Below are 69,833 nucleotides of genomic sequence, written 5' to 3' on the forward strand. Positions count from 1 at the left end.
TCCTTCCCCTCCCAGGGCTGGTACTTTCCTAGGCAGCTGTTTGAAAATGTTGGCCTGCAGCAGGAGACTTCATCCCAGACCAACCCTCCCACCTGCTCTCACCCAAGGAATGGGGGGGCCGTCCCCTTCTCCGGGCCAAAGCCAAGGCAGATCCGTTAGTCCCGTGGTCTGACAACAGGCCGTCGTGCCGCAGTGCAGAGCGGGTGTGGCTGGGTTGTGCCCACACCAGAGCACCGGGTTGCCCCACAGATGCAGCCCTCTCTGTGCTTTGGGTTTCGAGACAAGCTCTGAGCTCCGCCAACTATGCCCAGTTGACGCAGGGTTTTCCCTGGACCCGCTGAGACACAGGGTGTCAGTGAGAAACCTGGGCTGGGCAGGCAGAGATTTGCTGGGATTCGTGGACATCCCGCCCAGCTGTAGCTGCGATTCCTAAGGGGTCGCTAGCAGCTGCCTGACGTGGAGGGGCAGGGGAGGCAGTTCCCCTTCTCTGTCTCCAGAGGGAGACTTTGCTTAGCCGCTTGCAGCTTGAAACAGTCCATAACCCTCCTGCTGAGAATGACCCTGGGCTGGGCTCTGCTCGGTTCTCTGATCTGGGCTGCTTCTCGACTGGGAAAATCATTGGGGTGGCACTTCCCACATGCCGCCCACCAAAAGGAGGGGTCAGCTGGGGTGAATTGGGCCACTCGGTGACCCTCCCACCCCTTCCTCACACGAGCAATGAAATAGTTAACACTGGCATCATTGCCTGGCTGTCTGAGTTAAGGTCATGGAGATGACTGGGGCAGTTCACACCTCTCCAAGCTACTGAGCTGCTGTCTGCTTCGGTTCCACTCAACTCTGCGGGTTTTTGATGTTTTCTGTGCAATCGGGTCTGTCTTTAAGCCCTCTGAGCTACTGGAGAACGTGACAGTAGCTTCCGAGCCGTTCCAAGGTCCGATTCTAGCTCCCGGGGGAAATACGCCGCTTGCGAGGTCTGTGATGTTCTTTAATGAGCCACAAAAAGAGGCCAAATGTTTCAAATCTGGGAGCCTACACTTCAGGCTAGGCTCATCCGTGTCCTGCAGAGCTGCTGAACGCCCCTAACCCCCAGCACAGTCCCGGGGGCTGCAGGAAGTTTGCGCCTTTGGAAATCAGACCTCTGTGGATTCAGGAGCCACCCGCTCGGTCTGAGAGCGCCAGTCGCAGTCCGTGAGTTGGCCCACGGGACGCCCTTCGGGTCAGAGCCCCTCCTTTGTTGGATTCTTTCACCCGGGGATCTCCAAGCACTTTACAAAGGTAGGTGAGCACCGGGGTCCCCATTTTTCTGATGGAGAAGCTGAGCCACAGAGACATGCCGTGACATGCCTGAAGACCAGCGCCCACGACTCCTGGCTCCCAGTCCCTGGCCCTGGCCATTAGTCCCTGCAGTGGAGAAGTGGCTGAAGTGATGCAGAGGGAATGGCACACGGTGGGGGTCAGGGCTGTGGGGCGGGAGGATGTGCTGTTTATTCCAGCCCCCCAGAGGAACGCAGCCAGGGAAGCTGGAGGGCCTGAGAAGAAAGGCTCTTGCCAACAGCTCGTGCATGGCAGAGGAGTCAGAAGGTTGCCAAAGGGAGTGAGAGCTGCAGTTTGCGCCGGTTTGGATTGCTATGATCAGGCGGGCGGGGGAGGGAGGTAATCTGAGCGCCCTGGCGGGAAAGGCTCCGGGGCTTAGCGGCAAAACTGGCCGGGGGAAGGCCTTTTTCACAATGAAAAACCTCTTGGAATTTGGACTCTTGCCCTGCGGCGCGAGAGTGGCGGTTGGGAGAGGAGCCGTTCGGTGACTGAGGGAGATTTGGCGGCAGGGTCCCTGGGAAAGCCGCCAGCACCTGCTGCCCACGGTTGGTCTGTGCCGCAGGGGTGGCAGGGCATGGGCAGGGCTCAGCTGTGTTTCCCTGCACCCAAGACTTGGTCCCTGCGTCTGTCAGAGCACCCTGTTACAAACATGACTGAATTTTCAAGAGACAGGTGGTTTTGGGGGGCCCTAGCATGAGACACCGTCAAAGGGCCCAGACTGCCAGAAAATGCAGCGCCCCCTTACCCTGCATATCAGGCCCCTCTTGGGTGTCTTGAGCACCCCAAATCTCTAGTCACCTCTGAAAGTGTAGGAGGTCCTTAGCTACTTACACGCCCCAAGCAATAAGGGGAAAACCTAGGTGCGGAGTAGCTGCAGCTTCTCCAAGGTGTCCGAGGGCTTAGCACCTAGGATTCCCAGGCTGATTCCCAGGCCTTTGCTCTAACCACTAGATCCCCCCCTCCAGACCTATGTGGTTGGTTATTTGCTTTTATTTTTTCCTTCCATTAGGGACTTTGTGTTTAACATAACCCACAGATGACGTCTTATTTCCTGGAGTCCGGTGCCGTTCGCTGTCTTTGCAGCAGCTGGCACGAGGCGCTGGGTCCACCTAGCAAACAAACCCACCAAAGGGTGAAGTCTGGGCCCGATCCTGCGCTGCTGATGCCCGTGATGTTCCCCTTGTCGCCAATGGGAGCTCTGCTTGGGCCCGTGTTGTAGGACAGGGCCCTTGGCAAAGCATTTCAGTGTCCCAAACACAGGACTGGTGATTTGATAAATAATGTTTGTTTTAAGGTCGCCCCCCGGCCCCCCCCCACTTCTTTTCAATTTTGCAAAGTGCTTAGTTTGCTGGGTGACGCTTTCGCTGCATAAGACAAGTTTGCAGCCCCGAGGAGTGTGCAGTGGAGGTGGGGTGGATACCCCGATGGGCACTGCGGGGGGCACTGGCAGAGCGAGGGGGGAAACGCTCCAGAGAGGGTTTCTGGGTTCAGCTGGCCTGTCTTGCTGTGTACAATTTTATCGGTGCATATCCGCCTGGCATTGAGCCGTGTGTGCGGGGGGCGATCAGCTAGGGAAAGTGTGTGTGTGGGGGGGATGCGAATGGAAGGCTGTGCAGGCCCGGGGTGGCGTGGAGCCCAGAGGGGCAGAGCGGAGGGCCCGGGAGGAGGAGCTGGAGCTGAGATGCAGGTAGCAGCAGAGGCTCCAAAACGGGGGATGAGGAGGGGGTGACACTGGAGCCAGGGGCTCTTGAGGAGGGCAGGGGGCTGGGCTGGCGGTGGAGGACAGAGACTGGCAGGGCAGGGCCTGCTGCAGTGGAGAGGAGCGAGGCCTGGGGGCGGGGGATTAGCCGTGGGAGTGGGGAGGAGACCCTGCATGGAGGAGCTTGTTGGGGGCGGGGTGCCCCCAAGGCTGCTGTGAGCCTGGTGACAGGGCTAGCGGGTGGTCGCCTGTGATCGAGAAGAGTGGGGGAGTGGTTGGGATTAGTTGGAGCTGATGGATCATGGCGGGATGTCCTGCCTGAGGTACCGGAAAAGCAGCTGAGGAAGAGACCAAAGAGGTCAAGGTGGGAGTCCTTGGCAGAGAGGCAGGAGCTGAAAGCGGGGAGGACGGGTGGGAGGGGAACAGTCCTGGGGGCTGGGGGAGACGGGTGCCCCAGTGCAACGACTGGGAGTCTGGTGCCTGGGCTGGAAAGATAAATGGGGCGGGGGCTGAAGTCGATACAAACCCTGATCTCCCCCCCCAGGCGTACATCCAGAAACGACGGGGCAGGTTCCATTTCAACCAGCGCCCAGGCGAGGAGTGTCCCCGGGGGCCCTCTGAGGGGCGCTGGGCTGTAGCGTGGTTCCTTGGCTCGGAGCTGATGGGAGCTGGGGCAGCTCCCAGGCCTGGCGTGGCCTTCGGCCTGCCCTGAGCTCGCTGATTCTCACTGGGCCGCCGCTGACTGGGGGGTGGAAATTCCCTCCCATTCGTCACTCCCGCACCGTTCCCCCGTGGCTGGTACATCGTCCCGGGAACGGCCCCATCCTAACGGCAGGCCCGTTTTTCTGCTGCTTTAATACAAACGTGCGCAGAGAATTGACGGCTTCAGCTCTGGCAGCTGCGTCTCGTCGGGTGCTCCCAGGGTTTGGATTTCTCTGGCGCTGCTGAGACCGAGCCTGGCCTTGGGATCTGGGCTTGGGGCTGGGCACTGGGGCTCTGGGCAGAGATGCAATTAACAGCCAGCTTCTGATAGTGTCGTGGGGCCACCTGCTGGACAAGAGACGCAGCACAAACACCGGCTGAAATGAGCCGGGCAACCTCAGTGCGCCAGTGGGATCAGTGGCGCTGGTCCAGTTTGATTCCCCTGGCTGCAAACGGGCACCGCTCCCAGCTCCCCCCGCTGCAGGCCACCGGAGCGACTCTGGCTGTCGCCAGCGTGCTGCAGGGCCGGTGGCAGCCTTTGCCAGCCGGACTCAGGAGTGGACTCAGGCCAGAGTGCTGGATCCTTGGCCCCCAATGTCCGAGAGCTCCCGGCTGCGGCAGGAAGGCAGCGGCCCAGGTGGAAGGGGTCAGGTTGCCACACTTCGGAGGAAGATCAAGGACTCTGGCGGGAGGAAGACGGTGCATCTCTGCCCGGGGGAGGGGAGAAAGAGGGTCAAGTCCAGGAGGAAGAGGCTGTTGGGAGCCCTCAACGTTTTGCAGTGAAAGGGGACGAAATATTGGTGGATCTTTTTAGAGCCCGGGCTGGCACTGCTATAACGTAGGGGAAGCAGTGACTGGGGGTGGCCTCTCCAGGCCCAGCCCGCCCAGGGGGCGATTGACAGCTGATTGCAGGGGATTTGCTGATAGGGTGACCCGATGTCCCGATTTTATAGGGACAGTCCCGATTTTTGGGTTTTTTTCTTATATAGGCTCCTATTACCCCCCATCCCCTGTCCTGATTTTTCACATTTGCTGTCTGGTCACCCTAGCTGCTGATGACCCCTTCCCCCTGTAGAGCAAGCCCTGGCGAGGCCAAGTAACAGAGACGGCGCCAGTCGGGCAATAAACAGATTAAATGTTATTTTATTTCACACAAAAATGTACAAAATAACAGGTGAGTGGATTTTAATTGTTTTATATTAAAAATCTAAAAGGTGCCACCGAGCTATTTTCAATGGACTCAGTGCAGGAGGATTTAAAGATGATGCCCTTTTTCTTCATCATCATCATGGTCACAGCCGGACCCTTGGAGTGATTCACGCACGTTATTTACATCTGTCAGGAGGGGCGGCTTCGTGCTGGCCCCGCCCTGGACCCCTCCCTTCGCACTTGGGGGGCGTAGTCCAGATAAAGTGACCCTACATTGTACCCCTGTGGGAACCATGGGACGCCCCCCTGCTCCCGGGCTTCCATCCCCTAGCCCCCACCCCAAGCTCAGGCATGCTAAGAACTGGGCATGTCACGGCACCACTGATGGGGGGGCAGGGGGAATGGAGACGCACGGAGTGGGTGACACACAGCCTGCCAGAGTTGGACACTGATCTTTTTTGGAGGGAGGCGGGGGGGAGGCGGAAACACGTTGGGGAGGGTGGATTTGTGGGCTGCTTAGTTTGTTCTTGTATTTCTGTATTTTTATTTTTTAAAAACTTTTTCCCTTTCTTTACAAAATGAGGAATATGATCATGGTTATTTATAGCAACATGGCAACATTTAAAATTTTCCGCTGACAGTTCTAAGTGAAGCCTCCAGGCCCCAGCCGGACAGACCCCCCCGCCACCCTACCGCTCTCGAGGCGCTCACTGCAGCAGGGCCCGGATCTGCTTGGATGTGGTGTCGTCGTTGAGGTGCAGGGTGGTGTACCTGCAAACGGAGGAGGGGGGTTATGCCCCTGACGAGTTCACGTGGTGCTTTTCAAGCCATTAAGCCTCATGACCCTCCTCCCCCATAAATAAGTGTGTCCTTGAAGCAGCACAATGAGCTGGTGGTCCGAGCACAGGACTGGAGCTGTAATTGCTAGATTCTGACGCTGGCTCTACCAGGAACTCGCCGTGTGGCCTTGAGCAAGGTGTTTAAGGCTTTGTTGTGGCAGGTGCTGGGCACCTCATTCGATTTCAGTCGCAGCTGTCGGCACTCAGCACCTCTGAACTCCAGCCCTTACCCTCTCTGTGTCACCGGTGGAGTGTCCCCATTGGGCAGAGAAGGATAAGAACGATACTGCTATGCCAGCCCCATTTCATGGATGAACGGAGGCACCCAGCGGTGCTGTGCCTCGCCCCCGGCTGCACGGCGAGTCACAGCACCGCGGGGTGCCTCCGTTCACAGTGTGGTGTTTATGCTGACTCCACGTTTTAATCTTGTCCCCCCAGGAAACCTCTGAAGAGTGAACGCTCAGGACAGAGAAGGGAACGGCAAGGCACAGACAGGAAACGGAAGTGGGAATTTACCATGCAAGGTAGGACTGATGCCCCTTATGGAGGAGCCATTTATCTTGTGAAGTGGAATTTAGACTGCGAGCTTCTGTGTGACAAGGGGCGGAATCCAAGGGACGGGAAATGTACTGTAGAACACCGAGTCCAGCCGCAAGAGATGCGCTTCGAAGCACACCTGAACCCTGACCCTTTCCCCAGACACGAGGCCAACAGCCAGCTGCATTGGACACCAGATTCAAATACGCCGGAGACCAGCACTCCGAAGGATCTATCTAATGGGAGCAGATCATAGCTGAGATCAACCTATGGGAGAACACCTCCATGGGTGTGCTACAGCTGACACTCAAAAGGGAGCCCGGTGGACCTGGAACCAAGAGTTCTAGTCTGATGCATTTTTGATCAGTGCCTCAGAGAGAGCAATGGTCACGCACCAGAAACACAATTTTTGCACTGGTTGACTCAGGGACTTGAAAGCGTGATTACTATGTGTATTCCTGCAGTGCCTGGGGGCCTTAGCTGAGATCAGGGCCGGCTCCAGGCACCAGCATTCCAAGCAGGGGCTCGGGGCGGCACTCCGTGTGTTTTTGCCGCCCCAAGCAGCGCGCCGAATTGCCGCCATGGATGGCGGGGGCAGTCCGTGTGCCGTTAGGGCGGCACACGCGTTTCCGCCGCGGCGGCAATTCGGTGGCAGCTTCTATGTTCAGCTGCTCGCGGCAGCAATATGGCGGAAACGCGCGTGCCGCCCTAACGGCACACGGACAGCCCCCGCCGTCCACGGCGGCCATTTGGTGCGCTCTTTGGGGTGGCAAAAACAGTAGAGCCGGCCCTGGCTGAGATTGTGTTAGGTGCTGCACATACGCATAGTAAGAGATGGTCTTTGCCTCACAGAGCTCAGTCTAAATAGACAAGACAGGTGAGAGAAAGGGCAGCATTATTACCCTCATTTTACAGGTGGGGAAACTGAGGCATAAAGCGACTAGTCTGGGGTCACACAGGTTGTCAGCAGTAGAGGTGGGAGTCTGAACCTGGATCTCCTGAGGCCCATTCCAATGCCTCAGTCACAAGACCAACCTGCCTGTCATTGAGACAAGGTGCTTTAAATCTATAGGGTACTGGCTCACACCCAGCCTAGCTCAGTACCAATCTATAGCGGGTTTGGTGACCGGACTGAAATGAGTTGGCGAGTTCTCAGCAGGCAGGTGTCTCCATCACAGGAAAACACCCAGCACAGTGGATGAAAATCAGCCTCTCTGTTGGCACTTTCTGCAGCAGAGTCAAGGACTGAACAAGCCATAAAATCTGAGTTGCGACCACCCTTCTGGGAGGGGTGGGGGGAAGGAGTGCGGTGTCTGCTACTGGGCTAGTCCTGTAGTGGAATGGATTTGTGCCCCCAGGTCTGGGAGCCTGGCACCTTGAAATGCCCAGGGAAAGATTAAATCAAGGGAGAACTGAAGCCATTCTAGTTATTGCTGGTCGGTCTGCTGATCTAGGCTTGGCTCCTGGAGGCTTTGAGCTCTATTCTGTGCAAGTGTTTTCGAGAAGAGAGTTCTCAGCAGCTTTTCTTGGTCAGCAAGGGAGGAGATGGGGCAGACGAGCCTCTCTCACCAAAACAGTCAGAGAGAGTGGACTTTACAGTAATTCACAAAGAAGAGAATGTGTGTGTGTGTGTGTGTGTGTGTGTGTGTGTGTGTGTGTGTGTGTGTGTGTGTGTGTGTGTGTGTGTGTGTGTGTGTGTGTGTGTGTGTGTGTGTGTGTGTGTGTGATCATCTGCTCTGACCTCTTGTCTAGCGCAGGCCAGAGAACTCCACCAAAATAATTCCTAGAGTGGATCTTCTAGAAAAACATCCAATCTTGATTTTAAAATTGTCAGTGATGGAGAAGCCATCACCACCCTGTTAGACCGTTCTCTGCTAGATCAAATACACTATGTACATACACACACACACACACACACACGATTTATCAAAGCTGACAAGGGGATTTCGAATATGCCTACTCAGCAAGTGAAGCTGTGATTGTAGCATGGGTCACATGTCCGCACTCATTTTAACCTAGCTAGTGCGGGCAACAATAGCAGTGAAGACACAGCAGCGCAGACACTGGCCAGCAACCTCAGGGTGTACCCAGAGTCACCAACAGGCTTGTACTGGGGTCAGCAAGCCTGTGTCACCAGGTCTTCGTGACCACGGTTCCCTGCACCAGCTACATTCGCTAGGTATGCCAACCTGCACTACGATCACACTTTCACTGGCTGTGTAGATGTCACCAAAGACCTACGACTCTCATTGACATTCCCCAGCTAGCCGTGAAAATCTCGTCTCTCTGTTTCTGTCTCTCTCTCTCTCGGATACAGTTGCTAAAATCCCTGTCAGCATGGTGGAATTTCCACCTTCTCAGCATTACTGCTCCAATTAGTGATGCTGTTTCTGCAACCTGGACATGTTTCCACTGGGAACTGGCGCCCAACCTGAGCAACTCGTCCTTGCCCTCGATTGCGATCTGAGCTGGCTCGGAGGGGGAAGGAGAATCTTGAGGCTTTTCAGCAGTGAAGGAGGACAGGAAAGGCAGCTCATGTGACCACAGCTCCTGTTTCGCCCCCACCCCCATTCTCAGCATGGAACATGCAAAGGCAGCCGTTGGTGCGGGAGGACAGAGCTGTACATACCTCAGTGCGTTCAGGAGCCCCTCTGTGCTGGTTGAAGGCTGATCTTTCAAGACTTTGATGCATCCTTTCATCTACCAGGATTAAAAAGAAAGAGCCAGGCGGGTCAGCGCTCAACTGAAAAGAGCACGTGGCGGGGGGAGCAGGGACCAGCAGCTCCCTTACCCACGCCTCCTGAGGAAGGAATGAGTGTGCTCTCTTAGCCCGCCCTTCCCCTCACACTGCCCAGCTGTGTCTTGGCTTCTCTGTCCCTCTCCTTTTTGGCTTTGTCTCCACCCAGCAGACGAAGGGGTGATTGTAGCATAGGTAGGCACAAGCACCTTTGCCTCAGTCTAGCTAGCGCGGTTAACAGCAGCAGGGAAGACATGGTGCGCCAGCAACCTGAATGCGTACCCAGGATCCCCTGCCGGGCAGATTAAAGCACTGAAATCACACCTTCATTTGCTGTGTAGACATACCCTCTGTTTCTTAAAATGTCCCACCGCTGCTGATACTGGTTGCAGCAGTACAATGGTGGGAACTCCAGTGTAGACAAGGCCCCTGGTGTATTAACCACAATGTCTTCTAACACCTCCTCTGAGAAGAGTTAAAACACCAGCCACAGACCATCTCTAGATTTCTCAACGGTGCTATCCCCAGTGGAGCTGCATCCAGTGGTGGGAAATGTTTAGTCTTGAGACAGGGCTTAGTTTCTTCCTCCATCCATCTATTTATCTCCATCGCTTCCTTCCTACCTTATTCATAAAATCCTGGATTGGGATTTGTCCCCGGCCCTCACTGCGTTCTAGGCTGACTGCTGTGTCTGTCAGCTGCCTGCCAGCTGCTCCAGTAGACCGGTGCAGTGCATGGAGTCCCCTGTCCTGGGGTGTGTCTCGTGCGCGTTACTGCAGATGGGAATCTAGCTGTGGTAGGACTCATGGTCTTTGGGCAGCCAGGAAAGCTAAAAGTGAGCGGCTACCCCAGGCTGGCCAGTAAGCGCTTTGCTAAGCTTGACTCTGCAGGACGTCACCCCTTGCGTATTTCATGCTGACCAAGACCTCATTGCTCAGAGATAGGAGAGCAGGAGCGATTCTTGCTCGGCTACTTGTGATGGGATCATCCAGCCCAGAAGAACCAATAGAACCTGGGTGGAAGTTAAGTGTCTTCTTTCTCACTCTGCCCTGAGGCAGGAGGTGGCTAGCAGGACAGCTCCTGCTAACCACCAAACCTATGCCTGTAGGCCCCATAGCACTCCCCAGCTCAGATGGCTTCACTCCCTCATGATTTTTTTTTAGTGCCCCTTTGCTGGGCAGTGTGCCAGCTATTGACACCAAGGTGTCACTCACATCGATTTTGGAGGTCTTTGCGAAAGCCCCCACGGGGTGAACGTGATCGTAGAGGATAATGACTCCAACCATCACTCGCATGCAGAAGAGAAGGGTCTCGGTGTTGGTGAACCGGCTCCTGTATTCCCTGAAATCAAGAGAGGGGTCAATGACAAGCAGAGGGAAGTCTGGCAGGGTCTGACTCCGTGTCTTTATTGCTGCTGGCAAGTGAAGGGAGATGAGAGAGAGCGTCCCATGGGGGGGGGGTCACAGGTGGGAGAGCTTCTACCTGTACATGCCCCTGCTATATGGGTGCCTATACGTGTTTAAAAGCTGGGCTTGGGGACCTGCAAGGAGCTCTCAGCGCTTGGCACTGCATGGATTCACTCCTGAAAGGGTGACCGCTTAGTCCCGTGTACATTGCTTGAATTCCATCCCTTGGCTTCCTGCTGGCCTGTGATTTTAGAAGCCATCTGCCAGCCTGGATTCCGTGCCTAGGCACACGGGCCAGGATGAAATACTCACGGCGTCTCCAGCATCACCCTGCAGACACAGGCCATGGTGCTTAGACAGTCAGTTGTGTCCTCAATGGGGAGGGTCTTGTTCTGAAAGGAGAGAACAAGAGAGACACTAGATTTGCCTCCTGGTCCCGTGTGCCCTTCGCTGGAGAGGAGGCGTCAGTTAGGAACTGAATCACTTCATCGTATCGCTATTTCCCCAACCCCTTTCCAGTTGGTCTCCCTCTATAAACTCCCCTGCCTATTATCAGAGGGGTAGCCGTGTTAGTCTGAATCTGTAAAAAGCAACAGAGGGTCCTGTGGCACCTTTGAGACTAACAGAAGTATTGGGAGCATAAGCTTTCGTGGGTAAGAACCTCACTTCTTCAGATGCAAGTCTGAAGAAGTGAGGTTCTTACCCACGAAAGCTTATGCTCCCAATACTTCTGTTAGTCTCAAAGGTGCCACAGGACCCTCTGTTGCTTTTTCCCCTGCCTATGCTGCTAATGGACAGCTCCCCAGGCCTGTGGCTTAGACACACCTGTTTCTTATGACGCAGGACGGCCATGACCAGGGATGTTGGAAATGTGCTGAATTCGTGGAGGAATCCTTCCAAAGCTCACATCCTATTTTCTCTCATGGTGAATCTTTGTGCCAAATATTCTGCTGGGCACATCTTGATTGACTTCAATGGAGTCTCACTGGTTTACCCAATAGGTACATCTAGGCTATTGTTTATATTTCTCTCCTCCGGCCCCCCCTTCTCCCAGTTTTTGGTTTCTCTTTCTGTCTTTGGGGCTCACTCACCTCTGAAACAAACTTGGTTGTGGCGTTGCTTAGAGTTTTAAGCATAGGCGTGGCCTCTGCGTAGAAGAGAGACATCCTGTTGGCCATTTCATTGTTAACATCACTCTCGGCATCCAACTGCAGGACATGAGATGTGAAAGACGGCTTGCTCACGTTAATCCCAATAGGACTGGGCAAATGCTGAACATGTCTGAGCCCAGCCTAATCTGCCCTGTTGGAATGTGCTGAACAGACCCAGACTATAATCTCACCAGCTCACACCTCCCAGTTCAGGTCTGGGTTTGCTGAACTTGGGGGCTCAACCCAGACCGGCTTCAGGTTTGCTCACCCCAAGCCTTGCTGGTGCTGCAGGGGGGTGAGGGGACCTAACTCAGCCGTCCTCCAGTTCATTCTGCGCATCGCTTTATGAGAGGCCCACCCACTGCCTGTGTCCTCCACTGCTTGGTCCTCGAGATGTTTAGTTCTGCCAACCATCTGGTAGAGCATTGAGTGACAACCACTGCCTCTGCAAGAATCTCTCATCTTACTTTTCTAGCAGTTTATGCATAGTTCACCCCCAAAGCTTTTTACCCAGTGTTAACCTGGGCTAGCAAGGCTAAGACCTCCATATCCATGCTCATACCATGCTAGGCTTCATCCCCCACACTGCTCTGACAGTGGAACTCAAACCCTGTGGGAGGGGGACCAACCTCTTACCTGTAAATTGTTAATGCGATTTCGGCTGAGGGTTCTTCTGTAGTAGCTAAAATCGTTCTGGATGGCAGGGTTGGTCATCTGCAGCAAACATGGACAGAGAAGATGGGAGGTCTGATCAACTGCTCTTGGTACTGCTCCCATAGGGCAGAATGGGTCCTAGATCTGGATCTGTTAAACTGGGGGCCAGCTTTCCAAGAGATGGTTGAAAGAGGAGTGGATAAAACTCTCAAAATCTAGTGTAAGGGATGATACCCCAGCGGCGATTGGCAGGAATGGTCCAGAGGACCTAATGTAGGCTAGCTCCACTGCCCGTTTGTCTAACGAACGGTTCGTTTGGTTGATGCTTGCATGTCAACTAAAGCAGAGCTAATTCACCAAGTCATGACTCAGCATTACAAGGAGGAACATGCCAGGGAATATTGACTCCCTGAAGAGCATGGCTTGATTTGGGTTGTTAATGCGTCGTGCAGCATTGACTCTCTACCAGCCGACCGTCCCTGGGAAAGGCGAGTTTCTAAGCTCCCGTGTTCCGTCTCCAGTCGGACCCGTGAAGCTTCCCTACCTTGAACTCGTCGAAGCTGAGGGTGAAGTGTAGGATTTCTGCAAACTGCTTTGCTAGGGCTTGTTCCCTCTCCAGGTGCTGAGTCGGGGCATAGGGCGGGCTAGTCAGAGCTTCCAGCAAGCTGCGCAGAGCGTTCTCTGGGAGCGGAAGGGGAGAAAAATGATGCATTGCAGGGTGTCATGTCACCGTGCGAACACAAAGCGATTACCAGCGCTCCAGGCTTAACCCCTCCAGCTCCCTCCCCAGTATGGAGCAGTTCAGACTTAGCTTGCAGCAGACTTAACTGCAGGTTCTGGGGTATAACCTCCCCATCTCCCGCACTCAGGGGCTTTTCTACCTCTCCTGACTCAGGGGGACACACCAACGGTGTTTCCCCTCCCTGCAAGCTGTCGGACGCAAATTGCTTTATTCGCGTTTAACAGCGGGTTATTTCCTGGGTGAATCCTCTTCATCTCATTCCAGAGGTGAGCAGTCCCCAGATGGCTCAGTGAAGGAAGGGAGCCAGCTTATTTCAGCCACCCAGTCACCTGAGGTCACTGGAACAGAGCTGATAATCTGATCTGTTGTGTCCTCTTCAGCCCCTTTTAGCCAATCCGTTTTTCAACTCTCGGTGAATCTAGCCTCTCCATCTCCCCATCCCTGTGAGCGAGACTTTAAGGTCAGAAAGGACCATTATGATCGTCTAGTCTGACCTCCTGCCCAACGCAGGCCATAGACTCTCACCCACCCACTCCTGCAACAAACCCCTGACCTATGTCTGAGCGATTGAAGTCCTCAAATTGTGGTTTAAAGACTTCAAGTTGCAGAGAATCCTCCAGCAAGTGACCCATGCCCCACGCTGCGGAGGAAGGCGAAAACCCCCCAGGGCCTCTGCCAATCTGCCCTGGAGGAAAATTCCTTCCCAACCCCAAATATGACGATCAGCTAAACGCTGAGCATGTGGGCAAGACTCACCAGACAGACACCCAGGAAAGAATTCTCTGTAGTCAGGGCCGGCTCCAGGCACCAGCCTGGCAAGCAGGTGCTTGGGGCGGCCGCTCTGGAGGGGGGCGGCACGTCCAGCTATTCGGCGGCAATTCGGCGGACGGTCCCTCACTCCCGCTCGGAGCGAAGGACCTCCAGCTGAATTGCCGCTGCAGATCGCGATTGCGGCTTTTTTTTTTTTTGGCTGCTTGGGGCGGCCAAAACCCTGGAGCTGGCCCTGTCTGTAGTAACTCAGATCCCACCCCATCTACCATCCCATCACAGCCCATTGGGCATATTTACCGCTAATAGTCAAAGATCAATGAATTGCCAAAATTAGACTATCCCATCATACCATCCCCTCCATAAACTTCTCAAGCTTAGTCTTGAAGCTAGAGATGTCTTTTGCCCCCACAGCTTCCCTTGGAAGGCTGTTCCAGAACTTCACTCCTCTGATGGTTAGAAACCTTCATCTCATTTCAAGTCTAAACGGAGGCACAGAGTGGCACAATGACTTGCCTTAGACACGCAAGACAGTGGCAGCATCAGGACTTGAACTCCCGAGCCTTAACTATGAGACCATCCTCCCCTCTGAAGCCCAAGGCCAAATGCTGCAGGCCTTGCCGAGGCAATGTGCTGGTTGTTCTGAATAAAGGACAGGTGGATGCGGTCCGGTGATAGAGTTTGGAGTGACGTGCAGGGCGGGGAGGGGCAGGGAGCTGGATGTGGGCTGAGGGTAGCAGTTTTGTGCCGACACCTGCACGGTTGGGGGACGGGAATGGAGATTGCCTTATTAGCGGAGTTTGGGCTCACCCAGTCGAAGAGAGAACTCATAGAAGCGTTTCAGCTTTGCCACTAGAGGGCACACTGCATTCCAGGCCTTCTCCTGGAGCTGGAGGTCATTGGGGTTTTGGATTGCCTGCAAGAAACCAAGAGGGCAAGCTCATCATTAGTGCCTGAATCCGTGCCCGGGTCCCCAGGCCGATGGATGGAGGAGCTGCAGAGCTGTACCTCTCTAATCTCCAGGCCAGCCCCCGTGTAGGACTGCAGTTCAGCCAGGATGGTCTGTGCCTCCTCTAGCACTGCGTTGACCTGGTTCCACACAGCTGTCTCGGCTTCTGTGGGCTGAGCATCTGCATCGGATCACCCCCCCAAAAAAGCAACATTTCAGCACGTGCGTCGGACAGCGAGAGCGCGGGGTCTTTGGCGGCCGGTCCCTGAACAATGTTAGACCCGGGGAAACGCACTGGCTTGTCTGGGGCGCAAGGGCAGACAGAGCGATTCCTCTGCCTAAGTCTGTGGAGAAAGTGCCGACGAGAGACGTGCTAAAGGGAATTAGAAAACCTCCCACCAGTAGGGCCAGGCCCCCGGCTAGTGCTAGGCCTCATCTATTCTCTAGTCAGATCTGAACCTTCTGGAGACCTGGCTCTCCTCGCCCCACTGGTCTAGTCACACACGCAGGCTCTCAACGGAAAAGAAACGTGTGCAAAGGAAACAACACAAAGCAAACCAAAGGGAAGAAACGTCTCCTGCTGAGAGAACAACCCAATTGGAATGAGATGCCTTGGAATATGACTCCCCTCCATGGGCTTGGTTCTGATCCCATAGCAAATCAGGAGTCAATGGACCTACAGCAGCATCACACTGGCGTGAGGAGGAAATGGGGCCCTTTCTTTCCTGACTGGGCCAGACTCTGGACTCAACTCCCAATCTTACTGCTCCTGAATGGGCACGTCAGATCCCTTCGTGTCCCACTTCCCCCGCAGAGTTCTCTGGCCTGATGGCACTCTGTCCTTCCTCACCATCGCCTTAATGGCACGGGAGAACAGCTCCCTGCTAACTAATGTTGTCTCTCCGGAATAATGGGTGGGCCTAAGAGGATTTATGTGGCAGGTAAATGTTAAGAATTCAAGCTTCTGGCTGGGACCTGCCTGGTTGAGCTTCTGTAGGTGGCTTTGGGTTATAATCAACAGGGAAGGATATCCTTACAGGGATGGGACCGGCACTAGGGATGGAGAGCTAAGCCCCTCTCCAGGCCTGAAATGTCCTGACCAACACCCCGAATGACCTGACAGCCCTTTCTGCCGCCCCTTTGGAAACCAGCCTGTTAAATCCCCCAACATCTGGCAAGACCAGCTTCCTGAGAAGGAAATAGCCTACGGGAGACCAAGCGGGGTGGTGAGTGGGGAGGAAATCACTACAATTTCTGGAATGGGTACGATGCCATGGGAGATTAACTGAGACGACAACTTAAAATGACATGAATGTGGGGGGGGAGGGGGAGCGGAAAATAAAATAAAATAAAAATCCCATCTCACGTTCAAAGTCAAGGAAAAAATTAGGGCCTTGTTCAAGGTCGTTATAAGTCAACACTTTAAGAAGGTTCCCCATGTGACACCTGCAAGAGAAGAGACAAGAGGAAAAAAATATGATGGGTAGTGAGGTGGCGTTCATGGAAGGAAGCAGTGGGAGAACTAGCTTGAGGGCCAACATCTGGGCAGCAGGAAGAGCCCCTCAGGCATCAGAGCGTCAAGGTTTTTGGCCGGCTGTGTAACGCCTGAATCTTTGTGGCCGCATGTAAGAGGTGCCAGTTGTTGGCTCCTCGTAAGCAAGAGCCGAAGGGAGGAAAAGGCAGTCGTGCCCAACGGCTTTGCAGCACGCAGCAATTCTAACGTTAACGAGCGGAGCTGCTCAATTAGAAGGCGCTGAGGTTCATTAGAGACTCTCCCAAGATCTTGATGGCGACTGCAGCCAGATGTGGCTCGCGGGAGGGCGGCCCGGCAGCTACTCCCAGCCCCATGAGCAGCTTCTTCCTGCCCCCAGATGGAGATGAGCGTTGGCTGATGGAGGTGGTGACCAACAGGAACAAGCAAAGTGAGGGAGAGCCGCTGTTCTCCAGGAAGGGGGGGGGGGGGGGGAATGGTCCCAGGGCTGCGTCTCATTTCATCTCCAAAGCCAACACCTGCCCCTTGACTCTCCGGGAGGTAATTACAGAGCAGTGTGGAACATCCATCTGCCTCACAATTACAGCCGGCTCCGGGGACCCAGAGGCAACGTGGGATGAGACTTTCACTGCCTGGCCCACACCCAGACTGAAGCTTTGGACGTGTCCAGCCCTGGTTACAGAACAGGGGAGTGGGCCAGGCTCTGCTACAAATTGGCAGCAGGTTTGGAAGGGAGTCTCCGGACTTGCTTGGAGTCAAGAGCTCCCCGGGGCCCTGCTGGGGGAATTGCTCTTGTGACAACCAGGAAGGGTCATTGAACGGGGCCTTAGGGCTGAGCCATTCCTCCTGACCCCATCTCCAGCCTCCCACTGCAAGGGCCTCCCCAGCGCTGCAGAGCCAGAGGACTATTTTGGGCTCCCCCCGGGCCTCTCTGTGTGGTGAACAGAGCGCTCGCCTCTCAGCCCCCGCCGGGAGGCAACGTGTGAGCTGTGCTGCTCTGACACTATTTTTACACCCCTCGGGTTTTCCTGAGCGCTGACTCTGAGCTGCTTGTCTGGGTGGATGAGGAGGGGCAGCCACAGGGGATCTTGTCTCGCCAACTTGCCGGGGTTAGTCAAAGGCAGGGGGGTTATTTTAGGAGTGACCCCCACTTTGAGTCCTCCCTTCGCCCTCCCCACATTCCCAGTCCCTCCTGCTCCCTCCTGCCCTTTTCTGGCTCTCTCAGGCCCTTCCCTTCGCACTGGCTGGCTGCTTCATCTCTCTGGCACTCTGCTCTCTACCCTTTGGGTCTCTGCTTCCCTGTCCCCCTGAACTCAGCTCACCCCTCCTTGTTCCCTTCCCTGCCCCCTCGGGAGCATTGGGGCAGCTTATGGAGTTTTGACCACGGGGGCTTCTCACCCCACGGCTAGCAGGGGGGCGGCTTTCCCAGCGTGGCCAAGTCTCTGTTTTAGCTGTGCTGCTCCCTGACCTGACCCAGCGCCAGGGGCCTGGGCCAGAGGGAATTTGGCTCCCCGAAGCCATTGGATGTTGCCTGCGGTACAATGAGGCAGCACAAATCCTTCCTTCCTCCTTCCTCGGCAGCATGTGACCGGCTGTTACAGGCAGAGGGGCTCTTTGGGGGCTTATTGGCCTGCTGGGAAGTGTATTAGCGGTCCCAGTCCTACCGGCTTGTGAGGAGAGAAGAGGATTCAGGGGTCATGGGGCAGACCAGGCAGCCGCCTCGGGAGAATGTGTTTGGGGCTAAGATCCTAGTGTTAAGGGCAATGGCCTCTCTCTCCCAAATATCCTCCAGGGGAATGTCACTTCTCCTCCATTGCTGCCATCAACGGCGCGCCCAGGGAGCTGGGAAGCCTTGCTCTGGAGCAAATCTGTCTCAGCACTTGGATCCCAGAGCCATGGGTGCTGGATAAATACAGAGAGCCAATGGGCTGGGGCCTCTCTGCTCCGGGAGCAGTGGGTGCTCCAGTGTGGAGGAAATTCCCCCCGTTAAGGATGAAACCAGGAGAGTCCCTGAGCTCGCCATCGGAGTCTCCAGGGTGAGCCCGGAGCCGCTCGTTAGATGGGGGGAGGGGGTTAAGATTTCCCTCCCAGGCTCGGCTGGCGATGGAGATGGGATGTGACAGGCGGCAGGGAAATCACATGGTGGTTTCACGTGTGAGAGAGTCTATTTAATGCCCCCACCCCACCCCCCTGCTCAGTGGCCACCCAGGGCTGGCCTTAGGGAAAATGGCGCCCTGGGCAAACTTGTATTTTGGCGCTTCTGGTCCCCGCTGCCTCCCTAGGCTCAAAATCCATCTCCCCTGGTCCCCGCCACCTCCCCAGGCTCCCAACCCATCCCCCCAGGGCCCACAGCCTCCCCATCTATCCCCCCATCCCCTCTGGCCCCCACAGCCTCTCTGGGGTCCCCACCCATCGCCCATGGCACCTACCACCTCCCCAGGCTCCCAACCCATCCCCCCATCACCCCTGGGCCCACAGCCTCCCCATCTATCCCCCCCCATCCCCTCTGGTCCCCACAGCCTCTCTGGGCTTCCCACCCATCGCCCATGGCCCCCACCACCTCCCCAGGCTCCCAACCCATCCCCCCATCACCCCTGGGCCCACAGCCTCCCCATCTATCCCCCCCCATCCCCTCTGGTCCCCACAGCCTCTCTGGGCTTCCCACCCATCGCCCATGGCCCCCGTCACCTCCCCAGGCTCCCAACCCATCCCCCCATCTCCTCCGGCTCCCTATCCACCCATCCCCCCTGACCCCCTCCACAGGCTCCCAACCCATCACCCCTGGGCCCACAGCCTCCCCATCTATCCCCCCATCTCCTCCGGCTCCCTATCCACCCATCCCCCCTGACCCCCTCCACAGGCTCCCAACCCATCCTCCCTGGCTCCCGCTGCCTCCCCCAGGCTCCCCACCCATGCCTCTGGCTCCTGTTGCCTCTCCTGGCCCCCCCTCCGTCGCCCCTAGCGCTGCCGCCTCCCTGGGCTCCCCACCCATCCCCCTAGGCCCTGCAACCTCCCCCCATTGCCCCGAGCTCCCTTCTACAGCCTCGCACCCCAGGCCTGCACCCACTCCTTGCCTCTTGACCCTGGCGCGTGCCCCCCCCCATGGTGGTCGCCCACGATGCCCACCCGTAAGGCCGGCCCTATGTCCACCTGTCCAGCCTAACCTATGGGAGCTGCCAGTGCTAGGGACCTGTTCCCCACTGTTCATTTGGCCATGGCCGCCCTCACCCAGAGCGGTGTCTAGGGCCGTCCGTCAAGCCCATTGCAGTGTGGGAATGTATTATCCTCTTTAGAGAGCAGCGGCTCTTCCTCCTAGCAGGCACAGAAATCCCCCGGCCCTGAGCGCGGGACTTACTTTCAAAATCCAGGAAAAAATGAGGACAGTTTTCTAAATCTTTGCCCAATACCTTTATCAGGTTGCCCATGGCCAGCAGACCTGAGCGAGAGAAACAGAACAGAATGGAACAGCACAAGCACCGAGAGCTACCGCATGCCACCGCCCGGAGCACGGCACTCCTCTGCCCGCCTGGCCCAGAGCCATCCACCCTCCTGCACCTCTCGGCCTGCACACGCCCCTGGCCAAAGGCTCCCTCGCAGTCATCTCCTCTTACCACTGTCCAGCCTGGGCCGACTTACCTGCTTGCGCCAGATACAGCTGGTATCGGCTCTGCAAATACAGGGGAGTCTCCCTCTGCCTCCCCACCTGGCTACGGACTTCGGGGTGCAAGAGCAGGTGAGCGGCGGTGAAACCTGGGCATGCTCCAGTCCGCAGCACAGCCGTCTGCTCCGCCTGCGTCCCTCTCCCTCTGGGTATCTGCGTGAGGACGCGGAAGCGCGACTGCTCTCCCCACCACTTCTGTTTTTTCTATTTTTGAGGCTGGAGGGGAAGCGGAGAGCTCGTTCCGTGCCTCGAATTTCCTGTGTGAGCCTCTCGCATCTTCCCCTCCACCCGAGCTGTGCTGCCTCTCAGGACTTCCTCCTAGCCCAGCAGAACGGCAGAGGCCCCATGGCTTCCCTGACATGTGCTGCTGCTCTTTCCTGGCACCCCTTCAGCTGCTCTGACAACCTGTTCCCCTGACTGGCGGGGCTCAGGAACTCTTCTAGGGCCCACCTAGCATCTGTCTGCCACTGCAGGCACTGGGATGAGAAAACACCTGTCCCCATAACACCACGACCTTTACACTTCCTTAAACGGAACTGCAGGCAAACCAGTCCCTGTGAAGCTGCATGGGACAGTTCCACAAACGGATGGGAACAGGGCTCCCTGAGCACAGTTGCATGCGCCCCTTGGGTTTACAGACTGCTATGGGAGAGCTCTGTGCTAAGGCCTGGCACTCTTCAGCTGTCCAGCTCCGGGCAGTTCACAATCATCATGAAGTCTCATTATCCCCCTTAAGCAGCGGGGGAACCTGAGCGGTGAAGTGACTTGCCTAACATTACACAGTGGGTCAGTGGCAGAGCAGGAATGGAAGCCGCATTTCCTGACTCCCTGTCCGGTGCCCCTACCCACTGGGCAGTCTTGCTCCTAGTCTGTCCCACTGTGAGACTCCACCACCTTCATGAACGACCATGATGCTTCCACCCAGTCTGACCTGCCATCAAGGGGCACCAGAGCTCGGTACTGGGGTCCCTGTTGTCAGTCCAGCACTGGTTTGCTTTGCAGACCAGAAACTCAGCGTAAGAATCCTTGTGCTGGAGTGGAACCCTGTGACCCAAACCTCCATCTGCTGCTCTCCTAATGTTCTGTCCAGTTGCTGCACCCCTGTCAGGGGCCCCTCATCCTCTCTCAATTGCAATTTTAACATACACTCGCCCCCTCACAGCCAGGGGTCTCTCAATCTTCTCCTCCAGTCTATTGCTATGACTGATTGTCCCCCAGAGGATGGTTAGGGCAGGGGCAGTATCAACTCCAAGGATCAAGGAGCCCGACGCCGGGATACCAAGGCCCTAGTATCTAGGGCTTCCTTGGTAACAGACATTGAGCAGAGGCCTAGGACAGCCTGGGTTGCTATATTCTGTGCCTGTAAAAATGACTCCATCGGGGAGGCACCAGGACCCGGGCTAGCGGAGCTCCTCTGCCATTAACTATCTGGCTGATGCTGGCAGGAGTCAGGGCTGGAAGCCGTGCTAGGCTAGCTGTCTGCTTCCCCTTCTCACCCATTCAGTACAGTGCCTCCTGTTGAAACTGGAGTGGTTTTGTGCTATTCCCAGGCCCATCCAATGCCTGCTAGGGGGAATTAGACTTAAACTGGTGCTCTCAGGAGCGCCGGCAGCTTTTCTGCCGCCCTAGGCGGCGGAAGGTCCTGCCCCGAAATACCACCCCCCACAGAGGCGGCGGAAGGTCCCGCCGCCAAAATATGGCCGCGGTCACCGCCCCCCAAATTGTAGTGTCCTAGGCAACCGCCTAGGTCGCTTAATGGGTTGTGCCGGCCCTGGGTGCTCTTACATCCTGCTGAGAGAGGCTGGGCTTAGACTATCTGTGAGCTCCCACTAGTAACCATCACAACCTTCTCTCTAAGGTCATAGCCTCCTCCATTGCTGGCCTCCCAGTTGGGTTTGCTCTGAACAGCAAGAGATGATTGTCTTTACCTTGATTTCTGTTGCTTCAGTGACCTCTATGGCAGGAACCGGGGCTGTGTAATGCTCATAAATCACTTCATCAGCTGGCAGAAATCTGCAGTGAGAAGGAGAGGGACAGAACATCACTGGAGGCTTCCAAATTTTGACCATCTTCATGAGCTAAGCAGTTCCCTATAAACCTGCTGATAGTGGGGGCCGGGTGTCCTTGTTGGAACCCAGGGAGTGACTGCCTGAGCCCAGGCCTTGCCCATTCATCCAGGGAGAGCTACCAAGGAGCTCAGTGAAGGCCGACACAAAGGTCTCAGGAGAACTGTCTGGAGTCGGTCACATGGAGGAAGCTATTAGGGTAACAGCAGTTAAAATTCTGCTTCTCTGCAGGCCACATCATGGGGGTTTGCGCAGGCAGTGGCCTCACTGGACACTTCATTCATTTGTACTCTGGCTCCTCCAGTTCAGATCACCTTCTTGGATGTGTCTCCAAACACGATGTTCCTGTCTGAGAACGTGAATCAAAGAGGTGACCCCGTGGCTAAGAGGTTAACTCCTCTGGGTCGGGACAAGTGTTTGCTCAGGAATTAAACCCAGGATCTGTAGCTGACCGCAGCTCATCAGCCATGACTCTGTCTCTTGCACAGGCTTAGATACCAGATTCATCCTCATCACATTGGGACCAACCCCATCACACCCTCCATTAACTCCTACCTTGGACCCTGTGCCTTCCTAGTCTTCAAGGCAGCATGGCCAATCTTTGTGACGGGGAGGGAATTCTGAGTGTGAGATCAAGTGGCAGTACAAAATCTGCATCTCTGCCTGGTTTCCATCTTGGTGCTGAGCTCTCCACATCACTATGGCAACAGCTAAAATCTCTCCTTAAGACATCCTCCCCCAGCCCCATAGCGAGCGCATAAAGGGCCTGTTGCTCCTCTGCATGTCGAGAGCAACAAGGGATAAATGCCCAAGCGATTGGCACTTTAAGATGACAACAGGGAGTTTCTAATCATGCCGTGACGTGTCTACAATCCAAACTTTCCCTCGCTCACCCAGGGCTGCATGGGATTTGAACTCATTTCACGACGCAGTTTCCTATCATCAGCCATTTCGATTGCAAGATGCGCATGAAAAGGCATCAGTTACCGCTAGCCCAGGGAGCAGTCAAACTATAGTAATAGATTACTATCGCTGCCACTCGCAGAGATGAGTTATGGCTTCTGTGCTGGGGATGAACTGCCTTCTGCAGATGCTAAAAACTGTATGTCAGTGAGAACGGCAGAGAGGCCCCCTTCAACATCTTGTAAAGTTGCAGGTTGAAGGTTTGCAGTGTTGTTGCATCCGTCACTAAATATACAATGCCTCTGAGTCGGGCCCTTATCTAAAGGCTAGAATGGAGCAGTGATCAGGAGGGGTCTTTCCTCTTCGCATTTAAAGTTAAGTTGCTTCCAAAGAATCTGTCTAATCTCTCTAAAGTATTGTTAACAGGCCAACAGCAGTTCAGCACGGTATCTAGGCAATTAATAAATTATCATTAAGAATGGCTACATAGACAAACAGAAGTGGTCAGTAATGGACCAGTTGTCAGTAATGGACTATGCATGCCCTTTGACACTCCTAGATATGTTACCATTCTAGTCTACCGAATAAATACCAGGCATCCCATAAATACCACTGCGAATACTACCATGCACCGACGAAGCAGCCCGAAGTTAGGAGAGGTGCAAAACTTTCTTTGGGTTTGGTTCACATGGGCTCAGAGTACAGTCGTGTGGTTTAGGGATGAATCTGCCCAAAAACTCAATGTGAAATGCAAGCAGAGCCATCCCTTCGAACAGAAAACATATGTCAGGCTGAGTTTTGAACAGAGCTGGTTCATGGCGATATGACCATACCAGCACTGCACCAACCAAGGGCTGGTGGCATGATGGTTGCTTAAAAAAACAACCTCCTCTTCTGAATATGACCCAACGCAGGGCTGTCTTCCTGAGCCAGCAGACACAGTGAGTCATTAGCTTGAAGGGGTGTGAACTGGCTCAATTAATCTCTTACCAATTTACAATTGATCATTTGGCCGAAACCTTTAGCCACACCTGGCTAGTGTTGGGATAGTCGGCAGGACATTTTTCTACTCTGATTCTTCTCACATGATTCCCTCCTGAAACCATAACTCAGCCCAGGATCATATGAACCGTAGCAAACTGAACAGAATTTTAGGTTTGAAACCTAACTATGAACATATTGCAGAACTCGGCTCACTGAGTAAAGGATTTAAAATACCCTTTTACTTCTGTTTTCTCTTGTGTTTATTTTCAGCACAGTTTCAAGTTGTCAGGGAAGATTCCACACAATATGAACATAAGAATGGCCACACTGGGTCAGACCAATGGTCCATCCAGCCCAGTATCCTGTCTTTGACAGTGGCCAATGCCAGGTGCTTCAGAGGGAATGAACAGAACAGGGAATCATCAAGTGAGCCATCCCCTGTCGCCCATTCCCAGCTTCTGGCAAACAGGCTAGGATACTTCAGAGCATGGTTTTTCACCCCTGCCCATTCTGGCTAATAGCCATTGATGGACCTATCCTCCATGAACTTATCTAGTTCTTTTTTGAACCCTGTTATAGTCTTGGTCGTCACAACATCTTCTGGCAAGGAGTTCCACAGGTATGGGTATGGATTTCACTATGTTTGCCCCTTAAAAACAAGAATGCGTCCTGCTCTTTTCCTAAAGGAAACTTCCCAGTCCTGGGAAGCCACTTTGCCATAGGGCTACCGATTCTTCATTCTTGCACAGCTCGGAGGGGAGCGAAGTCTTGGAGATTCTTTAGAAATTTTAGGTGGCCCACAGGAAAAAGTACAAACAGTTGGAGAAAGAAGAGCTAAACTAGAGATTCCTGCCATCCCACCATCCAGAGAAAACAGCTGGGTAGTGATGCTTATACACCACTGATTTTCAGCAACACTCTGTCTAATTTGAGGTGGAACTACTCTCTGCACGATATCAGTGAGATGCTAAGGCATAGCGAAACAGCTGTCAGAAACCCATCAGTTCTCTCCAGAGATCCGGTCTGCCACTAGCCGCAAACCATCGGGGAGTGTGACACTGAGCAAACGTGCTCTGTTTGAGTCCTTCAGTTTAAGGAATCGTGTGTCACCATGTGAATAATGAGCCCGAAAGCCATGACCATCAACTTCAGCAGCATCCTTTCAAAATGGAACCATACTCCCCCTTCTGGGCATGAAGGGAAAAAGTCCTCTCCCATAATCAAGAAGCGAAAGGCAGACAGGATTGTTGGACGTGTGGTGAAGGTGCTGGCCTCAGTTCCTAGCGCTGCCACAGCCTCCCTTTACTTCTGTGTCTTAGTTCTCCAGCTGTAAAATGAAGATTGTAGTATTTCCTTTCTCCCACCCTTTGTCTCCCTGGATTGTCAGTTTTTGGGGGCAGGGCCTATCTCATATTATGTGTTTGTGCAGCACCTACCATGACGTGACCTCAAGCTCATAGGCAGCCTCTAGTTGCTACTACAATGCAACTCACATTAATAATTTCTACTCTTTTCATTTTGGAAAAGTCCAAGACACATACATTCACTGACTCCATTGTGAAGCGTGTGGCTTTCATGGCATTAACGGCAGCTGGAAGCCACACCCACCTTTCCTCCCACTTTTACTTTCTTTTTTCCCCTCTCTCTGTTCTCCGCTAGTTGCGCTTTTGCTAAGTTTTAACATGTCATAGTTAATATTAGGAGAGAAAATACAGCATGTATGGGAGTAGCGGCAGCTCCTTTCCTAAGGGAAAGGGATGGGGCTATCAGCCATCAGAATGTGATAACTAGACCTAGCTTTCTTACAGATTGTTTTATTTCTTATAAAATCCATTTTAAAAAACAGTTCTGTGTTTGTACATCACCTAGCACAACAGCTACTGCCATACAAATGCGCAATGTTATTCAGTGCAACTCTTTTACTTAGAGCTGGTAAAAACAATGCCATTTATTTTTTGTGGGAATCATTTTTTTTATTTTTTTTATTTAATTCTACGTAATTTTTTTTTTTTTACAAAACCCCCAAATTGTGAACGGAAAAATGTTTGCTCTTGAAAACTGTTTTCTTTTTATTTTGTTTTTTAAAATCAGTTTTTGGGAGAAATGTTCAATTTCTGAAACCAAACTTTTTTACTGAAAACCAGTGATGTTTTTACTGAAAACTGAACATTTTGTATATATATATATATATTAAAAAAAAGCTTTCAGTTTCTGGTTTTTCTTTGAAAAAGTGGAAAACTGACCAAAATGAAATTTTCTGGAAAAATGGTTGAGTTGAAAAGCTATATTTTGTCCCACAAAATGTTTCAATAAAAATTGTCAACCCGCTCTAGTTCTAATACAACACTCTGATGTGGAATGTTGTAACTCCTGTGGACATCAATGGGACTTTTGCATTGTTAGCATCTCTCAGGACCACACCTTGCCGGTGCAAATCTCAAAATGCAGGCATCAGATAAACGACCAGTAACGTTAGGTGACCAGTACACACAGATTCAGACCAGTCGCTGTCCACATCTTCCACTGCATTTGATCCCATTGCTTCCTGACCTTCACTCCTCTTTTACAAAGGTCACTGCCTCCCCGAGGTACTCTGAGAGTTCAGTCCTACTCTGAGAAATGGCTCTGTGGGAGCAGCACTGTGGAGTCTGGGTTGGTCTCAGCAATTCTTTAGCAGCTTTCTTCAGCTTGCAGGTTCAAAAGACATTTCTTATTTTAGCTGCCAGCCCTGCCAACTCCCCCTGGGATCTGAAAGCCAAGCTGGATTCTCTCAGGCTTGTGTATCATCATCAGTAATAATCATTCTGCCACTGGGACTAGCTTAATAATTCTCTTGATGCTGCATGAGCCAGAATCGCATCTCGCTCGCTCTCCTCTAGCTGCACCAGCTCTCCAGGCCGAACAGGAATAAAAAGCACTAAAGGCCTAGTTTTGTCACTAGGGTCACCAGATCTGCCTGTGATGACACACAGCTGAGAAAGAAGGCACCATTTGTACACAATCAGCTTTTCTGTGACTACCTGTCGTTATAACGGCACATTAAATACCAAAATAAAGGCAACCACAGCTCAGTCCAGAACCCCTGAGCCTAGGCTGGCTCTAACTTTTTTGCTGCCCCAAGCAGCAAAAAAAAGTGCCGCCCCCTCGCCGCCGAGCACCGCGCCGCCGGAACCCCCCCCCGCCCACCGCGCCCCCCCCATGCCGCCCCCCCCCCGCCGAGCGCCGCGCCGCCGGAGCGCCCCCACCCCACGGAATGGCACGCCGCCGGAACCCCCCTCCCGAGCACCGCGGCCCGCGCCGCCCCCCCGCCTAGTGCCGCACCGCCTGAGCGCCCCAGCCCCGCCCCCCCCCCCGCGGAATGCCGCGCCGCGCTGCCCCCCTCCCCCAAGATTGGCCGCCCCTTACCAGGTGCCGCCCCAAGCATGTGCTTGGTTGCCTGGTGCCTGGAGCCGGCCCTGCCCTGAGCACAGAGTTTGGGTGCTAGGCCCAGATCCTCAAAGGTACGGAGATGCCTAGCTCTCATTGATTTCATTAAGTGCCTTTGAGGAGCTGGGCCCTGCGTCCTGCAATACTGCCTCTTCTCAGTTTCTAATTTGTCTGATGTTATCCATATGGGCAGCCGGGCCCTCCCTGCTGTGGGTGAGCCAGCCTTGCAGCCTGTGCCTCTGTGCTTTGCGCCTTGAAGGTTCACCTTATTTGCCTCTATTTTTATTTTTTCACCAGCAGTCGGTGGCTTTTGGAAGCCAGCCAGCCTTTCATGGAAGGAATCCGTTCTTTTTACTATCATCTCCTTCAGCTCTTCCAGCTGACATCTGAGCAGAAGCCTCCCGGGAAAGGAAGGAGCCCTGTGTTTGTGTAATAATACTGAGCCTTTACCTGGCATTCAGAGCACCTCCCGGAAACGTTCTAGCTAATCCTCACAACACCTCTGTGTGAGACAGGTGGCTGATCCCCATTTTACAGGCGGCGACACTGAGCTTGGAAGGCAAAGTGACTTGCCCAGGTCCGTCCAGTGAATAAGTTGGGGGCTAGGATTAGCGCTCGGGACCACCTGCTTTCCCGCAAGCATTGGGTATATGTCTACTCAAACATCCTTCCAGGCAGGACCCTCGCCTTTCGGCCTGGCTAGTGCGTTGGAAAGCTTGGTGAGATGAAGCCAATGGAGGGACAACAGGGATGAATTTTGCCTATTGTTCTACTGGGTTTTGTTTGTGATTTTCCTTGCCTCACAAGAAGCTCCCTGTGTCGAAGTGGGGATTTTCCCTTGTTACGTGGTATGTAAGCCTATGTGAGTCTTACTGTTTTGCATGAATGCTGTGTGTGCCTCAGTTTCCCTGTGTATTGCACCAATGTCTAGGTGGTGGGAATAAGGGGATGTGACTTTTGCAGGCATGCTATGGCTGCCCCAACATAACCTGAGACCCAGGAGTGGGATGTGACCAAGTGACTCTTGGCCCGGGAAGCGAGACAAAGGTTGGAGGAGGAACAACGGGCAGGACAGGAGCCAGGCAGTATGAAGTGAGTCAGTCTCGGCTGGCTTGGGGTGCAGGGGGAGGGCCAGAGCCCTGGCTCTGGGCTCCCCTCCCCCCAAGATGGACTTGGCTGAAAGTCACTGATTTCTGTGCTAACAAGTTCTGTTCTATGCCGTGTTCCTGTCGACTAATAAGCCTTCTGTGTTACCGGCTGGCTGAGAGTCACGTCTGACTGCAGAGTTGGGGTGCAGGGCCCTCTGGCTTTCCCAGGAGCCCCGCCTGGGCGGACTCGCTGGGGGAAGCACATGCTCTGGAAGGGGATGCTGAATGCGCCGAGGTCAGACCCAGGAAGGTGGAAGCTGTGTAAGCTTCTTGCCCTGGTGACAGTCTGCTCCGAGAGAGGACGCTTCCCCAGAGTGCTGACTGGCTTTGTATGGAGTAGTTCCAGAGCATCACCTGGTGACTCCGTGACATTCCCCTGGCTCTGGTACATCAGCCTTGAACCAAACTACAGGTATTTCCACCACCAGCTCCCCGGATACCCTGACTGCTTGTTTCCTGTGTTCTAGATCCCAGGACAGCCGGAATTCCCCAGTGGGCTGCCATAGGCTACTAGTCTTTAACAAAACGCCCTCTCTGGCATGCTCTAATTTGCCGCTGACCCAGGTGCAAAATGCCCTCCCTCCACCCAAAATTCAACCAATGGAGGGTGAGTTTTATTTTTATGGGTTTTTTCATTTCTTTACAAAATAACAATACAAAAAAAAAATCATTCATCACTACATTGGGCCCAATTTGTCACTGGTGTAACTCCACTGATATTGATACAGCGATGCCAGGGGCGAATTTGGCCCAGTATCTATCTTAAGGTTCGGCTCCACTGCACGGGCCTTTCTGTGGCGTGTTGGGTACTTGCACTACACGTAGGGTGACCCAATGTCCCGATTTTATAGGGACAGTCCCGATTTTGGGGTCTTTTTCTTAAATAGGCTCCTATTACCCCCCACCCCCGTCCCGATTTTTCACATTTGCTGTCTGGTCACCCTACCTACACGCCCCCGAGCACAGGTATAGCTAGCAATGTAGATGGTGAGGCATTGCACAGGTGAGGCGTTAGGACACACCTGAGCCCTCTGGGTGTGTACCCTCCACAGCCCTCTGCACACCCAAGCACTGCCTGCCCGGTCTACGCTGCCATTTTAAACGGTGTCGTGTCCCACTGCCAGAGCCTTTCCCCGCCACAGGGAAGGACTCTGGCAGCAGGGAAAGGATCCGGTAGCTCCCCGCTGCTGAGCTTTCCCACGCCAGAGCCTTTCACTGACTGCGTGTAGCTACGCACCACAGCGTGAAAGCCACCTGCTTTTCCCTGCGGGGTGTAGTGGGGTGCAGTGGAGTTGTAGCCTTAGCTTCTTATATGGTCCCTGATACCATATTATCTGAGCTCTTCCCAGCACCCCTGTGAGGTAGGGAAGTACCAGGAGCCCATGGGCCAGATGGGGATCTAAGGCTCCAAGGGGGTAAGTGACTAGCCAAGGGCACACCAGGTGTTTGTGGCAGAGCAGAGACCCAAGCCCAGGTCCTAAGCTAGTGCCTGAACTGTCCTTCCCCTCTGTCTATCGTTTATTAGAAAACTGACTGTAACTGGACTGGGTGAGACTGTTTATTTCCAATGACACGGAACTAAATTCCCAGACACGTCTCCAAGTCATTGGTTTTCCGTGATTTATGCCTCTGTTTGCATAGGTGAGTTTTTCATCCCCAGCAGGTCCCACAAGTCGTCAGACCCAAAGGGGAGAATCTCTCGTCATCCAGAGATTTACAGCGGAAGCTCGAGCCGCGGCTCGTAAATGGGATGGTTATTCTTTGCTATTTCAAAGATGCGTGTTTCCAGTTAGCAGGGCTGCCACGTAGGACCCTGGAAAATGGCATTTGGTAATGAGGAAACCAACGAGGAATCTGACATCAGAATTGGCTTCAGAATACAGCCTAAGCAACAACCAGGGTAAAGTCCCCAGATGATTATCATTACTATTCATTTATATTGCAGTAGCAATCAAGAGCCTTAGTCATGGGCCAAGCCTCCCCTTGTGCTAGGCGCTGACAGACACAGAACACAAAGACATTCCCTGCCCCAAAGAACTTACAGCCTACGTACAAGGCAAGAGACAACGGGTGGAGACAGAAAACCATGGCTTCTCCTAGGGGGTCTCCCCCAGCTGCTCCGTTGACTTTAATGGGAGCAGCACTGGGTCCCGTGTCAGGGGCGAGCCCTCTGCATAATCACCAACCTGCTAGTTGCTTGATGTAGACGGGGATGGATCAGTGATGTGCTGGTGGGGGCCTTGGTTAAAATTCCACCACTGGGTTTTGTGGGGGTGAAAGCCACCCCCACCCCTTGCTCCCATCCCTGATCTTGGTACATCATCCCTGCAGGCCAGACTTGTCACTGGGGCCCACAGTCCCAATGGAACAAATTGCACTGAGCAGTAGGTAAGAAAAAAATCATCCCCGGGGCGGGGAGAGGAGGAACTCCCCTGCAAGCCGACACCTGGTTTGCTCAACAAAAGACCACAGGATGTGGCCCAAAGTTACGCCTGGTCCCCTGAGTCAAATTCTGCTCTCAGAGGCACTGGTGTGACTCATGTGAGCCCATTGACTTCAGTGTGTTCCTTCAGATTGGTGTAGCTGAGGGCAGAACAAAGCCCTGTAGAGATGGTTCTTGTCTTTCCCTGCGGTAAGATACCAACCCCGATGCAGCCATCCCTCATCTCTGCATGTTCCCAGATGCTGTTGTAATGGGGGCAGAGTAACACCCCAGGGCCAGATCCTCAGCTGGGGTAAATCGGTGTAGCGCCACGGTTGATAAGCCAGTTTACACTAGGTGAGGCGCTGGCCCCAGAGGGTACGTTATTCTGTAATAGATCCAAGGTGACACAGATGTTTCCCAATGCCAGAGCCTCATGGGCACCATTCTGAAATACAAGGGTGTCCCCCATGCTACATCTCAGGGCTTGTCTCGAATGCCAAGTGGTGAATAATCCCCTCTAGGACAGAGCTTTGCCCTCTGCCAGGCCGAAGGGTGGCAGAACTATGGCGCATCCTGGCCCCTTCCCACTCTAAAGCACAAGAGAGCCCCGGCAAACGCCATCCCAGCCATTTGTCTGGCCCCTCTCCAGGCTAAGTTATCTTAGGCAGGCTGACTTCCCTTAGTCCTTTGCCTTCTGAGTGGCATTAGCCAGTGGTGGGAGCAGCGGAGTGGCGCGGCATGTGAATGGAGAAGCTTGTTCCCAGGTTATCACCCTCCCCCACGGCTTCTTTCCTGCTCTGCCCTTCACAGGATTCCGGGAGCCCTGCAGACTCCATTGCCACCCGCTCTACTGCAGCACTGTGGGCACCGTTCCTACCAGCGCCATCAGCCTTCACACGGGTATTCGTGCCTGCCAAATCATCAGCCACGCCGGCATCGCTGCAACCACTTCCAGCCTCGAAAGTGTCTCCTCGACCCCGGTATTAGCTCTGCCGACACCAGCTCCCCGGGGTGGGCGGCTTGGCTGCAAGACGCCCTTTGGAATGCCTTAACGAGCACCTCGCTGCCGTGGTGATGGGGCTCTCTCCGTAAGCTAATTAAATAACTAACGAATCGCCGGCACGGTGGCGGCTCTGCATAGATGCTTGTTAATTAAGGGCAGTTCTGAAAGTGCCCTTTTTGTGCGAAGGAGCCCCGGCGACAGCTGCTGCGGTGGCTTCGGAGCCCTCTAACGGGACATGGACATCTGCACTGTACCCGCCGGGGCTTTGGGCTGAATGGGGGCGGCGTTCCCAACTGCGGGCACTGGGCCGTGGGCAGTCTGGAGCAGCTGCCCTCCACCATCTGGAAGAGCGATTCTGTGAAACAAACAGCTGTGAGTGTTACCTTGGATGAGGTTAAATCGAATTAACTCTGTTTCTGTTTCCTCGTGTGTGTGCGAATGGGACAAGGGCATCAGCTGCCCCAACAGCCGGATTGCCACTGCTCTCAAACCAGCATCACCTTCCTCCTGGGCACCTCAACCATTCTCATCCTCTTTGCTAACACTGCCCCGTCAGAGACAATAGCGCCACCCAGTTCCCGCCACCACGACTGCCAACACCTCGACTATCACCTCGGGTATCGCCCATACCATAACCACGGTCAGTTACCCGAACAAACTGCCCTCACCCAAGTGGAAAGGGACCTCTTCCACGTGTGAAGACAGCCCAATAGCCTGGACATAGACACACAACAGGAGAAATGAATGAATTCGATGGAGAAGCAGAGTGGATGGGGAGTAAAAATCCAAGCCAGCATTTTCACAGCTGGGTCCCTTAAGTTAAACACCTCCACCTGTCTTTAGACACTTAGATAATTTGATTTTCAGAGGTGTTGAGCACCAGTGGGAGCTGCTAACGTCCCGCGCTGCTGAAAATCAGGCCATTGATTTACGTACTTGAATATGGATTTAGGTGCCTCTCGTTTATTTATGGGGGTGCCCGCAGGATAGTAGGTGCTTTTCAAACACTAAAGAAGGACAGTCCCGGCTTCGAGGACAGACAAGTTAGACCATGATTAGAGGAAGGGGAACAACAACAGGCAATTTATATACAGGTCAGTTTGATTCACCATAAGCAGCACAGCCGAAGTGGGTCTTTAAGAGGGATTTCAATGTGGCCAGGGCTGGAGCTCTGTGGATGAGTTCTATGCAAAGGGGGGCACGTAGATCCACGTTATGGCACCCAGGTTTGAGAAGGCTGGTGCTCTCTGTCCCTGTCTTTTCTTGCAAGGAGGAATACCTGAGGGGAGAGACTTTGGAGGGAGACTTTTAGCCATTACAGAGCATTTCATTTCTTTGCAACCCTCCATGGTGCTTGGCTCCAAATGTTCCCCACACCCTGCCGGAGAACCGGCCTGCACTGCAGCAATGTCCTGTCTGATTCTGATCAGGTCACTTGCTGAGAACGGTGCTTAACGAACCACCCTCCACCCAGCCAGTAGTCTCGTCTCAGGAAAGTCTTTAGCCGGCTTTCTGCTTTTGCTTTCTGAATGGCAGACACCATGTAAACAAACCACAAGAGCAAGAAAAAGTACGAGGTCTCTGTTTCGAAAGGGCTGCAAGGGCAGCTAGAAAAAGAGCTCCGCTGTTTCCTGACGTCCACAGGATGTACTGGGTGGTTGGAAACAAACGGTGTGTTTTGCACTCCCCACCAACTAACCATTTTGAACTCTGGTAACTTCCAGTCGTGCCCGTGACACAGTATTCACACTTCAACTTTGAGACTGCAAACCAGTTACCAGGGTGAGGGGTGGGTGGAGGTCCTCCACCGCTGCCAGTCTTGCCATCCTTTCTTCCTCTCTCTTTTCCATTCTCTCCCCTTCTTGCATCTCCTTGGGTTACAGTTCCAGGGGCACTAAAAGTGCGTGAGTGAGGAAGTTGCTTTAATTACTGTGCTCTGAATTGCCAGCCAAATAGCTGCATCCCTCTAGTTCCTACCGGACACCAGTATATCCCCAAATACCTGGGGAGCGTGTCCTCAGGGCTGGCTTACAGGTTTGTGAATCTCTCTGCAAAGCAACACATGCAGGAACCCCATCTTTCCTGGGTATGGATTCCCCCAGTTGTGCATGCTTATCACACCCCTCCAGCAGCCTCTCGGTCTAGGGTCATCCCCACAACCTGACGTGGGGCTCTGCATCTTCTGATAACACCCCCACACCTTCCAATACATGGATAGGGCAGCCCAGAGATAGGGCCAGTCTTTTCCAAACAGAGACTGATGGGACTCCAATCTTGGTGGTGGCTAAGTAGCCCCAGCATTGATGGGTGTCTGGATGGTTGGATCTGGGTGTGCATGACTTTGGTTTTTCTCCCAGTTCAGGCACTGACTTCCTATTATTTTACATTCTAATGTGAACTGGTCGTTTTTTCGGCTGATCGGGTCAGCCCTCTGTGGTTGATTCTTCCCACCCTGCGTCCGAGCCGTTTGATGGTAATCGCACATCCTGGGAGCGCTCAGTGAATGTTTGCAGTGCTGTCATCCTAGGGAAGAGACTCGCTGCAGCAGATTTCTGGGCAGCCAACTGGACGATGAGTAGTTATTACCACGGATCCTAACCATCTTGCCTCCGAGACATTACCAGCCTCCTGCCTCAGAGATGTAGCAGGGGATAATGGGACAGCAGATGATGAGCTGGTCACAGTGATCCATCAGAAACGGCCACACTGACCTCGAAACGCCAGCGGGTCCAGCTCTCAGTACTGCTGGTCACCGAGGCTCGGGGCCTCAAAAGCATTTAGGTGCCCAGTTCTGCTGGGAGCTAGGCACCCAAATACCTGCGACAATCTGGATCCAAGAGCCCCCCCGCTCCCCCCGCTCCCCCCCCTCCCCCCCGTGCGTCTCTTGCTAGGCAGTCTCCTCATGCCGAGGGGCATATTCATGATCCTGGCTTTTCTTATGAAGGCCACTCTGTGGTATCGGCTGTCCCAACCTAACATAACATCTTTCACTCAGAGACCACATCCTCCCTTGACAGCTTCATTTCACAGCCACCATAAAGCTGCGGACCCCAGGCATTAAGCATATGAGCGCTGGGGGACAGATCTGTCTTGCAAGCAGGTTTGAAGCTGTGGGAACTCCCTTGGAGGAGGTGAGAGATGACCACAGCTCTCAGCTCTCACAGTGAAGTGCAGTGCTGGCTGCTGTGAGTCTTCCAGGCAACACCTCCCCCAGAGGTGCTAAGTACCATTTCAAAGCTTTTCCAGCTGCTCCTGGAGCAGGGAGGAATCTAGACCGGGCGGAGGATGTTCATGCATACAAATGTTGATTTGCACGGCACGCCCAGATGCTGTGGGGAGGAACATGCTATAAACAGGTAGACAGATGTCACCAAATGGCTGTTGCGCTACCCCTTGTCTGCTTGTTGGAGCCGCCTGTTGTCTCCAAACTTCGATTGCCAACGCTTTGGGGTAAGGGCTGTATTTTTGTTATCTGCATGTACAGCGCCTAGCGCAATGAGGCCTTATCCCTGTAGGTGCTACCACAATACGTGGTGATAACTTTCACTTCCTGCAGAACTGGGTTGGATTTGAACTAGCCACATAGGGGGAAAGTCTCCATGTCCCCCTCCGGTCCCCTGAGCCATCTAGTTCCTCCATTTAGGGTCTTTTTTTGTCCATCCCTGCACAACAACAAAGTTCCATGAGCCTCTGCCTCAGGTTGCCATGACAAACTAACCTGCCACCCCAGACGTGGTATTTTTCTGTCTGTGGCTCGCTATGGAGTTAAAATAACCTGAAAAAGAACAGCCGTCTCTGTCAAATTAGAAGCCAGTGCTGATATTCAGAAGCACTAAATTAACAGGAACCTTAAATCTCCAAGAGGCCCTGGTTTTTTTGTTGTTGTTGCCTCAATACCTCCACAGGCCCTAAAAAGAAGAACAGGAGGACTTGTGGCACCTTAGAGACTAACAAATTTATTAGAGCATAAGCTTTCGTGGACTATAGCCCACTTCTTCGGATGCATATAGAATGGAACATATATTGAGGAGATATATATACACACATACAGAGAGCATAAACAGGTGGGAGTTGTCTTACCACCTCTGAGAGGCCAATTAATTAAGAGAAAAAAACTTTTGAAGTGATAATCAAGCTAGCCCAGCACAGACAGACAGTTAGATAACAAGTGTGAGAATACTTACAAGGGGAGATAGATTTCAATGTTTGTAATGGCCCAACCATTCCCAGTCCTTATTTAAACCGGAGTTGATTGTGTCTAGTTTGCATATCAATTCTAGCTCAGCAGTTTCTCGTTGGAGTCTGTTTTTGAAGTTTTTCTGTTGTAATATAGCCACCCGCAGGTCTGTCACTGAATGACCAGACAGGTTAAAGTGTTCTCCCACTGGTTTTTGAGTATTTTGATTCCTGATGTCAGATTTGTGTCCATTAATTCTTTTGCGTAGAGACTGTCCGGTTTGGCCAATGTACATGGCAGAGGGGCATTGCTGGCACATGATGGCATATATCACATTGGTAGATGTGCAGGTGAACGAGCCCCTGATGGTATGGCTGATGTGATTAGGTCCTATGATGATGTCACTGGAATAGATATGTGGACAGAGTTGACATCGGGGTTTGTTACAAGGATAGGTTCCTGGGTTAGTGGTTTTGTTCAGTGATGTGTGGTTGCTGGTGAGTATTTGCTTTAGGTTGGGGGGTTGTCTGTAAGCGAGGACAGGTCTGTCTCCCAAGATCTGTGAGAGTAAAGGATCATCTTTCAGGATAGGTTGTAGATCTCTGATGATGCGCTGGAGAGGTTTTAGTTGGGGGCTGAAGGTGACAGCTAGTGGTGTTCTGTTATTTTCTTTGTTGGGCCTGTCTTGTAGGAGGTGACTTCTGGGTACTCGTCTGGCTCTGTCAATCTGTTTTTTCACTTCAGCAGGTGGGTATTGTAGTTTTAAGAATGCTTGATAGAGATCTTGTAGGTGCTTGTCTCTATCCAAGGGATTGGAGCAAATGCGGTTATATCTTAGAGCTTGGCTGTAGACAATGGATCGTGTGGTGTGTCCTGGATGGAAGCTGGAGGCATGTAGGTAAGTGTAGCGGTCAGTAGGTTTCCGGTATAGGGTGGTATTTATGTGACCATCGCTTATTAGCACAGTAGTGTCCAGGAAATGGACCGCTTGTGTGGATTGATCTAGGCTGAGGTTGATGGTGGGATGGAAATTATTGAAATCATGGTGAAATTCCTCAAGGGCTTCTTTTCCATGGGTCCAGATGATGAAGATGTCATCAATGTAGCGCAAGTAGAGTAGGGGCGTTAGGGGACGAGAGCTAAGGAAGCGTTGTTCTAAGTCAGCCATAAAAATGTTGGCATATTGTGGGGCCATGCGGGTACCCATAGCAGTGCCGCTGACTTGAAGGTATATATTGTCCCCAAATGTGAAATAGTTGTGGGTGAGGACAAAATCACAAAGTTCAGCCACCAGGTTAGCTGTGATATTATCAGGGATACTGTTCCTGATAGCTTGTAGTCCATCTTTGTGTGGAATATTGGTGTAGAGGGCTTCTACGTCCATAGTGGCCAGGATGGTGTTTTCTGGAAGATCACCGATGGATTGTAGTTTCCTCAGGAAGTCAGTGGTGTCTCGAAGATAGCTGGGAGTGCTGGTAGCGTAGGGTCTGAGGAGAGAGTCTACATAACCAGACAAGCCTGATGTTAGGGTGCCAATGCCTGAGATGATGGGGCGTCCAGGATATCCAGGTTTATGGATCTTGGGTAGCAAATAGAGCTTATGCTCTAATAAATTTGTTAGTCTCTAAGGTGCCACAAGTCCTCCTGTTCTTCTTTTTGCGGATACAGACTAACACGGCTGCTACTCTGAAACCTTCCACAGGCCCTGTAAACTATCTGACACTCCTTATTAAACCGTAGTGCAGCAGCTGATGCAGCACGGTCTGTCCCTGCCCAGGGCCGGGCCCTAAGCTCTCTGTTTGAAGCTCCGGGGGTGGGAAGGGTATTGCCCGCTCTTTTCTTCAGTCCCTGAGCAAGTGACAAGCGCTCAGCTCCCGCAGAACAAGCCCATTTTATCCCAGAAAGTGCTAGAAGAAGCCCTGAGGGTAAATCCAGGATTAGCGAAACCGGAGAGCTGGACAGCTTGGTTCCAAGTAGGTTGGTGGTGTGTGCAGACGGCCTGCTGGATGGCTTTGGAACATGGGTAGGGGTGTGGTGGGACTAGTGCCTTCTCCAAAGAGGTTTTTTTTTTTTTTTATACATATGGATTATTTCTTATTTCTCTGTTTAAAAAAAAAAAAAATACAAACCCCATATCGCTTCATTAAATAAGCCAGAAGCCCAGAACGAATTCCCAACCCTGCCTGCTCCAGGAGATTTTAGTGCCCTGCTGACCCCGAGGTGAATTCCCCAGCTGGAATCTCTCTGCACAGCTCTGGTGGCTTGCAGGGATCTTGCAGTGTGGGAGCTGTAGGGGTCGGTCTGGGCTGCTGCTTAGTGCCCGAGCAATTGTCAGAAGGGGCAGGGCTAACTCCGTTCTCTGCCTCAGTGAGAGCACCTGGGCCTGCCAAGCTTTCACCGAGTTTATGCCAGGTGCTTTGGGTGCAGCCCTGTTCTCTCTCTCTTCCCATCCCAACAGGTCCAGCATTTAATGGGTTTTCTGTGGCAGAAGCCAGAGTTGAATAAATAACTAGCAAGGAATAATTTATGAGCCAAATTCAGCCTCTTTTATCCACCATCTGATGGTGAGTCCCTCCTGCTGATTCCAGCCATGCCTCTTCCAATGGGTTTGCTTTCTGGACCAAATACAAACCAGTCCAAATTCCAGCTTCGCCGGGATTGGTAAGAAAGGTCGCATGGGATTGTTTCTCTACTCTGATTGGATCAGCAGGTGAATGGTTCTGTGGTGTATATATGTGCGTGTGCAAATTTACAATTTGGTGTCTGCAGGTACTCGTGCTTTGAAATGCCCTTTCCATGGTCCACTTTTGCCAGTAAAATTGCTCAGATGTTTGCCAGAAAACGAGGAGCAAATGCAGCTAAAGCAAATCCCTTTAAAGGTTCAAACAAGCATCCATGGAAACAAATGTCTGCAGTATCCCTCTCCCCGTTAGAGAAGCAAGGCGCGTTCTTGGACTGGATGGATTTCTCGGAAACCTAACCCAGTGCAAACCATCTATTGCTTACAGGCGGTCAGAGTACATGACCAGAGTGGTCCCTTCTGGCCTTAAAAGCTAAGGTGGTTTTCAGCACTTTTTCCTAGTCCCCTGACCTGAGCAGTGCTGCTTTTGTTTACTGGTTTCCCTCCTGTCCGTCTTTGGGCTTGAGTGTGTCCCTCAGCAGAGCGGCGAGGTGCCAGATGTTTGAAGGGTGCTAGGTTTTGAAGGTGCAGTGAATAGGATTAGCCCGATGATCCTCTGGCCGTTCTTATTCTGTGCAGGGCTGATGAGAGGGGAGGGTAAGGGGGGGACAATTGGACTGAGGCCTCAAGCTCAGTTGCCCCCCCAAAACGTCTGTAACGGAGGTGAAATGGGAGGGGGTTGGGCCCCCGCGTACATGATACGACGGCCCCCAAATTTCTCTCAATGGGCCTGTTTCTGTGGCTCTGCGGCAGGCAATTCTAGGGCAGTGCGAAGAGATGAAGAAGCAGCCAGAATGGTTTTTTCCCCCCTTTACTGTTGAAATGGCTCTCCAGCTTCTAGCGGGCTCTGGTCTCTCCTCGGGACATTACTCTTGGTTGCCGTCCTTTGATCTAAGGCCAGCAGAAACCCGGGCCTAGACTCAAAGGGATTTAGGCTCCGAACTGGTGGAAGTAAGGATCCTAAATACTTCTGACGGTCTTCGCCCGTGTCCACATGCTATGTCCCACGCACTGGTTCTTACATATGCAGAGGGATGCTGCAGGAATCCACGCTCTAGCAAGATCCCCAATGAATAAATAACAGCTTACAAGGTGAAGGTGAGGGGGAAGAATGATCTCGTCTCTCTAACGGCCCTTCCACGCCACAGAGCAATTACTCTCCCTTGAATGATTTTAGGCCCAGTCAGTCTCTCCCGCAAGGCTCTGGAAGGAAAGGGGGGCTCACTCGCTCTCCAGAGCCGGTATACAATCCCCTCTGGCTCTGCTCTGCCTGCAGTGGTGGGGTCTACTCAGGGCCGGCTCCAGGCACCAGCCCACCAAGCATGTGCTTGGGGCGGCACTTGGAGGGGGGCGGTGCGGCGCTCCGGCCCGAGAGCGAAGCCGCGACTGGGCTCCCCGCCCTCCCCGCGGCGCTCTGGCCGCCGAGGAGAGCGGAGCCGCAGCGGGCTCGCCACCCTCCCCCGGCGCTCTGGCCAGTCGGGGAGAGCAGGCCCGCGGCCGGGCTCGGCGCCCTCCCCTGCCGCGCTGGGGTGGCCTGGGGCGGCCAAAAAGCCAGAGCCGGCCCTGGGTCTGCCACCAGAGGGGGTTTAGCGGGTTCATTGTCTCTTCTGAGAGTTCTGTCAGGCCGCCTCCAAAATGTCTGAGGTGGGAACTGAAGGAGATAAAAGCTAGGAAGGCAGGGAGCTGGCGGGGAACAGGGAGAGGGAAGATTCACCACAGTATTTGATCCTTCAAGCACCAAAAACCCATGTCTTTTCCAGCGGAGTGTTGCAAGCTCAGACAACCGACCTCAGCAAGGGTAGCTGAGAAGCTGTGGTCTGACCGAGTGAAGTTCGTGGGGAAAGGTCAGCTGGGCTGGAGCTCCAAACTCCACTCCAGATGCCAAGTGCCCGGGGACGGCCGCAGAATGGGGCAAGTAGGCAGGAGAGCGCAGATAGGGCTGTCCGAAGCTGCTCTGAGCCCTCCCGCCATCCGTCCCCTGTTACCTTCAAAGGCTGTCTCTGCGTCTGCTCTGTTGTCTGCCTTTGGGTCTCTGCTACATCCCAGACCCCTCCTGGCTGGCCGTCTCTTTTTGAAGCACCTCAGCAGCCAGCGCTAGGTTCTGGGCCCGGCAGGGGAGCGAAGGCTCCAGCTGCAGATGACAGAGCAGAAACCAGGAGGAAGGAGTGACCTATGGAGGGGACGGAGCTGGGTGTCTGGGAGGGGCCAGCCCTCTCTTTGGCCTGGATGCCAGGTAAGGCAGGTCCTGCTCCTCTTATGGGTGGGAGTGTCCCTGAGGGTAGTGGTGGGGGGCATCTCTGCCTCTCGGAGAGGAGACTGAAACCCCCAAAGAGGGAGGGTTCTCGGGGCCCGTGGCATGCAGCTGTCAGCTGAACAGGTCTGCTCTGCCCTGCCCAGTAGGTGCTGCTCCCTGCTAGGGGATCTAATACCGGGGTGGGAGTGAATTGCTCAGCCAGGTACACAGTGTGCAGAAGACACCGAAGAAGGAAAAGGGCATTGAGCTGAGGCTTTGCCATGTGTGGGGAACGCTTCTTCCAGGAATCAGAGTTGGGAGCCAGGACTCCTGGGTTCTGTTCCTGGCTCTGCCACTGACTTGCTGTGTGAGCTCAGCCCAGTCCCTTAATTTCTCTGTACCTCCATTTCCTCAGCTGTACAATGGGGATGACAATACTTACTGAGGGGTGCGTCTCACAAGACTGCTGGGAGGTGTAATTAATTCATCCTTGCTAAGCGCTTTGAGGCCCTCAAGGGAACGGTAAGTAACACAAGCACCAGGCGTTGGTAATTAGCTACAGAACTGCATTATTTGGTCACTTATTTTCAGAGTCATGAGCTAGATCTCACGAGTGTCCCACGGTTTGTACTGCTGGCTGATCACCAGTGTGATGAACTGAAAACCTACCTCCCGGGGTGGTGGGGGAACCTGCTGGACCAGCCAGTGCCCTTCTCTGCTCTCTGCAGGGAGAGCCTCTGATGTACCTTCAGTCTACAGAAAGGTGCTGCCTGCGTGGGGTCACGTGACTCCCCATTCCCCTTTGCACTGAGCACATCTTTCTACCGGACGCCCCTGGGGCCCTGTGTTAGCGAAGGAAGAACACGGCAGAGATGCCCTCAGTACGGGGGTCGGTCGGCACAGCAAACAGCACCCAGGAGCCTTGGCTCGCGGCAGACTGAGGATGCAGGAGCGGAACTCCCCAGAAGAAGAGAGAACTGGAGAGAGGGGGACGGGGAGGAGAGGGGAGAGCAGATGGGGGGTAGGTGCGAGAGAAGGGAAGTGGGGGAGGAGAAGAGAGGGAGTGAGACAGTGGGGAGGCGAAAGAGGAGAAAGCCACAGAACCAGGGGATGCGGAAGGAAGAAGGTACGAGCAGCATGACAAGTGGGATGCGGGGGACGTTCTCCAAGGGGTGAGTGGGGCAGCTGCTGCAGGGAGAATGCACTCCTGTTCTGGCTGAGTTTCCAAATGCATCCTGTACAGCTCCCCCCCAGGCGCTTCACTCCAGCAGCCTTCTCACCCCCGCCCTTGGGATCCAGCAGCGAGGAAGCGGCGCTGCTGCTGGTTTTGCAGGGTCGACGCTCGCGTGGCACGAAGGGGCGAGGGGCGGCGGCTCAGGTTTTCAGCCTCCATTCTGTGCCGCTCCCGCCTCACACGGAGGCCCCGGGAACCGAGGGTTTTGTCTCTGAGATGAAACGTTTTAAATCAACACATGAATATTTCATGCCGATTTGCGCCCGAGGGGCAGGCAAGGCGGTTTAAAGGGACGAGGAGACGCACAGACCTGCCCTTCACTAGCCACGCTGCGGCTTGTCTTCGCAGGGCTTTCCAGGGAGCTAATCAATGCAGGCCCGAGCCGATGGGCTCAGTTATAGGGCAAGAAGCGGACTGGTTCAAAGGTGTCTGGGTGCAGCTTACAATGGACAAAGCCGAGGGAAGACGGAATGAAGGCGGTGCACCGGTGGTGGGGGTCAGAGCAGGCCAGTGCGGCCCCAGCAGAGATGGGGCAGAGCAGAGCCGTACGAGCGGAAGGCAGAGCACGGGAATGTCAGTGCGGCCCCAAGACATGGTGCTAATTCAAGGGCAATAGTGACTGCCGAGGAGGGTCAGTGGATAGTGGAGAGCCCCAATCCAAGAGCCGGATGAATCCGAGGAGCTCTGCTCTAGCCGCGTATGGGCTCGACAGGACCAGCCCAAAGGCAATATCGACTTGGCCCAGGCGCAGTCCGAGATCCTATCCTTTGTGCTGGTGAATTTAGTGCTGGTGAAAGGGGCTAGGCTGGCAGCCCCTGTCTGCAGCATGGGAGTTTCCACTGGACGCGTCACGGAGCTGGCCTGCTAACGTGTCTCATCCAGTCAAAGCAGGGATGGGACTAGAACCACCGAACTACCGGCATCTGGAATTGGCCAGGATCTAGGACAGACTGCATGGGGATCAGGTCAAGGGCAGTATAATGAGGGACCGACCAGAAAAACAGCTATAGCACGGACTGGAGGTGTCCGTGCTCCATGGAGTACAGTCGAGGCCAGCACTATGCTGCCCAGTAAACACCTTTCCCTGTCTGCTCCCTTCAGTGCACTGAATGTGTCTGACGGGAGCTGCATACAAATATGGGGGAGGGGAACTGCCTAGCTTAGGGAAGGCTATGGCTGGGGGGGGTGAGTGGGGAAGACCTATCTCCCGTTCCCCAAGGGGCTGTTCTGAGTAAGATCCTGAAGATGGAGGCATTTGGGGGATAATTCCCCTTCGAAGGGAAGCAGTGGGAGCCAACCGAGTTTGGAGATGTTTTCTCCAGCCCAGCGCCCCGCAATGCTCCAGGACCCAGGGAGCGCAGAGATGACAGAAGAGCAGATGCAAAGGATTTCAGTTTTTCAAGAGCCCCCTGGGAGCTGCTGGTGGTGCTCCCCTGTCCTCCCCACCCTCCATGCACCTGTGAGCTCCAGGGGGTGGGGCAGGGCATCCCAGCTGTACAAGTAAAGTGTGTGTGACCCTGGGAGTGCAAAGAAGCCAGCTCGGCAGAGGAGCCTAAGACGAGCCGGGAGGGCAGCCTGTGAGCGACCCCCTGGCAGAGACCGAGTAAACCCGTTACACATCAGATTGGAAGCAATTGCTAGACAGGCCACTTGGAACTCAGCTGACCTCCTTCCCTCTCCATCCCAACATGCCGTCCCGTCCCTGGTCAGCCCCACTCCCTCCAGAACTGCTCGGGGAAATGGAGGCACTCCAGTGGATCCCTGCAAGCCACAGGGGCCTGGAGTCTACTGGGCTCACCCCACTTCTCTAGAGCAGAGCTGCAGCCATTGCTCCTCCTAGCTGGCGTTCTGGGAGCTGCTGCTGGAAACCCTAATGCTGCCACCCCCGGCTACCTCCAACATTGCCTAGCCTAGGACCAGCCTCTGCCCAGACGAGGGGGGCAACAGACCAGGGCTTAGTCTATAACAGGGGTGGCCAAACTGTGGCTCGCAAGCCACATGCGGCTCTTTTACCATTAAAGTGGGGCTTGCAGAGCCCCCCATGCCCTCCCATTCTTCACCTACCAGACTGGGGGTGGGGAGATCAGGATCTCTGCCTTGCAGCAGGGTGGTGTGGTAGGGGCTTCTGCCCAGCCGTGGAGGGGGGTCTTGGGGCCTCAGCTCTGCGGGGAGCACCTGCCAGGGTTCAGGGCTTCAGCAGAAGCAGGGCTGAAGCCCCAACTCCCGGCTCCCAGCAGGTGTGCCCCGGCTCTCGAACTTCTGAAGATTGTCATAGGTGGCTCAGAGGGCCAGTAAGTTTGGCCACCCCGGTCTAGAATATTCCATCAAAGCGCCCTGATGTGGATAGATGGACCCTCCTTTCCTGGCAATCTTCATGTTCATTCATTTGTGGTCTGCACATCCTCCACCCTGGACTGACCCCCCTGTCCCAAGGCCGGTGAGCACTGCTCCCTCAGTGGACCACCTCTGTCTGAAGAAACCCCTCTGGTGGGATGGGCCAGAAATGCAGCTATGTCCTTGTCCTTTAGGACCCTGACTTATTTGCGTGTAGTTTTGGTCTGTGTTGCTTTATTGCTGATGCTCAGGGGAAGTGGTGCATTGAGCCTGAAAGCCTGCATCATTGCATTTGAATCTGACTCCCCTGTATCAAGCCAGCAAGCTAAGCCACGGAGGATACCTAGGTACCAGAATGTGGCGCATTCCCACCACACACAGCACAGAGACGAGAATCTACAAGCCCCAAACCCACTGGAGAGGTGGAAGCTCCAAACAACCTGATCCCCTCCTCATGCCCAATGTCCCCCCACCCAGATCCCAGCAAGGGCAGAGCTAGATTAACCCCAGGCAGGCCTCCTTCTTCCCAGGTCTTGTTTTGCAGGAGTTGAATAAACACTCCCTGGAAGGCAACCTGGGAATGAATTTCACTGCATTACCCGAAATTCTCTCACCCCTCCCAGAAGCTGCCTCCATTGTCCAATTCTCCAGGCCAGCCAGGACCCAGGCACTGGCCCAGAAGAAGGCATCACAACAACAGCTGGAAGTCACCCTCACCAACAAGAAGCCCCTTTGATCAAGAGAAGGCAGCTACAGGCCAAACATCTCCCACCACTTTGGGAGATGGACGCTGGGTCCTGGGAGCTGTGATCTCTGAGAGATGCCAGAAGCAGGAAGTAAGGTAACAGGGATGGGCAAAGGACATGCCGTTCCCATGTCCCCAGGCTCACTTTGTTTGACAGCAGCACCCTGGTGGGTCTTGCCCTCCCTTGGCCAGAGCAGGCGAGGGGCCACTCTCCTACCAGCCAGGCCACTGGTACCTCCATGCAGCCTCCTTCCCGGCCCTTCTGGGAACTTGTGGCAAAGGTCTCCGTGGACCCCAGAGGAGCCGCTCAGACCCCGGCACAGCCGGAGAGGGAGAGAGAAAGCCCACTCCCAAACCAGGGCGCTCAGCCTGCACCTCAGTGCCAACCCGGGCAGCACGCTCGCCTCTCTCATCGCCTGCTACTGCAGGAGAATTTACCGCAGGGGAGCTGAGGCGGGAGATGCAGCGCCCAGCTGCCGGCAGCGGGAGATGCACCGACCCCCAGCTCGTGGAGCGAGACCCCCCTCCTCCTTGGAGGGGCCTGTTGTGTGCAGGGGGGGAGGAGGACCCAGCTTGCCTGCAAAGAGCACGGACTCCCTCCCCAGCCCCTCCGCGCGCCGTCCGTGCCTGGCATGGAGTCACCTTCAGCTCCCACCCAGCGCAGGGGCAGAGCAGCGCGAACTCCGCAGACAGGGCGGGCTGGGAGGCGGCGAGGCTGGCATCGGTAGCCGTGGGGACAGAGATACCCCCCCCCCGATGCAAAGAGAGTTGAGGGGCTCAGTGGAGGCAGGAGGCGGATTGTTGAATAGGGACCCGGGGAGCTGTCCTGCTGCTTTCCAGGGGAGCCCCCAACGGGCAGCGTCCTTCGGGCTCTGCAAATGCCAGATGCTCCCGGGCTCTGCACCCAACCCAGCCTTGCTGCCCCCCGCCCTCCTTGTCTCCTTCCCTGGCACTCACCGCTCGCCAGCCCGGCTCTCAGGGAAAGGCAGCCGTGAGGATGGAGGCTGGATCCCAGTCTTCTGCAGAGCCCAGGAGGAGTGAGGCGCGGCTGGGGAGCTCAGCCGCCCCGGCCCCTGGGTGTGTGTGAGCGAGCGTGTGTCTCGCGGATGAAAGCAGGCTCAGTGCAGCAGCTGCTGCTATCAGTAGAAAATGCATCACAAAGACCACCATAGACCACTGCTCCCCCCCTCCCCGCCTAAGACAGCCGTGACGTCTAAAGTGCAGGGAAGCCAGGGCCGTTTAACCCTCTGCACGCCGGACTGCCCGTGCCTCGGGTCCCGCTGCACCCCGGAGAACCCGGCGCGGGTAGATCTCGGGTGCGGGAGCAGCAGGGCATTAGGAGCTAGGAGACCCATTTCTAAATGCTCTCCTGCCCCTGCTAGGGGTCTGCCAAGCTAGCTCACAGCTCTGTCTGCCCTACTCTTGTAGGGGGCCAGCTCTTTCTGAACAAGCCCCGGCTGTCCATTTGTCTGGCAACGGATCTAGTGGCCGGAGCACTAGCCTGGGAGCCAGGCGTTCTCCTCCCAGCTCTGCCCCTGATCTGCTGCTGCCTCAGGCCAGGGGAGGCAGGTCATCTCGGTGCCTCTGTTTCCCCTCTCGCCATGGGCCGATCCATTGTAAGGGTGCCAGGGTAGAGGCTGCCTCTCACTCTGTGCCTAGTGCAATGGGGTTCTCATCCACTGGAGCCCTGGGCTCTACTCTGACATAGACCCCGATAACCCCACTCACCACTAGAGTATGAGCAAGCCCATGTGGCGAGCAGGCTATTTACCACTTGTCCCCAGGGCTCCCTCTTAGCCAGAGGTGCAGGTGCTGAGGGTGCTGCCACCCTCCGCCCCCCCGGCTTGAAGTGGTTCCCATCATATCCAGGGTTTACAGTTTGTTTCAGTGGCTTTCAGCACCCCCACCTCAACACCAATTGTTCCAGCCCCCCTGCTCTTAGCCAGCCTGCCCTGGTTGTGTATCTGTTCTGCGTCTGGCAGGTGACGGGTTATGCAGCTCGTGTGGCGCTGGGCTAAGAGTGGCCGGCTGTGAAATGATCACAAGGGAAGGTTGGCGCGGCGCACTGGGGGAAGGCAAGAAAGGCCCCTCGCCATCCAGGGTGGGCCAAGGAAAAAGGCTGAGAAGCTGGACTGTGGCGGAAGGGAGCCTCCTTCAGAAGATGGGAGGGCAGGAGACAATGGCAACGTTCAAAGGATGAGATCTGCCGGGCGCTTGCACTGACTCCCAAGGGCGGTGGTTGAGGCACCGTCCCGGCAGGGATGCTGGAGTGGATTAGATAAGACATTATCCGGAATGTCGGGGGTGGCCTTGCTTCATGGATGAAGCCGGGGGTCCCTTTTGGGCCAATCGCACCCCTGAAACTATGGACCTGTCCACTCTGGCAGAGGCCTCAGAGTTGGGTTTGAAGGAACCTCCCTGCCTTTCCCCTTGCCACCAGGCCCTAACATCTCCCCCACGTTTCCTACATCTCTGTGAAAACTCTTCCTCTCCTAGCAATCTGACAAGTCCTGCCTCCCAGCCCAGAACCCGGCTCGTATGCCGCAAACCCGCCTCCTTCCTCCTTCACAGCATTCTCCTCTCCACCCGCCTGCCTTTTGCTACTCATCCTCCAAAGCTTTGCCCTCGCGCCATTTCCAGCCCTCTCCGTCTACAGCAGCTAGTCCCAATCCATCTCCCCCCACTTCTCTCCTTTGGCTTTCTCTTCGACGTGCAGTGAGGTAGCCGACGTGATGCAGTCGTATGACAGAGGAGGATCTTGTAGGCCCAGCTGTTTTAAGGGAGGCAACCCAGCCCTGTGTCAGCACCGCAGCCCTCGCGGTTCCTAGCCACTGGGCTGTAACACAGTGGCTGGAACGCAGTCATTTCTCGGCTCTGTAGGTTTCCAGATGTGCTGTGAAACCATGGAACTAATGCAGTCTCAGGGCTGGAAGTTTTCCCAGCTGTTCAGCTTGGCATGGCCATTCTGCAAACCTAAGAACTAAGGCAGTGAGGGCCCCAGAAATATGGTACGTTTTCCGGATGGGCTAATGTTCTCAGACCTCATGATGCCCTCTTATGGCAGGACTGTCCAGAAAGGGAAGCTGGGGTGAGTGGGGGAGGGGGGGCACGTCCTGTTTGCTCCCAGGCCTGATTCGGCTGCACCAGATTCCTCCGCTCAGGAATGTGGCCCAGGTGATTCTGATCAACTCTGACAAGCCGGCATCATTCCACGCTCTGCCTCTGAACCCAGCCAGCGATGCGTGCGGCGCGCCAGCCCCGACGGCAAAAGGAGGCAGGAAATACTCTCCGGGTCCTTCGCCCTGAGGGGTTCACAGCAGGGGACAGGGCAGCCGACTGAATCCAAGATGGCGGCTCCTGAGCAAGAACCGGGCCAACAGGGTTTCCGGCAAATTGACCTTAGGATCTCTCTAGGCAGGGAGCATGAGAGAGTGGCCATGCTGGGTAGGTTCATCCGTTGGGCAGGAGAGCTGGGGTGAGGGACAGAAGTGCCCGAGGCCAGGGCCTCGTGCACCCCACATTGTGCTCACATGGCATTGGGGAAACGTATCAGCACTCTGTACCCAGCCTCTTCCAGTCACACCGGAGGAGCAGACAGAGACTGGCTGGCCGGTTTGTCCCTCACAGATTCACCCACCAGTGGGAGCTCAAATCTCCTTGTATTTCCATGGAGACAGGCCCCTCATTCATCACTGCTCCAGCCATCGAGGTGGTGGGAGACACAAAACAAATTGCTGCTCATCATAACTTTCACCGTGTGGGGAGTGGGAGAGTCCCATAAGACTGGGACAAAGAAGAGGGAATGCTCCTCCCAGGGGCAGGGCATTGCTTCTGGAGAGCAGTGGGGTGCAGCTTCCCAGAGCCTAGAAAGGGCTGTTGTTAGGGGTCGATGTGGTTAGGAGCATGGGTGTTTTGCGTTGCTGTACACTACAGCATAGAAGGAAAAGGGGTTCCTGAGGATTTGTGACTATACAGCTCACGGTATTTGGCTACACCGAATATGAGGCTATCCTAGCACTATATTTAGCTGCACAGACTATATGGAGCATTGTCGTTTGTGATGTATATGTGGCTATGCACAGTATAAGGAGGAGCGGTTGTGGCTATGCAGAATGGACTGCAAGAAGGGTGTAGCTGGAGGATCGACGTGGCTTTCCAGAATATAAGACCAAGTGCTGTTGGGGGTGCGGATGACTGTATAGTGTTAAAATGGGTGTAGCTGGGGATCTGTGTGGCTGTACAGATAAGAACAAGTGTACTGGGAGGTGACTATACAACGTACTGTAGTAAGTGTGTAGCTGGGGGAATCTGCAGCTATACAATTCATATGAACAGGTAGGTGGAGGTTCAGGGGCTAGACAGAGTATTAGAATAAGTTTAGATGGGCTCCCCTGTTCCAGCTCCCGTTGACCCCAGGGGAGTTTTGCCTCTGATGTGCTAGGGATCAGCATCGGGCCGGTGGACATGGGAGGGTGATTAATGGAATTATGACTTAATAATTTTTCCTGCACTTGGCTCATGCTGGAAAGAGTTCCTGTTCTTTTATCAGCGGGTACGTTACAGACTGGTTGTGTCACCGACGGGTTTTGTAAAATGACAAGCTGTTCTGGAGGGAGAAGCAGGGCTGTATCCATTACTGGGTGTGTCTCCTTAAGGCTACCGAGAATACGGTGGAGAGTGTCTGAACAAAAAGGGATTGGCTTCCACATGCCACGGTTCAGGGATGAAGAGTTCAACCATGTCTGGTGCCAAAGGTGAACAACATCCATCTTCACTGAGCCCAACCTGAGCTGTTTGTTGGCTGGGAGTGTTCCCTAGGACAGGGGTTAGCCGTGAGCCCTGGGAAAGGGCTGCATTCCCATCCAGGATAGACAGGGACGGTGGAGCCTTGTTCCTGTCCTAAGTGACGTCTGACATTACAGGAAGGATTCAGATTCAGAAACTGGTTCCGGAGAAGCCCTGGGCTTCAAAGGAAAAAGGAAAAAGAACCTCTCCCATTTCTAGAACCCACCAGGTACTCATGTTCTCATGGTATTTGGACACCAGAGCCTCTGTGACTGGCAGCAGAAATGCTGAAAACCTGCCTTTTCTCATGAGGTTTCCAGCCCAGCTAGTTGGTTCAGATACTGGGCTAAGACTCTGATCATCCAAACTCCTGGGTGGTGAACTGAACTCTGAACTGATTAAGGTTCACCTGTCTACTTCAGTCCTCTGGGCCTCCCCTTCCTCCTCTCCGTAATACTCTTTCTTCCCTTTTCCTTTCCCTCTCCCCCTCTGCCAAGGTGGCCTGCCCCTCAGAGTACATGTGAAGATGTGCTCTCATGCCTGGCCTCGGGACCAAGTTCCTATCCTCGTGAAGAAGACAAGCACTCAGCCTCCCCACCAGCATCGTGACAGTTACCATAAAAACCACACTGGGAGAGCATCTGGGAACTGGGAGAGCAAAGCCATATTAATTCCTGATCTCTGACCTGGCCAACCCCGATGTGAGGACCTGCAGGCTACTCAAGGGTCAGGCTTTTACATGGGGCAATGAATGGCTCATGGAATAGCAGGGGAAATGGACAAACCATTAGAACAGGCCATCAAACTTGGACCATTGTTCAAAGCTGTAAGTCAGAGTTTGCGTCAGTCTTGCCAAGGCTATGGCTTTGGTCTTCTTCTCATTGCATTTTGGCCCAACAGAATTGCCTCTTCTTATTAAAGAGTTTGAAGCTAAACGCTCATCTTATTACTGACAGAGAGCCAACCCCTCCAGCTGTGACTTCCGTGGGCAGGTTGCCTTGATTTCCCAGTAGGGTTTTTTCCCATAAGGGTGCCGATGGGACTTAAGAATAGGAAGCGGCAATGTCTCCTAGGGTAGGGGAGGATGGGTTATTCTCAGAACATGATCATTCATGAAGGGGAACTCTGCGAGACCAGGCTTGAAGGTTCATTACATGACTCCTCATCATCTCTGGAGAGTGCTGACCCTTTGGGGCTGTTCTACAGGGGAAAGGGCTGCCAGGGAAAAGTCATTAGGGAAGGGTTACTCCATGGACAGTAGAATTCAGGTCTCTTCCTTAGCAAGCAGCAGCAGATCCTACATTCCTACTGCATCCAATAGTCCTAGGTATTTCCTTTGAACATGTGCATGAAAACCACTAGAAGGTCTTCGGGTACATCTACCCTGCAACCCGCAGCAGTGAGTCTCAGAGCCTGGATCGACTGACTCGGGCTTGCAGGGCTCACGCTACAGGGCTGAAAATAGCCATGTAGATGTTCCCGCTTGGGCCGGAGCTTGAGCTCTGCCTCCCCTCCTGCCTCCCCGCCAGGTTTCAGAGCCTGAGTGGGAACAAAACCAGCTATTTTTAGCCCCGGAGTGCAAGCCTGAGTCAGCTGCCCTGGGCTCTGAGACTCGTTGTCACAGGTTTGTTTTGCAGTGTAGACGTACCCTTTGAGGTCTCCGTGCTATTGATTTCGGAACTAGAACAAGGTTTGTTCATTCTCTGCGAGGGGTCCCGGCACAGCCCACAGACCAAGCGGGGCCCAAGGCGTAACCCACAATACTCGCTGCCATCATCCCCGTCTATGTTAGAGCGGCTGGGTCCAGGACTCATCGGAGACGACAGGCCCGAGCATGCAGTGCTTGATCTTGAGTGGAGGCCAGTGGAAGGTGGTGTAAAAGTGTGTAGTGTTACTAGTATTTAATGCACCAACTGTCCCTGACTATCAGTATCTTCCTTAGCTCCAAAACTCCATCTCCAGTTCACATCAGGGATACTGAGCGTACCTGCTGAGTGGTCCAATGGTTAGGGCACTGCATTACGATTCATGCGACCTGGGTCCTATTCCTGGTTTTGCCACTAGCCTGCTCTTGGGCTAGTCCTTTCTCCGCTCTGTGACCCTTCCTCTTGTCTATTAAGATTTGTAAGATTTTGGGGGCAGGGACTGTCTCTCACCATGTGTCTGTGCGACTCCTTGCACAGTAGGGCCCCGATCTCAGTGGTGGCCCCTACATGGTACTGTAATAGAAATAATAAATCCTTATTGCGTCCGTAGTGAATTTGGCCCATCATCTCTACATTGAACAACTTGCTTCCAATCTTAACCTCTTTAGCTTCCTTTGAGACTGACTGGCTCGTGCTGACACCTGCTCAAATCAGACACAGCCCATGTCACCGGGCTTGGAGTGGGACCTGGTGGGAAAAGAACATTCACATTTGGTCCATTCATGTTGTTTGGAGTTGATCAAGGGTTGGCTGGCTCCACTTGTCTCATCCTTGCTGTATCTGATTAACGTGGTTGCAGTTTTCCTAGCTGTACCGTGCTGAATGCCTTCTTGGTCCCGTGTTTGTCTGTGCACATGTTCTAATGAAATACCTTGGGCTATTCGATGCAGCAGCATGTAGCATCCACTGCTGTTTGCCAAGGCAGAGATCTGAATTCGGGGAGTAACCCTTCCCGAATGACTTCCCTGGCACTTTCTCCGTGTAGAGCTGCCCCAAAGTCAGCACCCTCCAGAGCGGGAGGAAGGCCAGATAATCAGCTTACAAACCTGTTCTTGCAGAGTCCCCCCGTCATGTTTTAACGCCCCAGCTCATGCAAGGTGGCTCTTTGGGGGGCTTGACCCAGGTAAGGCAGGGTTCTAACCCTGGGCCTCGGAGGACGTACGGAGGAGGAGGAGATTGCCTCTTGCTTGTGAACTAGCTGATTGTGCATAGCAAAGCTGCACAGTGACACAGAAAACTGTCCACCAGGGACCACCCCCACCTCTGATGTTGCAGCTGAGAACAGCTCGTCTCTGACTCTCTCTCTCTCCCATATATGGTCATAACTGCACTGAGCGAAGCCGTGTCAAAGCCGCGTTTGTGTGCAATGTAGGCAGCCTATCAGGAATCCGGCTCCAAGGAAATCAGGTCAGAGCCTGGCAGGGCATTTACCAGTGAACGACCCCATGCTGGGGTATCAGCACTCCCGGCTAACCCCCGTACACGAGCCTCACCCCTCGCCTTCTGTGCTGGGACAGAGGTGCAGGGGTGCTCACTTAAACATATACTCGGAAGAGGAAAAAGGACCTGTTCAAGGAATAAATTGCCTGGACCAGATGGGACTCTGGCAAGACCATTTAAAAGGAAACCCTGATCCAGGGGACAGGCCAATGAAAAGGAATAAACTTCCAGGGTATCAAGTTAAAAAAAAAATCAATGTTCTAATAAAGAAGCCTCCCCAAATTAGTACTACACACAAATATAGGTTCTCCGTCAGCCACCTGACCCTGTAGGTTACATATGTGAGAGGAACAGGGTCAGCTGCTGGAAATCAACTTCAATGGAGCTGTGCTGATCTACACCCGTGGAGAATCTGGCCCATAGGTGTCCTCCAAGAATCCCATTTTGATGCACCGAAGTGATTTGGAGTTTTCTTCCCTGTATCAATTTTCTCCCTTGTGCTTTATCCCGGGATAGCACCCTCCCCCCTCCTTGAGTTTGGCCCCCTAAGGGTCAGTTAGAAAGCTGCCTGTCTTGTCTCCCTGGCTGCGCTGTGTTCTGGATCACAGGGAAGTCAAGATTCTCATTGTTTCATCAGCTGAGTCTCTCTCTGCCCCCCTTTCTCTGCTGATTTTCTTCTCAGGAACCCATTTTGCTCCTACTTCTGCATTCCCTCAAAACAGTCAGTCAAAAAGCCAGCCTGGCGGGAGGGGCAGGTGGGAGGCTAGAGGTGTCCAGGAGGCTCTGTGCACTGGAGCGGAGGAGCATGAGTTTGTTGTGTTTGGAAAGAGTGTCTTGAACGCATGCCTGAGAGCGTGTGGACATGCCGGAGGGGTTTCTGATTGAAGTGCCAAATAGCAATGCACTGGTTGTAGATGTTTGAGAATGCACTGAAATCTGTGCTGTGGAGGGGTGAGGTTGCGTGCTGGCGTGTGCATGCATTGGTTGTGGACTTGGGAGGGCGCCTGGGTGCAAAGGGGTGTGTGTGTGTGTGTGTGTGTGTGTGTGTGTTTGCGTGTGCACGGCATGGCGAGTGCTCGGGTGTTTGTGTGCAGGGGACGTACGTGGGCACTGGTGCCAAAGCGCCGCTCCCGAGCAGGGAATGGGTTCCTCCATCTGGGCATTCGTTCTTTATTGATTCGCTACCCCACCCCGCCTGGGCCGGTCCCAGATAATTTCCCATGAGGGCGATGCTCTCTGCCTTCTGTGACAATAACTGTCCTCTAACCACGTCCCGAGCTGCATCACACAGAAGCTGCGAGGAGTAACCGGCTGAGAGAGAAGGGGCTGCAAAGGGATTGCAGGACAGAGGAAGCAGGGAAGAAGGGAGAGGGCCGATGGGCTTGTAACAGAGGGAGAGAGGAAATGAAGGGGGGGGGGTGAGGGGCTGCAGGCCTGAGGGGAAGGTGGAGGTACCGACAGAGCCAGAGAACGAAGCAGCAGCTGGTGCAGGCAGTGATGCAGGAGAAATGCTCATTGGGCCAGTAGCCTGAGACGACACGTTGTGTGAGATGTGGGAATAGTCATGTTGCCAACCTGCACATAGGAAAGTGCTCCAGTCCCTTATCCCCATCCCATCCCTTGGCTGAGATGGGACAGGGCCGAGCGGAGATCCGGACGAGGTCCTCCCAATCCTTTCCGAAAGGCAGGCTGGAGCCTCCCCGTCTCCCCTCCAAGCGCCCCGGTCAGGGGAGGCCCAGACAGCCGTGAAGCTGCTGAAACAGCACAGGGCACTGCACAAACGAGATCTAAAGAGCGCGGCGAAGAGGCCGGGACTTCCTTGGAATCAGGTTAGGTTACGCTGCACCTTGCGGAGCCTTTGCCAGGAGAGGGGCTTTCCCTGAACCCCCAACGACAGGTGTTTAGCCTCAAGGACGCATCTCCAGGGGAACTGTGCTAGTCACAGGACTGGACCCAGTCTTTGCTTGGCAGAGGCCGAGGACTGGAGCAGCAGAGGGGTTGCAGGTCAGGATTGAGGGGCAAAAGCTTACACAATTCCCGCCTGATTTGTATTTGGCACCAGCCAACGCTATTAGCTCCGTGTTTTCCCCAGCGCTAAATTCACTCGCATTTAAAAACAGAGGCACCCGCTTCTTACTTTCTTGTCCTGGACCGCCGTGCGCTGTTGCTTCATGCTGTTAAAAAGTACCCTGTTCCACCTCAGAAGTGGCTGCTTTCCCTGGTGGATAAAAGTGATTCCTCCAAACGTGCTACGAGAGCCTTCGGGATGAAAGATGCTATGTGATGGTAGGGTGATGTAATGAGAGGGAGGAAATTGTCAATAGAGGTGCGTATGGCGTGATGACTTATGTTTGTCAGAATTGGAGTTTAAATATTTCATGGTATTTTTTTTGAGTGCCTCGGGGAGCTATTTAGAGAGTCCAATTAATGTGAAATCTTTCCCCGGTGAGTGAAAAGACCAGGCTTTCTATTTCTGGCTTCCTGAGGCACCAAACCCAAAACCAAAGGAGGATGCTGTGATCTTGAGGTTGATTCGGGTTCCCCTGGGAGCTGAATGCCCAGCACTGAGTGGCCAAGGCTGGGTCCTGGCCAAGCTGCTGAACCTTGCGGGTGGCTCTTAAAAAAAGAGCCGCTTATCTGCTGAGCAATGCGTGGAATGAAGGGGACACCCTGTGGCAAAGCGTGGGCCCCACTACCAGGGTGAAGGACATTGCGTAGGAATAAAAGGGCTTGATCCCCAACCTCCAGAGCTGGGTCTGAACAGTTTGGAGGTGGGATGTTGGATCCCGGAGGAGTTGGCTCAGGCCCCTAATCTCTCCGTACTAGTGACGGGCCAGTCCCGTGACTTGATGAGATTCAAGTTAGGTTGATATTGGTGACGGCGTAGATACATGGCCATTTGGAAGGTGTTTGCCTTAGTACCTCGTGACATTCCGCTGTTAAAATTAGCACTACCCAGTATCAAGAGAGCACCCACTAGATGGGTTGAGAACTGGCTAACTGACAGATCTCCAAAAGTAACTGAAATGAGGAATCAACTTTGAGTGAGGGCGTTTGGAATGGGGCCCTGCAAGGACTGTGACTAGTAAGTAGGCCCAAGGGCTATTCAACATTTCATCATTTGGTCTTGAAGTCAGTACGAAATCACTGCTGATACAATTTGTGGGTGACATGATGACGAGGACAGGGGTGTCAGGGGATGGCTGGCCCCTTTAAGAGGGGCCAGAGATTCAGTGCCCCTGTGATTGATTCCCGGCGGGCCAACTGGGTTTGAGGCAAGGCCCCTGGGCCTTACAAAAGAGGAAGCTGCAGCAAAGTGAAGCTGCGGAGGACAGATGGCTTCAGCAGAGTCTGAGGCTCCAGGACCCGAAAGCTTCTTGCCAGATTGGGCTGCGAGCCCTTTCCTGGAAAACAGGGGCCGCTGCTGGGGCCCACCTCAGGAAGGATTTTGAAAAGCTGAGGAGGGCGCAGGAAAGAATCACAAAAATGGTTGGCAGGTTGGAGAAAATGCCGGACAGGAGAGATTGAAGGAGCTCTGAGGTGCTTAGTTTACCAGAAAGAACATGGCGAGGTGACTGGATGCCAGGGTATGGGCCCCTCCGTGGCAAGGGACGACCAGGTCCTCAAGGGCTCCTGAAGCGAATGGAAAAGGGCAGAACAAGAGCCAGTGACTGGAAGCTGACGCCAGACACATTCAAACAAGAAATAAGGCCCAGTTTTGGACCAGTGAGGTTGGTTCACCGTTGGAACAAACCATCAAGGGGAGTGGGGGCTTCTCCATCTCTCGATGTCTTCAGCCTCTGGCCTGGCTGGAAGGGGCGCATTAGCCAAACGCAAAGTTGAATGGTCTGTGCTGCCCAGGAGGTCAGACTAGATGATCTCATCATCCCTTAAACTCTAGGGGTACGTCTACACAGCAAAACCAAACCAGCGGCAGCGCGTCTCAGAGCCTGGATCGACTGACTCGGGCTCATGGGGCTTGTGCTACGGGACTAAACATAACCGTGTAGACACTAGGGCTGGAGCCCCGGCTCTGAGACCCACCCCCAGGCCACGTTCCAGAGCCCAGGCTCCAGCCTGAGCCTAGACTAATACCAAGTCAGTTGACCAGGGCTCTGAGACTGGCGGCTGCAGGGTTTTTTCTGCCGTGTAGCAGGGTGACCATATTTCCCTATGCTGAATATGGGACACCTGGTAAAATTACTCAGCTTCAAGTGAGTTCAACGGCAATCAGTCAGAACTATGGAGTACAAATGTTCAAGTTAACATCAAGTTGACTGAGCCCCTGTTAAAAAGAAATACTGCCTCATAGGATTCTTTTTATTTACCTTCTTATCTTTAACGCTTTAAGGTTCACGCAGGGAGAGGTGACACACACACACTCACGTACACCGACCGACCCTACCCTTCCTGCCAGGCGCTTTGCGCCCTCCATGCCTGGCTGGGCCCCCTGGGACGGACCCGGCTCTCCTGCTACCTGGCACCGCGTCTTCCTGAGGCAGTACTTGGGGAAGGAGGGCACGCAGGGTCACTTTCTTGCCAGGCAGGGCCGGCTCCAGCTTTTCTGCCACCCCAAGTCGGAGAAAGAAAAAAAAAAAGACGAGTGGCGGCACTTCGGCGGCAGCTCAATCGCGCCGCTTCTTCGGCGGCACCTCGGCGGCGGGTCCTCCCTCTCTTCCTGAGGGACCCGCTGCCGAATTGCCACCGAAGACCCGGACGTGGGCGTGCCGGCCCTTTGAATTGGCCGCCCCAAGCACCTGCCGGCCGGCCCTGCTGCCAGGGTTCACGCCAGAATGTGGCCAGCAACAGCCTTTCGGTCCTGTGCGGAAGGGAAGGGACGAGAGCTGCTTCCAGCCAGAGGCAGTGGGGGAAGGAAGGAGCCTGCCAGCCAGGTTGCTGGTGAGCTGAGCGCTCCGACCAGGGGCTGGTTCTCCGCTCAGTGCTGGGAGTGGGACACGTCCCACCGGGGGGATATGGAGGAGCAGCGGGGCTGGGGGGCGGGGGAGGGCAAAGGGACAAAGCAGTGAGAGAGTGCACAGGTGTGTCTACACGGAGCCTAGGTGCGTCTACACGGTCGGGTGACCAGACGTCTCATTTTTAAAGGGACAGTCCCGTATTTAAGCCCTCCTGCAGGTGTCCCAACTTTTTCTTAAAAACAGGCAAATTGTCCCATATTTTCTGTCTCCCCCACCACCAGTACTGGCAGGTCCTGCTCGCCAGCCGCCTGCCCACCAGCGGTGAGTGGGGGGGTCCAGTGGCCAACAATGGGGGTGGGGGTGTAAGGCTAGTAGTGGGGTGAAGATACATCATGTGGGACAGGCCATTCCCCCGCTAGTCCATCAGCGCAGCCCCAGCTGCATGCCAGCCCTGCCCCCCATCCTGTTTCTGGATGGCTGCGCACTGCGGTGGTTGGTGAGTGCAGGTAGACACCAGGGAGTGGCCGGTTATGTGTCGACTCTGCTACCCACCCATCAGCCCTCTACGTGCTCCCCCTCTCCCTGTGCACCCTAGGACTCTATGAATGTTTATGTCTTTTACTCTCCTCACCTCTTCTCTTTGCTTGGCAAGACACACAAAGGCAATGCAGTGGGTCTAGATCATTTCACTCACCCCAATTCGGGGCCAGTCATCCCACCTCTGCTCCCCCCCCCCCCCCAAGACCCAAGTCCCATCTGCGCTGCTTCTACCAGCAGGAGCAGACTTTCCCCTCTCTGATACCTGCCTCAAACAGACTGTGTGGCACTCCAGAGGCTGGGGATCATTCTCAGAACAGGGGCATGAGCCCCCAACCAGTGGTCTGTGGGATGAAGCCAGGTGCCCGGGGACTGGGTGAAAGGGTGTTCTCCCTGTGTGGATCTGTACCATCAGGATCTGTTCGTTCCCACACACCAGATCCATATGGCACATACCAGATGTGAGTTCACACATGTACCCACACAACCTATGTATAGATATGAACATGGGCATATATATGCTGTTCGAAATCACACAGCTCCCCAGCTTCATCGGTCTGTCCCTGATCCCTTTGCCTTCTGGTCTCTATACTCTGACTCTCGCTCTCTCTCTTTATGGCCTCTTCTCTGCTGCCCTTTCTCCATTCCCTCAGTTTCCCCATGTTTGAGTCTCTCAAGGAGAGCAGAGGCCTCTCTGATGCCAAGAATGCTGGGCCATGCAGTAAATGTGATCCTCTCTCTGACTTCTTTCCTGCTCAGGGCTTCCTGTACAACAATTTCCTTGTGTCCAGCGGCACCGAGGGGCGAGGTTCCATTCTGCTCACGGGTCTTGCAGTCAGACCCCAGGTTCAAGCCCAGCTGCACTCACTCCCTAATCGGAGAATTCACTGACTGGGTCTATAAGGAACATTGTGCCATATGCAGCCTTGGTCAGGTTCATTATGCCTGGAAATAGGCTTTGCTCTCCATCCGTGTGTTTCCATCTGCTTCTCAGAAAGGAACCGGGTCTGCTGTGTCCAGCTGCAGGATGGAACAGGAACCAAAGGCCTGACAAGAGCTTGGCAGAGCTGGGAGTCTCTCCGATGCTGCATTTAGGGCCAGATTTTCAAAGACTTTCCGCTCCCGTGTGGGCAGATTCCGAAAGTGCCGCGCGCTGGGTGCAGAGATCCTGGGTGCAGGGGCGATGCCGAGGGAGATATTGGAGCCAACCGTTGGGCTCTGCATGGAGATCTGATTTCTAGTCGTGAGGGGCAGGATCTTCTGAGTTACTGCAGGGTCCCTCACTCTTGATCTGTCTGTGGCCTGTGACACCCTTCACCACCAGCGCCGTCTCCCTCCGTCCCCTTCTGCTGCACCAGCCCGACCGAGATCTCTGCCACCCTGCAGGTGGCCACAAGGGGCAGCTGCAGCCTTTGCATTTGACAGTTTGGCTAAACAAGAGATATAAATGCAGTGAGGCCACAGGTCTCATCTGCCTTGGAAACAACTGCTAGAAAGGAACAAGGATGGACTGCTAATGTGGGAATCCTTCAAGGGGACAAGCCGCTCAGAGACACTAAGGTCCTAGCTACTGCAGCGCCTGGACTGCTGGAGAAACGGAGCCCCAGCTGAGGAGATAGCGCTCCTGCTCCAAGATGCCCTGGGGACAAACCCCAGATGTGTTTGGAAGGGATTCGGCATAATTCAGGCCCAGAGGTTCTGATAGTTCTGGGTGGCTTCTGTGTCTCTCCCCGGCCTCTTCCGCAGCTTCCCTGACTGCTCCAGCGCCGCAGAGAGCCGGTTGGCCTCTGGGGCAGCTCTCATTCTGCCCAGAAGCTGCTCTGAGACACCGCCCGATCCTGCTGCTTAGCCTTCCCCGCTGCTGCAAGGCAGTGCTGTGGCTGCACTGGTGCTGCCTGGAGCCTGCATGTGGTCGCGAGCTCCTTAGGCCCTGCTGTTGCCCTGCCACCCTGAGACTTTTTGGACTATGCCACTTTAGCCTGGCATGGGCTCTGCTGCCCCAGTGCTGCACGGACCCTGCTGCCCTGGGGCACAGCGCCTGCTTCTCCAGCGCTGCTGTCACCAAGCTGTCTGACACGGGAATGCCAGCGCCCCCCGGATGATAGCTAACCCCTCCTGGCGTGGTACAAACACTGCAGCCCTGAAGCACTTGGACAGTCCCACTTCCTGTGCTGCACAGATGCTGGGGCCTCAATAGCCTCCAACCTGATCTAATGCCGGTGCCTTAAAACTCCCGTGCTTCTTGTTCTTTGCAGCCTCTTGGCTCCACAGCTGCTGCCGAGCCAGTGACTGGAAGGCGGGTGGGCACCCACGGACTTCTGGTTGAGCTATGGGAGTTCAGCACTTCTGAAACTCAGGGCCTACAGCTCTAACCACAGCTGGCCCCTTTGTCAGCAAAGAGCCCAGGGAAGAACAGGACCTGGACTCTGATGGAAGCTCTCAGACCTAGAGAGGGGTGGGGTGGGGTGGTCCCGGCAGGTCGGGGACAGAGGCACAAGGCCAGTGTGAAGGGAGAACCTTGCACTGCTGGGCTTGTTCTGTGGCTACACAGAGGACTTCATTATCCAGGGCTGTCCGTCTAGCACCTTTCACTAGCGGTGAATTCACATTAAAAATGCACTGGGCGCTCCTGCAGTATCTGCCTCTGAGCATTTAAATATGAAATATGTATGCCCTACTGTGCCCCCTGCTGGCAATGTACGGTGCATTACATCCCTAGCTACGATATACCTTGAGTCTGTGTGACGTACAACCTAGGTTAACGTTTGAAAACAAACACACCTGTTTTCAAACCCCCTTTTAAAAACAAATCTCTACATTCACCTTGTCAGGGATCCAGTCCTGGTTAGAAGTTATTCAGCCTTTCGTGTCTGAGGAATCGGTTGTTATGGAGATGGCTGGACTGTCATAAACAGACAAGTTAGACACCAGCCTGCAGTGGAGGGTGGGGTGGGGGGAAGAGAAATTCACAGGATGTTTCCATAACTGCAGACATTTTCAGGGATTAGAAATCATGGGCCCGATCCTCACCTGCTGTAAATGAACTGAGCTCCATTGACACCCCTCGACCTGACGCATTTGTACCAGCGAAGGACCTGGACACACATGCATATACATATAATTCCTTTGTGTTGCAAATAGCATCAGAGATTATTAAAACTGACATTTAAAAAGAATTAGAGCTGGATTCACCACTGTGTTACTCCAGCCTTAAAGCAGTTCAGTGCCCCAGAAATCAATAGAGTTGCAGTGGGTATAAAACTGGAGTAATGTAGGGATCAGGCCCTTCATTCTTCATGCTGACCATCTGTAGCGCCTGCCCCATGGGAGGTGTGACTGCTCACGGTGGTGTTAGTTGTGAACATTTACAGCCACTATTGAGGGTGGCCACTAGGGGGCATATAGCAAGAAGGTGAGGGTCTGTGTAAACAGAAAACAAAGTCTTATATTCACGCCAACCATGGTATCCTGGTTCTCTAATCTCTTCATGGTGTGGGATCGAATAAAGACCCAACAGAGCAGCCCTGGGAAAAGGTGGGGAAAAGAAAACAGACAAGCAAGCCCTGGGGTCTCTGTAATCTCTACGCTCAGCATCTTTGAAAAATCAGGCCCTCTGTTCCTAGCCAACATCTTTTTCAAGTACATTCACTGGGGCTTTGTCTAGACTAGGATTTAAAGATGTGAGGCGAGATCTAATTAGCTAGTTCAATCTAATCAACGTTTTCTAAAATTCTGGTCAAGACAATGCCTAGGGCAGCCCTCTAGGCCAGTGGGTCTCAAACTTTTTCACACAGCAAGCCTTTGAGTGCGACCCCCCTAATAGACTAAACACACTTTTTAATATATTTAACACCATTATAAATGCTGGAGGCAAAGCGGGGTTTGGGGTGGAGGCTGACAGCTCGCGACCCCCCATGTAATGACCTCGTGACCCCCTGAGGGGTCCCGACCCCCAGTTTGAGAACCCCTGCTCTAGACTTTCATTTGACCAGTTTAGCAGCAGGTGCTAAAGTACAATTGCTTTGGCTTGATTAGAGTTTTTGGCTGTGTCTTCACTGCAAAAAAGGAGTGGGTTCTGCATGGCGACAGCTAGCTAAATGTATAATCCCAGTGGAGACACGGCACAGGTAGTTTTTACCTCGTTGTAGCTAGTCCAAGTCTACACTCTACCCCCTCACCTGGTGTTGACCTCAGTCAGCTACATGGAGGTAAAAACTATAATGCCTCATCTCCACTAGGGCTTTACATCAAGTTGGCTTCTGCCGTTAGTTATTATTTAGCTACTACTTTTTGCAGCGAAGCGTTTTAGAAGATGCTAATTAGCTTGAGCTAGTTACCCCAATCTAACATCACCCCTTTAAATCATAGTCCAGACAAAGCCAAATAGAGAAAGTGCAACCTTGTAATGTCAAGACCCTTTGGCAGTGTCTAGACTGGGATTTAAGGTGTGTTGTTAGCATGTGCTAACATATTATAAATGTCCAATCTAGACAAGGAAGTGTGCCTTTAACAGTTACTAAACTGGTCAAGTTAAAGCCCTGACTCCCCTCTGGGCTGTGATTTGACCAGTTTACCATGGTAAAGGCAGTGTACTGTGTCTAGACTAGACATTTAAAACGGGGTAGCTAATACATGCTCGCTACCATTACACCGTCAGATCCTAGTCACCTTAAAATCTTTGGGCTTGTTTACCCTTGAAACGCTACTGCAGATAGCCACCACTAATGCTCCTGTCATAGGTAATCCACCTCCCTGAGAGGCAGCAGCTAGGTCAACAGAAAACTTCTTCTATCAACCTAGCACTGTCTACCCCGGGGGTTAGGTTGGCTTCACTACATCACAACTCAAGGGGTGTGGCTTTTTCACATCCCTGCATTACATAGCTGGGTCGACTTAACTTTTTAGTGTAAACCAGGCCTTAGTTCCCTCTGGGTTCTGTTACTACATAAGACACAGAGGTAGAGGCAGTTGAATTTCTGGCTCCAAATACAGATTTACCAACTTGTTAATAAGTAACCCTCAGGTAACTAGAAACATTTCCAAGATTTTTTAGAAAAATTCAAACCAAAGGAGATTTATACGTCTGTTTATTAATATAATCAGTTTGTCAGTATTACTAAGATCAGGTCTACACTACAAACTTTTGCTGGTGTAGCAATGGTGGTTAGGGGTGTGGTCTTCTTACAATATATCTATACTGGCAAAATCCCTAGGATAGATGCACTTATACTGACATGAAAGTGCTCTCACTGTTCTAGCTTATTTTGCTCACAGAACCCGGTATCAACTATACCCACAAAATCACTTTTTTGCTGGAATAACCTGTGTTGACACTAGCGGCGTCGGTTCACAAACGAGTGCTGGAATTCCCCGATTTGTTTTCTGTCAAAAACAAAACAAAAATCCACCCAATCCAAATGATTTGTTTCGACATTTTTTTCCAAATGAAACGTTTGGTCTCAAAGTGACTTTTTGCTTTGAATTTACACAACCCACCCTCCAAAGCAAAATGAAATATCTCACTGTGGGTTGAACACATGTTTTATTCAGGCAGTTCCATGCTGCGTGACTGCAAGGCACACAGATGAGGAAACTGAGGCACAGAGGATCTGGATGTCTGTTTGCACTCGCTGCACAACAGGCACTTTACATGGGGCAGGTGTCCTGTGGGGACTTCCCCCTCTGAGGGCATGCGGGGAGTTTCATCTCCATGGCCCATGATTCAGCCCTTGGCCTCTCCACTGAGAAGTGCCAGCTGCAATGGGTTTTGCTATGCAGACACTGGACGGAGCTCACGAATGCTTCTCACATAAGCTGCCAAACAGCCAGCAAGTGGGAATGACCTTTATTTGAGCCACACCTGGACTAGAGCGGGTGGGCTCCGTATCCTTAATCACCCTCTTCCTAGGGGCTGGTGCACAGGCAGTGAACGCGGTCACAGCCCTGGCAGAATCTGAGCGCTCAGAAGCCACAGTAGTTGCTGGGATGCAAAAGCTGTGGCCAAAGCGCTCCTTTTGGGTAGTGGGGGGAAGGCCCTGCTGTCTTTTCTCTGCTCCTGGATCCCTGACCGAGCCTGCTGGGGAAGGATTGAACAGGTCACTTTAGAGATGCAGGTAAAGGACTGAGGGGTGGGGGGTTAAGTTTGGAGGAAGGAGGCTCTGCTTGGGTAGAGGAGGAGAAGCCAAGAGACTGGGAGAGGGGGTGTAGTGGAAGGGGTGAGGTCTCAGTGCACTAAACATAACCAGACCTCACTTGTCTATAGTGCTTTCCAGCTGAGGAGCTCATCGCATTTTTCAAACGCCGATGCATTAACCCTCACAATGCCCCTGCCTCATTTTACAGGTGGGGAAACTGAGGCACGGGGTGGTTCGGTGATTTGTTCTACGTCACAGGTAGCAAAACTGGAGAGAGAGCCTAGAAATACTGATGCCCACACCTGTGCGCTAACCACTAGTCATGCTACCTTCTTTGGATCTCACTCGCAGGACTACAGGGTAACAAGCAAATTGTCGTCCAATTAAATTCATCATTTGCTGGTCATCTAGCACCCTTGGGAGCTGGAAGTCACCCCTTTAACACATGGGCTTTTGTTCTTTCTAAAGGATGCAATACCAGAGAGATTTCCATCCTGTGTATGTTGGATTTTTAGGCGGCACTTGGGTTCTTCTGAGAATTAATTTCCCTCCTGCATTGATTGGGCGGGTGGTGGTGGTGGGGGAGATTTTAGGAATATCATTAAAGCCTAGTTATCCCAGTACAGTCGCCCAGCACAGCTGGTGTCGCTCCCTGAAGGTGACAGCCTCGGGCCACTACCAAGCTGTAGGCTCACTGTCTTGCTGGGCATCTTTCACATTATCCATAGATCTGAAGCTGCACTGACTGGGGGAATGTCAGTGGCACATGCTGCTGCTAGGATGCAAAGGAGAAATATCCGTGTAGAAGGGGGGAAATGGGGAAAAAGAAGTGAAAACGGAGAAGTGAAAGAGGAAGAAAGATTTAAGGAGAAGAGCTCGAGTGATTAGGGAAGATGATTCAATGAGGAATCCTCTAATTTGGGCCAGAGAGAGGCTCACAGATTAAGCTTTAATTAAGATCCTGACAGATAACTAACTGCCCTAGAGCTGCTCAGGAAGCACTGGGGTGTTTGGAGACAGTGTAATTCATCCCCCATTGGTCTAACAAGGCACATCCAGATGTAGCCACAGCAGCCCAGAACTGGTTCTGATTAACACCAAGGCCATCTGGCTGTAGGGTGACCAGATGAGATGAAGAAAATATCAGGACACCGGGGCGGGGGCCCTATCTGGCTGGGTGATGCTGAGTGACTGTCCAGCACATTAGTATCCTGCACTGTAGGCTTTAAGCCCTGATCCTTAATCTAAAGACACAGGGCCAGATTTCGAAAGGTGCGTCGGCACCCAGTGGGATGGTCAAAAGCGCCTGAGCAGGTTAGGTACCTGATTCCCATTGATTTCAAAGCTGGCGCAGTGTCCTGAGGCAAGACCCCGAGCAGCCTGGCTGGGGGCTGAGTTGCTTTCTAGACTGCTGAGGGTGGCAGGCCGGCTCCAGGCGCGAGGCCCTGCTTTGCTGCCTCTTCAGAAATGTGCGGCAATACGGAGCAAGGGGCAATAGCTCCTAGCCCGAAACCCACCCACTTCCAGCTCGGCAAGGAACTAGCCCCATGCTGAGGTCCAGACCCCGCTGCCCAAGCGCTCAGCTGTTAGTCACCAAAATATGGCCCAGATGCTTCTAATATGCTCAGCACCCAGCAGGACCCATTCCTGCCAATAGCATTACTGGCCAGGCACAAGAATTGCCAGCGCTCATTTCAGATCAGCAGGCTGGCCCAGGGGTTAGGATGCTCTCCTGTAACTTGGGTGGCATAGGGGCAATTGCCAGCTCTGCCACTGCAGCCTGACACACCTTGGTCAAGTCACTTAGGCTTAGATCCATAAAAGTGCTTAGGCTTCTAACTTCCACTGAGGATCCGGGCCTTAGCCACTCCGTGCCTCAGTTTCCCAGCTGGGGTACTAGCCTAGCCCTGCCTCTCAGTGGGGCTGTGAGGCTAAAAACATGAAAGATTGTGAGGTGCTCAGATATGGGGGCCACATAAGTACCTAAGCTAGATAGTTGTCTACAACCCTCAATAACCAGGCGGAGGTCTCGCTCTGATCAGTTTATGCTCTTTGGGTGTGTAACCAGGGGAATCTCGAGCAGGAGAAGAGAGGTTATTTTACTCCTGGATTTGGTGCTGATACAACCATTGCTGGAATACAATTCAAGAAGGATGTTGATAAACTGCAGAGGGTTCGGAGAAGAGCCATGAGAATGACTAAAGGATAAGAAATGTGCCTTACAGGGATAGACTCAAGGAGCTCAATCCAGCTAGCCTTAACCAAGAGAAGGTTAAGGGGCCATTTGATCACAGTCTGTAATTATCAACATGGGGAGCAAATATTTGACCATGGGCTCTTCGATCTAGCAGAGAAAGATCTAACGGGAGCCAATGGCTGGAAGTTCAAGCTAGATAAATTCAGACTGGAAATAAGGCATCCATTTTTAACAGTGAGGGTAATTAACTGTTGGGACAACTTCCCCAGGGTCATGGTGGATTCTCCGTTATGGGTAATTTTTAAATCAAGATGGGATGTTTCTGTAAAAGCTCTGCTCTAGGAATTGTTTTGGGGAAGTTCTCTGACCGGTGCTTTAAAGGAGGTCAGACGAGATGACCCCGATGGTCCCTTCTGGCCTTAGAATCTATGAATCTCTGCGCTTCATGTGCGGGATGGAAGGAAGGAAGTGGGTTCTGCACGACGGCCTGGCTTTCTTTGGAACGCTCCCATTCCCCTCTCGTGGGAGGTGGTTCTGATGCCCAAGCGGCTGCCCCCCCCCCCACCCCCCGTCCCCAGACGCGTGAAGTCCCCGGCGCTGGCCCAGGCTGTGCTGCTAATTGCCAGAGCTGTCAGAGGAGGAGCCTGGCCTTGCTGTTGGTGGGAGGGGGGGTCCCGTTCTCCCCAGGGCTCAGCCGTTACACGGTTTCAATTAATCTCTCATTAATTTTTCAGGCCCTTGAAGAATCCGTAGAGGGAGAGAAAAAAAGCTGGCTCTTTTTAATTGATGCCTCTTCTCTTTTCGAATGGGCTGTAAATAGCCGAGGGGCAGAGGAACCGCTGTTGGGGCGGGGGGTGTCCCTCTGCTTTGGGGAGAGCTCACAGTGGAAGGGCTGGGCTGAGCTGTGCTGGGGGAAAATGGAAGGGGGGGGACCCAAGCCTGAGCATGGATTCTGACCTTTCTCCCCTCTGCCAGGAAAGAGGGTGCAATTGTTTAGAGCAGGGGGAGGGGGCTTTGGGTAGAACCCCCCCCCCGATCCTGGAATCTGAACTCCCACCTGGCCTCAAGGGAGATTGTCTCACTAGGGAAGGGGGGACAATGTGGGCAGCATGCACCATGCTGAAGGGATGACGTTCTGGATTCCTTTAGGGGGGTGAGCCTCTAGCTGGTGGGGTGATCCTGTGGAACGTGAGCTTTTACAGGGCAGCAGGGAAATCCTGGGGGGATGTGAGCCCGTAGCTGGTGATGGGGGAGGGTCCCAGAGTAGATGAGCCCCTAGCTGCTGGACAGGGGGCTGCTGGGGAGGTGAACCCCTAGCCAGCAGGCAGTGGGGGGAGTTGAGCCCCTAGCCAGGGGGCAGTGGGGAGGGGGGATGAGCCCTTAACCACCAGGGACACTGATTTCAAGCCAGACAGCAGTTCCTCCGTGATGTGTTTCTGGAAGAGAAGACGGATATTTCCTGTTGGGTTTTGCTTTCTGGTTTTCCAGCCCCATGTGGGACAGCTGGGATGATGGATGAATTCCCGTGACAGGCCCAGGATAAACTGCTTTCAGGATCTGTATCCTCCTTTGTAAACCATTTGCTTCCTTGGCTGGGTGCAATCGGGACGCTGCATCCGTAGATGCTTCGTCGTAGGCGCAGGAAGCACCCCTGGGTCTTACGCCAGGGGTCCCAGCTGCTGGCCCCATGGTCCCAGCTGCTAGCCCTGCGATCGGGGCTCCGTGCCCACCTCCAGCTGTGGCCCCAGCCTGGGCCCCCTTCCCCCTGTCTGCGTCCCTGTCTGGCTCCCAGCCCCAGCTCTAGGGGGTGGTGGAGGGCACAGATGGGGTAAGGGGGGGCACAGCACCCCTACTATAAAAATGTTCCAGCACCACTGGGCTTCGTAATCTCTTCATTGAAAATTGCTTCATTTTTTAAATATCCCAATGAATTGGACAGGGAAAGGCTGGGGTTAATGGGCTCTTTCCCCAGAAGTGTCACCTCTTTGCATCAGCAGTAACTAGTCTGAACTCGAAAGGCATTTCAAAGCCTCCAAGCATCCCACCTACACTAGCCAGTCCAGCGTCCTAAGCCTCTGGCAGGGGCTGTTCCCTAGAGTGGGCGGAGGAGGTCTCCAGCGCTGCAACTGGGGCATTCAGAGCTGATTGCTAAAGTAAGCCACATGTTTCAGTGGGAGGCTTTCATACAAAGAGTCCCTCCCTGCCATGCTCTTCAGGATGGCCCCGTGATTACGGCACTAGCTAGAGACCTAGGTTCAATTATCTGCTCTGCCACTGCCTTCCTGTGTGACCTTGGGCAAGTTACTTAGTTACTCCGTGCCTCAGTTTCCTCTCTGTACATGTAGATAACAGCACTGCTCTGCCTCACAAGGGTGCTGGGAGGATGAATGCAGTAAAGACATAAGTACTTTAAACCCTTTTCTGAAGGGAAGACCCCTCCAGACCCCTCCAGAGCAGGGTTGGTGACCAGTGTGGGAGACCGAGCAACGTCCCAGGAGAAAATGGTACCCATCTGGTGTCTTGTGTGAGCTCATGCCGCAAAACATTGTGGGACACAGTAGGAAAAATGCACAAAAGAAAGTTGTGTTGCGTCACATACGATGGCCTAAGCTCAGCCATGCTTGCTATGACCTTGGCTTTTTAGCGGAAGAGCTCCCTCTGGGCAGCTTAGTCTCCCACCCCATCCTGCTAGATCATGGTCCATGTCAACTCAGCTCTGTACACGCCCAGGAAACTGCTCAAGGCATGGGCCACACCCCCAACTCCTTATAGTGCAGAGACCCCTGGGACTCTGGGACTTACCCCTCCAGAGTCCCAGGACCCCATTTGTCCAGAGCAGTGGGCATATCCCCTATTTCTCCAGACGGTAGTGAGCTTTATTTGCCACAGAGCTAGCCTGAGCAATGAGGGCACCCTTATCTCTCAGGAGCACCGAACAATGCCAGCGGGCTCCCCGGTTT

At 53.8% G+C, this 69,833-nt stretch overlaps 1 protein-coding gene and 1 long non-coding RNA gene across 9 annotated transcripts; one reads left to right on the forward strand and one right to left on the reverse strand.

Annotated features, from left to right (window-relative positions):
• The first annotated feature begins 3,241 nt into the window (after positions 1-3,241).
• LOC135977243 (uncharacterized) lies at positions 3,242-19,680 on the forward strand. Its single transcript, XR_010594634.1, has 3 exons — positions 3,242-3,377; positions 6,142-6,227; positions 19,556-19,680. It is a non-coding gene; the product is annotated as an uncharacterized LOC135977243 (long non-coding RNA).
• On the reverse strand, positions 4,841-46,389 carry LOC101945584 (CYFIP-related Rac1 interactor A-like). Of its 8 annotated transcripts, XM_065576993.1 has the most exons (14): positions 46,116-46,389; positions 21,729-21,813; positions 19,776-20,016; positions 19,495-19,575; positions 16,014-16,093; positions 14,707-14,828; positions 14,509-14,614; positions 12,733-12,869; positions 12,171-12,248; positions 11,475-11,591; positions 10,696-10,775; positions 10,192-10,318; positions 8,870-8,940; positions 4,841-5,635 (listed from the first exon to the last, which is right to left on the reverse strand). In XM_065576993.1, the coding sequence occupies exons 5-14, from the start codon at positions 16,084-16,086 to the stop codon at positions 5,572-5,574; spliced, it is 975 nt and encodes a 324-aa protein (XP_065433065.1). In that variant the 5' UTR covers positions 16,087-16,093; positions 19,495-19,575; positions 19,776-20,016; positions 21,729-21,813; positions 46,116-46,389; the 3' UTR covers positions 4,841-5,571. The 8 variants fall into 8 exon arrangements, with proteins under 8 accessions (XP_065433065.1, XP_005302164.1, XP_065433066.1 ...); XM_005302107.4 differs by lacking the exon at positions 19,495-19,575 and having other exon boundaries at positions 46,116-46,366; XM_065576994.1 differs by lacking the exon at positions 19,776-20,016 and having other exon boundaries at positions 46,116-46,323.
• Positions 46,390-69,833: the final 23,444 nt, after the last annotated feature.

This window comes from Chrysemys picta, chromosome 23 (assembly GCF_011386835.1).
Source record: "Chrysemys picta bellii isolate R12L10 chromosome 23, ASM1138683v2, whole genome shotgun sequence".
Taxonomy (NCBI): domain Eukaryota; kingdom Metazoa; phylum Chordata; order Testudines; family Emydidae; genus Chrysemys; species Chrysemys picta.

Excerpts from the sequence above, each read along its gene's own strand:
- LOC101945584 (XM_065576993.1), bottom strand. The coding sequence starts at position 16,086 with ATGGGGAACCTTCTTAAAGTGTTGACTTATAACGACCTTGAACAAGGC. Across the intron at positions 12,249-12,732 it reads TCAGCTTCGACGAGTTCAAG|ATGACCAACCCTGCCATCCA; the intron begins GTAGGGAAGCTT and ends TGTTTGCTGCAG. Across the intron at positions 8,941-10,191 it reads CAAAGACCTCCAAAATCGAT|ATGAAAGGATGCATCAAAGT; the intron begins GTGAGTGACACC and ends TAATCCTGGTAG.